Raw genomic sequence first — 72089 nt, forward strand, 5'->3', positions numbered from 1 at the left:
TTAGTGTATTCCTGATTCTTTGAAGTGAATACGTTCCTTAATAGCATTACATTAGTTTTACTGGTGTTTGGTGTGATTCATCTACTTAAGTATATTCTCGAAACATTTGGGTGGTTATATTTGAAACTATATTTTAAAGTATAATCAAACTATGTATTATTATATTTGTAAGCATTTTGCATTTTAGTGCCAGGACTTGGGAGCCAAAATGATAGCAGTGTTTCCAGTAGGGGAACCAGTGAGTGTATATATTCCCAAGAACAAGGAGAGCAGAGGAAGAGACAGAAAAGGAGGAGGACAGGATTAAGACTTTAGCCAGGGAGTCTAGATTTTTGTCCCCAGCCTAATTCAGATGTACTGTGTTGAATTTTGCTTCAGAGACTTTAAATTTGTTGAGAAGTCCTTGTTTTATATGCAGAGAGCAAAGACCTACAGAGACAATCCATTTGTGCAAATTTTATAAAAATCTATGGCAGAAGAAGAAATCTGTTAGCATCACTACGTCAGGACTTTGGTCCCATCGACATCTCTCTCTTGTCTGTCATTAACCTCACCCTTTCGGCCGAGTTGTGTGCATCCAACGTGTTCCAGTAGTTTTATTCTTTATAAGAAACATCATTGCAGGGGCCTGGTGTGGTAGCCTCGTGGCTGAAATCCTTACTTTGCATGAGCCAGGATCCCATATGGGCACCGGTTCTAATCCCGGCGGTCCTGCTTCCCATCCAGCTCCCTGCCTGTGGCCTGGGAAAGCAGTCAAGGATGGCCCAAAGCCTTGGGAACCTGCACTCCTCTGGGAGACCTGGAGGAAGAAGCTCCTGGCTCAACTCTGACTGTTGTGGCTACTTTGGGAGTGAACCAGCAGATGAAAGACCTTCCCCTCTGTTTCTCTCTCTCTCTCTCTGTCTCTCTCTGTCTCTCTCGTTCAGACTTATTTTATTTGAAAGTCAAATATAGAGAGAGGAGGAGCAGCTGCAATAGCCGGAGCTGAGCTGATCCGAAGCGGGAGCTCGGGGACTCTTCCAGGATTCCCACATGGGTGCTGGGTCCTAAGGCTTTGGGCTGTCCTGGACTGCTTTTCTAGGCCACAGGCAGGGAGCTGGATGGGAAGCAGGGCTGCAGGGATTAGAACCAGCACCCTTATGGATTCCCAGTGCATTCAAGGCAAGGACTTCAGCTGCTAGGCTAATGCCCCGGGCCCCCTTTGCATCTCTGTATCTCTGTCTCTACTTCCCTATGTATATCTGGCTTTCTAATAAAAATAAGTCTTTAAAAAAAAAACCTCCTTTTGATACCTGTTATTTCTGAGTTTTTCTTTGTTGTGAGTTTTCTCAACACTCATTTCCTCTTCTGTGTCATGTTCGTTTTATTTGACCCACTATAGCCTAGTTTCCATTTCCTTCACTTCCTGGAAGTTATTAATACACGATATTTCACAGCTAATCTTAGGGAGGCTTCACTAAGATTCCCCTCCCCCACCACACACACCCGGCACGTCTTAGGACCTGCAGGGTCCGCAGTGTTGGATGTGCTGACCTGTGCTGACATTATGGGGAGCTGAGAGCCGTTGGGGTGCTACATACAAACAATGCTCATTTGTTGGCAGACGAGGTAGCTTCACATGCTTTGCATCCCCGGTGGGAAAGCCAGACCACAGCTAGAGGGATACTGTGAAAAGTGTTCCGTGCGCTAAATTCCCTTCAAAATTAACTAGCAAAAATAGGGATAAAGAGGTGGAAACTGTTCAGACACAATTCTACAGTTTAAAAACACTCCCAGTGTTTAATATTTGTGTCATAAGCTTTCATAAATCATTGTTCCAATGTGAGTTTGTTTCTTTATTTCACTTCACAGATGGTTCCTGGTTTAACACGCTGCAAATTTGGGTTCTTTGTGTGCTAGTTCAGCAGAGAGACACATTCATTGGAGAAGACCTTGGAAAGCACCTGCACCTTACCGTGTGCTCTGTGGCTCATCGTGGATGTGCAATATGCTCTGTGCACAAGAGCCAGTGCGGATTTAAGAAGTTTTCAACGGGGCCTGGTGTGGTAGCCTAGTGGCTAAAGTCTTCGGCTTGCATGTGTCAGGATCCCATATGGGTGCTGGTTCATATCCTGGTTGCTCCACTTCCCTTCCAGCTCCCTGCTTGTGGCCTGCGATATCAGTAGAGGATGGCTCAAGGCCTTGGAACCCTGCACCCGTGTGAGAGATCTGGAGAAAGCTCTTGGCTTCTGGCTTTGAATTGGCTCAGCTCCAGCCAGTGCGGCCACGTGGGGAGTGAATCATCGGACGGAAGATCTTCCTCTCTGTCTCTCCTCTCTGTACATCTGACTTTCCAATAAAAATAAATAAACCTTAAAAAAGATTTTCAGCTTATGGTGGGTTTATTTGGATGTAACCTCATGTAAATAAAATCCATGCATCTAATTTAATTTCTTGAATAAGTACATCCTTTCATATCATAGAATATTATTTTTAGTACCAGCGAGCACATTTTATTTCCAGAAGATTTGTTTTATTTGTTACCCCAACTAATGATGTTTGGTAAATCTCTGATGTGTAGATTTTCAAAATCCTAGGAGGTCAGTATGATGGTAATATCCATAACAATGACAGCGTCATGCTTCAGACTTGTGTAGCCTGGGACTCCAACAGGGGTTCCGCAGCTGCATCCCAGCAGCTCCTGCTGCCCTGGATGACAGATGGAAACCTGGTGGAGCACTCACCCCAGCACTCCTACAGAGCCTGCCATCTCCTGCCATGAGGGCTTCTGCCCTGTGCCAGCCCATGCCTGCTCTCTGGCTTCTGCTTTTGCATCTCATGAGTTCTGGTCTTCATCCAGAGACAGACCGTGCAAATGCACTGTCAGGCACAGCTTCCTCTGCCTGTGGTGTTGCTCTTGGAGTCTTGAATGACCTTCCTGTGAGTCACACAGGCTCAGGGAAAGCGCAAAGCCCAAGGTAGACAGGGTTAGGGGTAAGGTCAGCATGGTGCTCCTATCAACAGCTAACCCTAACCCTAACCCTAACCAACCAAACAGCTTCCTTAAGTGTTCACCTAAAGCACGTGCCCACGAGTGTGGGCAGGGGTTTCAAGAGCGCATCTAGCAGCGTTCTAAGCACCCCGTCCTGTGACAACGGGCTTCTAATTCAAACTTGAGTGAGTTTAATTACACACTCTTGGTCACTCCGCATGTCTCTATAAACATTCTTAGTAATGGTGAAATCAGAGTTTGTGATACTCAAGCAGATCATCTCAATTTAAAAATGCAGAGAGCCAGGGTAAATATTTGATACTGTGCAGCCTTTTTGCTTGAAGACTCTGGATTCCTAGAGCAGCAGCTTTAAAGCCAAGCTGACTCAGGGTGGAGCATCCAAGAGTTCACAGCATGGCTCAGATATTTATTCTAGAAATACAGTATTATTACCAAAATGACAGTTCTGCCTCTCAGGGGATAGACAGCACACGAGCTTTGAACACACTTCTTTTTCAGTTGCTAAACATTATACTGCAGATGGTGTTAAGGCTGTCAGCAGCAGATCTTGCTCCTTCTTAGAAAGTAGATGACTGACATGCTTCTTAAAGATAAAATGCACCATCAAAATTCTTGATTACATTGGAAAGAAGACTTTGAAGTGAAGAAATTGGTGCTATCTGATAATACTTAGCATTAATTCTTTTATTCAAAGCACCAGATAGTAGAAACAAGGAAGCGGTATTCAGGTAGCCTATATACTACTCCCCGAATTGTTCTTAACATTTTATGCTGGTATTACTATTAAGTATTTATTGGAAAGGCAGATTTACAAAGAAAAAGAAAGAAAGATCTTCCATCTGTTGGTTCACTCCCCAGATTGGCAAAACGGCCAGAGCTGAACTGATCTGAAGCCAGGAGCTTCTTCTGGGTCAAAGGTGTGGGTGCACATACAGGGTCCCAAGGCTTTGGACCGTTCTCCACTGCTTTCCCAGGCCACAGTCGGGGAGCTGGATGGGAGGTGGATAGGCTGGGACATGAACTGATGTGCAGATGGGTTCTTAGCTCTGGGACATATTTTATGCTTGTAAGCTCACGTAATTCCATCCTAGTTGCATGGGGTAGCTACCATTGTCCTGTTGCTTTTAAAGAAAGAATTAAGTGTGGAGCATCTCATCAGGATGCTGCGGCCTCAGCACAGGTTAAAGGATTCATGCACCTTTCCAGGTAAACCTTTCCAAGGTCCATTGGTTGACAAGAGAACTTTCGAAATTGAGAATGAAGGGTGTTTCAAGTATATCTAGGTTTCCTGTGGTAGAGACACTGTTTCTCACGCTTTATGTGTGGAACTTCATCCACTGGATGAACACTGCTCCATCAGTCATGACCCGTAGACACTTGATTTTCTGTAAAGGCATGTGAACATGGAGGAAAAATAAAGAATCTTAATATTTGCTATATGACAGTCACCATTCTAGCGCTTTAGCTACATGGAAAGCAGCTTTGTCAGTTTCAAGCCTTGTGCTAACAAGCTGTCTGTTCAGGTAGGATGCCTCCTCCCATCGGACAACTGAACTGAGTGGAGAGCTGCTAGTGAATGGCCACGTGAGTTTGGCCAAACGCTAACGTCTTCCCACTTCCATCCTGGTCTCAATGTGTCTACCCGAAGCTTCATAGAAGGATGCCTCAGCAAAATTTACTGTTTCTTGGTCTCGGTTCTGTTTTCTTTGAAAAGATGTTAATCAAGACTGCCTCTTTGGAACAACCATGGGTGAAAATCAAATGAGGCAGTTAGTGCACGTTGAAAGCCCATGAGGCTCTCTGTAACAGAATCTGCTCCTCCCCAACCATAAGGCTTTAGCTGCTTTATGATCTACACTCTTCTACCTGACCTGCTTCAAGAGCAAAATGACTTAAAGCTGTCTTTCAGAAAAATTGGTTTTAATCAAGAATCTATCAGGAATTGGAATTTGCCAGTTGGTCCTCACATTCCCGGGGCTTTAAGTATACTCACTGGCAAAACGGGATCAAAGGAAACGACATTAAAGACTTTTGTGGTAATAAAACTTTATGATATTATTATACACAGAAGCCATCAAACAATCTAATTACACAAAATGTAGGATGGTAAAAATTGTAAGTATGTAGATAAAGTGAAGATTTCTCTCATAAAAAACAAAAATCTTTTCTTAGTTTAATTTGTCCATAAACCTTATTTTCATTTTTGTAAAGATATACATGTTTTAAACTCAAAATCATCTTTAGTGTGTCTAACTTTGTGAGAAATTATAGTTTATGACACAATGAAGTGGATGGCTATAATACTTTGTAGAATTAAAGGACAGTTGCTGAGACAAAATTAAAAGCATTATTTTTCTAATTTTGTCCTGTACACAGTATAGAAAACTGATACACAGAATCAACTGATAAAAACTATCCAAGCCTTCTGAAGTCTCATGTGAGGTCCAGGAGCAAACATAGTGAGGTCTTTCTCCCTGGCTGCGATCTCACTGTCCCATGTTCGCGTGAACACTGTCACCTAATACCACCTTCATGTGGGAAACCAAGGAGTTGCCTAGCCATGTACTAGTTGCTGAAAGACCAACAATGTGAAATGTCTTCTTCATGTTCCTACCCAAAGCAGAAGTCATGGAATCCTTAAAAAGCCAAGGCACTTCTAAAAACCTGTGTGTGTGTGTGTGTGTGTGTGTGTGTGTGTGTGTGTTTGTGCGCGCGCACGCACACGCGTGGGGGTATCTCCTTTTAGACACCCCATCCATCCCCAGATCTTTCCCTGAAGGGTTTTTCCTTCCTCCATCTTCCCATGTTTACTTGTTCACTTCACAAGTAAAGCTTCTCCGTCCACCACTGATTCCCCCCTTCTCATTTCTATACGAAGCCGAGGAAACAATTCATCATGCTTTGCCAGTAGCAACTAATGTTATCAGCTTCTCAATTACTCACTGTTAGGAAACAGAGGCAGAACAGGGAAAGAAGGAGCAGGGTAGAAAATCACAACCAAGTCGAATTTATTCCAAAGAGAAAAATGTATATACAACAGGTGACCGACTGCCCACGTGGAACCATTGACCATGTCGTTTGGCAGACTGACCTTTTTATAGTTTGGAGTCTTAGGGTATTTCTAGGCATAGGGATATTCCAAGAAAATGGAGGAGTAGCTGGGGTCTGACCAGCTTTTCCTGAACATTTCAATTTTGGTAAGTCTTACTCACTGGAGATAAGAAAATGGCGGATGGGATGAGAACAGGTTAGATGGATCTTTTGAAGTGGAATGTGAGGATGTCTTGTGGGAGATGCTCTATTTACCAAGAGAATGAGGTTCTTGTCAATCACTAAGGCTTATCAATATGCTATCTGCAATAAAAACATGGGCCATTTATAAACTTAGGTTCTTTTATTTTGATGAAAATGCCTAGTGAGTTTCTAACCTGTAGTTTAATTACTTGTCTTGAAATAATTTCTTAAAATTCTACTTTAAATAACCTACCATCACTAGGGGGAAAAATCTTCTCTTTTCAAATATTTTTCATCCAATGCGGGCAATGGTTCCTATTGCATTGGAAGTGGACTTTAGCAGGGCATTCTAATATGGAGGGGTAGTGGGCATGTGGTGTCATTTTCTGGTGGGGGCTGCTCTCACAGCACGACTAGCACATTTGGAGGGGCCATGGATGAGAAATCCAGTCCCCAAGAATATTTTAGTGGCCTACTTCATGCTAGTGCAAAAATATTCATACAACAAGGACACAGTTCACATTAAAGTTGTGAGTTATCAAGTCCAAGACATCTTAAGCACAAAACCGATCCCCCAATCATCCACACCCTCTGGGTCCAGAGCTGTGCTTGGCAGTCCCACGTCAGAAATCCTGTGCAATGTGGCAGTTAAGAATAAAATACTTGCTAAACCCACATATATAACTTGGGAAGTTTAACAATTCAAGTTCTTATCATTTTGAATTAGATAATTAGCTGTCAGGAAGAGCTCCCAGGGACTGAAACATAGGTTAAGCACATTTAATTGAGCAGAAGAGCTAATGGGGACCAAAGGATTTCCTCATTTCACAGCTCTGCTACCCTCTGCCAGAGGAGGGCACAGAATGCTGGCACACTGGGCTTGGGTTTTCCACAGAACAGGCGCCCTCAGTAGGAAATAAGAAGGGCAAACAGGCCAAAGACACACGGCCAAGGAAGACAACCTCATTGACTGCCTAGTCTGCCCCTCACCTGGATAGAAACTGCTTGCTTCTCGCTGGTGGTCCCATGATGGACAAGAGGAATGCCCTGGGCAGAGAACAGCACAGGCACCCAGCAGCCTCAGCGTAGCTCGCCTGAAACTGCCTTCTGTGTAATCCTGATCAGAAAGAAGGGTAAACAGACAGTAGAATTCTCAGTTTTCATGATAGGTTGTTTTCTTGCAATTCTTTGCAAACTTCAAGACAAATTCATCTCAGTATTTCTCTAAAGCAGTATAATTAGTACCTTTTAAAATTAATCTTACTTATTTCAGTGCGCATCAAACCTAAAAGGAATCTGACAGTAGTTGGAAGGTTAGCAAGCAGACACATGGCACAAGGGCCCTTGGCACTTGGGGAGTCATCCAAAGGTAATGGTTTACAGGCAGGAACCAGAGAAGCCAGATACCCAGAAGTGCTGACCAAAAATATGTCCAAATACATACTTTTTATGGACAAAAAACAGGAAAGAATGTGTGTAGGCAAACAGGAAACTAATGCATAATAACCGCTTTGCTATATTTAAATAAACCACAGAGATCCCAAACAAATAATTGTAACCTGAGCCTGGTTCCCAGTGCTGCCTCAAAGGCTGAGTGGGGGGACCCAGGCTTCCACCCTCACCTCTCTGTGAGTTTCCCTAACCTCCTAGGACGCAGAGGAGCAGAGCAAGGAGCTCTGCCCACAGGGTGGTGCCTAGGGAAGCTCCCCTTCCCCCAGCAGTGCCAGGGCAGGCCACCTGGGGAGCCAGGCCTAGAGATGTGGCAGAAGAAGCCTGGGAACAGGAAATTTCAGTAGGATCTGGGTACCCTGATGTTCAAAATGTCCAGACTTCCAAGTTACACCAGGACCATGGAGTTGTCAACTGAACACCGATGATCCCAGGATGCCAACAGCAAGATCACACTCCTGTTAGGGTAATCATGCTGTTACAGTAGCTGCCCTGAACATGCTTCATGAGCCAACATGCCATGTCAGGAAAGAGAAGGAAAGGGATTGAAAAGAAGATATTGGGAAGAGCCACACGGAAGTCTTAAAACAGGAATGCAATAAAGAAAAGCACAGATAAAGGCTCCAAATCAGTGCTTAGTTGCACAATTCCCCTTCATTTTTCTGTTTCTTTTGTATTGTACAGCGATTAAGCTCTTATGGAGAGGACACATTTTCTCTCTCTCTCTCTCTCTCTTACCCTCCCTTCTTTCCTCCCTCCCTCTTCTGTTTTGCTATCCCTGTTGCAAGTTGAGTCAGGGGCAGGCTCTTAGAAGACCAGGAGTCTTCATACACCAACTGGCCGAGCGTTTCATACCAGCACAAAAGGAATGAAGGGGGCCTGGACATGCTGCAGTTAAGGGTTTTTAAACTCACACTGGCATGAAAAACTACCCAATCAACTAAGCTAGTATTGGTGCAGTGTGACAAAGGGGGAACTGTCAGGAATTCTTGTCTTCTCAAGGTTGAACACTCTTTCTCTTCCCAGAGTTGTAAAAGACCTGTGTTTTGGCCTGGGCTGTCAGGGGAACTTCCATAGCTGAGTGCTAATCAGAGGGTAAGGGGAAGGTTGACCACCTGCAACCCAACTGCCAGCCACCCTTAGGGGGAACAATAACACCGTTAATTATATTATGCTATCAATGGGCAAGTGTTTATCCAGAGGAAGTTTGGCAGTGAAGAGCTCAAGCAAGCAAGCAAGCTAGCCAGGTTTACAAAAGCCAGCATGCAAGTAGCCTACTTTTAAAATGGACAGTGCATGATTTTCTAATATTTTTGTTCCGTATATGTGTCCCTAACTGAACACTTATTTTTCTGTGTTCTGAGACTCAAGTAGACTTAGAGAACCTGACAAAATAGAAACCATTTTGAATTTTCAGGCTGCGAACACTCCTTAACCTCAACTCTCTGTTTTTTATCTTTTATTATTATTATTATTATTATTATTAAATTATCTCAGCTGCAAACAGATTGAGCTTACATCTTCACTAGCGGGAAAAAATGAAAGGTTTCTCATTAATAGCGGATTTGCTTGCTAAAAAGTCCATCAATCAGAATTATTGGATAAGAAAACAAATCTCAAGTCACAAAATGTATTTTGCTGTGCATCAGAGTTCAGGGGCCAGCCCATTTCCTTGCTGTGCCCTCGCTTGGTCCTCCGTCTGTGTGACTCTGTCCCCTGGGCATGTGCAGGCACAACTTGCATGAACTCATTTAACTTTAATTGTCTTTGGGAAGACCCTATCTCCAAAGATACAGTTGTCCCCAACCTACGATGGCTCCACTCACAATTTATCTACTTTATAATGATGCCATTAAGCTCTAGACACAAATGACTGCCAACACTGATCAATTTTCTTATAATGTTATTTTTATTGCTAGAGTTTAACACTGCAATGTTGTCCTTACTGTCACAATTATTAAGAAATTGAGAGGAAATTGAAAATTTATTTTAATAAATAAAATATTTTATCTCAAAGATTTTTTAAAATATGGAATGGATACTGACTTTTAGGAAAAAACATTTTTTGTTCATTTAATCCTTCAAATTGTACTTACATTTTAATGGAAATGATCATTATGTATCATCTATAAAGTGTTACTATATAAGCTGTAATATTCATTGATAATTGGTTTTTAGAAATATACAGTTTTAGAAGCATCGTTTATAGTTTGACACTCAGATCATGGGCGTATAACTGGCACACATTTATTCTCTACATATTTACTGTTTCCAGGCTTTAAAAAATACATGAGAAGTCAACTAATATACACATACATCTATTTCTTTTTTTTTTTTTTTTTTTTTAATTTTATTTTAAATTCATTAATTACATTGTATTATGTGACACAGTTTCATAGGTACTGGGATTCTCCCCACCCCTCCCCAAACCCTCCCACCATGGTGGATTCCTCCACCTTGTTGCATAACCACAGTTCAAGTTCAGTTGAGATTCCCCCATTGCAAGCATATACCAAACATAGAGTCCAGCATCTTATTGTCCAGATAAGTTCAACGGCTTCTTAGGTATACCCTCTCTGGTCTGAAGACAGAGCCAGCAGACTATCATCCCGATCAATTAAAAGCTCCAACATACCATCAGCAAAAATTTACATCACCATGGAATTAATTGACATAGTAACGAGTAACCAATATGGTAAAAGTAAATGCGATTTCTTATCCACCTTCTGTGACCACCTCATTGACATTTCAATTTAGGTTTATACACAACATATAACATTCATAACATAACTTGTTATACATAACATCGTGTCATCTTAAATTAAGGCAAACATGTGGCATTTAACCTTTTGGGATTGGCTCATTTCCCTTAGCATTATGGTTTCCAGTTTGGCCCATTTGGCCACAAAGAACTGCATTTTGTTTTGTTTAATAGCTGAGTAGTATTCCATGGAGTAGATGAACCATAGCTTTCTTATCCAATCCTCTGTTGATGGGCATTTTGGTTGCTTCCATGTCTTTGCAATTACTGATTGTGCTGCTATGAGCATAGGAGTGCATGTTGGTTTCTCATAAAACAAGTGTTCTGGATATATTCCTAGGAGTGCTATTGCTGGATCATACGGTATGTTGATTTTGAGTTGTTTGAATGTTCTCCATACTGATTTCCATAGAGGCTGTACCAGCCTGCAGCCCCACCAGCAGTGGAGTAGGGTTCCCTTTTCCCCGCAACCTCGCCAACAAGTGTTGTTGGTGCTTTTATTCATGTGGGCCAGTCTTACTGGCGTTAGGTGGTACCTCATTGATGTTTTAATTTGGATTTCCCTTATTGCCAGGGAACTTGAGCATTTTTTCATATGTTTATTTGCCATTTGGGTTTGTTCCTTTGTGAAGTGTTTGCCCATTTCCCGTGCCCATTTCTTGAGTGGCTTGTTTGTTTTGACATTTTGGTTGTTTTGTAGCTCTTTGTATATTCTGGAGATCAGCCCTCTATCACCTAAGTCGTGTGCAAAGATCTTCTCCCATTCTGTGGGTTGCCTTTTTACTTTGTTGATTGTTTCTCTAGCTGTACAGAAGCTTCTTAGTTTGATGAGGTCCCAATTGTTTATTTTGGTCTTGATTTCTACTGCATTTGGAGTCTTTTTTAGGAAGTGAGGGCCTACCCCTAAGTGTTCCAGTGTGTTTCCAACATTTTCTTCCAAAAGTTTGAAGGTTTCTGGATGTAGGTTTAAATCTTTTATCCATTTGGATTTGATCTTAGTATATGGTGAGAGATGTGGGTCTATCTTTTTGTTTCTGCAGGCTATCAACCAGTTGTCCCAACAGCATTTATTGAACAGACCTTCCCATTTGCCTGGGTTGTCATTTGTCTTTTTGTCAAAGATTATTTGGCTGTATTTCTGTGGGTTCCCATCTGGTGTTTCTATTCTGCTCCATTGATCTTCTTCTCTATTTTTGTGCCAGTACCAGGCTGTTTTGATAACCACTGCCCTATAGTATGTCCAGAGGTCCGGAACTGTGATTCCCCCTGCTAACTTCCTGTTCTTGAGAATGGTTCTAGCTATTCGTGGTTTTTTGTGTTTCCAGATGAACCTTTGAATCATTGTTTCCAGGTCTGTGAAGAATGTTTTGGGCAATTTGATTGGGATTGCGTTGAATGTATATATTGCTTTTGGCAGTATAGACATTTTAATGATATTGATTTTACCTATCCAGGAGCATGGGATGTTACTCCATCTTTCTAGATCTTGTTCAATTTCTTTTTTAAGTAGTTTGTAGTTTTCCTCGAATAGGTCTCCTACATTTTTGGTTAGGTTAATTCCCAGATACTTCATGCTTTCCTTTGTTACTTTGAATGGTATCTTGCTGGTTAGATCTTTTTCCAACTTGGGGCTGTTAGCATACACTATGGCTGTTGATTTTTGTTCATTAATTTTGTACCCTGCCACTCTACCGAACTCTCGTATAAGTTCTAGTAGTCTCTGTGTTGAGCCTTTTGGCTCTTCCATATAAAGAATCATGTCATCTGCATATAGTGAAAGCTTGACTTCTTCATTTCCCATTTGGATTCCTTTGATTTCTTTTTCTTGTCTTATGGCCTCAGCGAGTACCTCTAGAACTATGTTGAATAGCAGCGGAGAAAGTGGACATCCCTGTCTTGTTCCAGATCTCAGTGGGAAGGGTTCCAGTTTTTCTCCATTCAGTATGATGCTGGCATTGGGTTTTTCATATATTGCTTTGATTATGTTGTGGATTTTTCCATCTATGCCTACCTTGGTTAGGGTCTTTATCAGGAAGTTGTGCTGAATTTTGTCGAAAGCTTTTTCTGCATCTATTGATACTATCATGTGATTCTTGTTTTTCAGTTTTTGGATGTGGTGTATCACATTTATGGATTTGCGAATGTTGAACCATCCCTGCATTCCAGGGATGAATCCTACTTGATCTGGATGAATGATCTGTCTGATGTGTTTTTGAATTCTGTTGGCTAGGATTTTGTTGAGAATCTTAGCATCAATGTTCATCAAAGAGATAGGTCTGTAGTTTTCTTTCTCTGTAGGATCTCTGCCCGGTTTTGGGATTAAGGTAATGTTGGCTTCATAGAATGAGTTTGGAAGGGTTGCTTCCTTTTCTATTGTTTTGAAGAGTTTGTAGAGGATTGGAGTTAGTTCTGTTCGGAATGTTTTGTAGAATTCTGTAGTGAAGCCGTCTGGGCCTGGGCTTTTCTTTGTTGGGAGGTCTTTAATCACTGATTCAATCTCTGCTTCAGTTATGGGTTTGTTCAGGTTGATTGTTGCCTCTGGGCTAAGTTTTGGCAGGTTGTGTGAGTCTAAGAACTTTTCCATTTCTTGGTGGTCTTCTGATTTGTTGGAGTACAGTGCTTTGTAGTAATTTCTGATTATGTTCTTAATGGTTGTAATGTCTGTTGTTATGTTGCCTTTTTCATCTTTGATGCTGTTAATTCTTGCTTTCTCTTGTTTTTTCTTTGTCAGACGGGCCAGCGGGGTGTCTATTTTGTTTATCTTTTCAAAAAACCAGCTTTTTGATTCGTTGATTTTGTGTATGGTTTTTTTTTATTTCTATCTGGTTGATTTCCTCCCTTGTTTTGATGATTTCTTGTTTTCTGTTGTGTGTGGGGCTTATCTGCTGCTGCTTTTCCAATTCCTGGAGGTGTGTGGTTAGTTCCTGTATTTGGCGACTCTCTTGGGCCTTGACATGAGCTCCAATTGCGATGAGTTTACCCCGTAGCACTGCTTTGGCAGTGTCCCACAAGTTTTGGAATGTTGTGTCAGAGTTTTCATTGGTTTCCATAAATTTTTTGATCTCATCTTTAATTTCTTCCCTGACCCATTGTTCGTTTAATAGCATATTGTTCAGCCTCCAAGAGTTTCTATATTTCCTGGGACATTTTGAATTGCTGATTTCCAGTTTCATTCCGTGGTGGTCTGAGAGGGTACATGGTATGATTCCTATCTTTTTGAAGTTATTTAGATTTGCTTTGTGTCCTATCATGTGGTCGATCCTGGAGAAGGTGCCATGCACTGCTGAAAAAAATGTATAATCTGTGGTCTTAGGATAAAAAATTCTATAAATGTCTACCAAGTCTAGTTGTTCTAATGTTTGTACGAGCTCTGTTGTTTCTTTGTTGAGTTTTTGTTTTGTTGATCTGTCTATAGTTGTTAGTGGGGTGTTAAGGTCACCCACTATTATTGTGTGTGTATCTATGTCTCCCCTTAAGTCTGTAAGTAGTTGCTTCACGAAGCTAGGCGCATTGGAATTAGGTGCATATATGTTCATGATTGTAATTACTTCTTGATGGATCAGTCCCTTCACCAATATATAATGTCCTTCTCTGTCCTTTTTGATGTCTGTCAGCTTGAAGTCTAGGTCATCTGAGATTAGAACAGCTACGCCAGCCTTTTTTTCTCGTCCATTGGCATGAAATGTCTTTTTCCATCCTTTCACTTTAAATTTCTTACAGGATTTTCTGGTTAGATGTGTCTCTTGTAGACAACATATAGTTGGGTGCTGTTTGATGATCCATTCCGTTAATCTATGCCTTTTGATTGGTGAGTTTAAGCCATTTGTGTTTAGAGATAATATTGAAAGGAATTGGTTTTGGGCTGCCATGAGTGTAAGTATGCAAGTGTGTATTTGCGACTATTAGAGTTCTTGATTGGTTGACTTTTCTTGTATGGATTTTAGTGGGGAGGTCTTCCCATTTGCCATCTTTGATTTTGGTTTGTATTTTTTCTTTCTGGGTTTAGCACCTTCCTGAGGAGATTTTCCAGAGCTGGTTTCGTGTTGATGTATTCTTCGAGTTTCTCTTTACTGTTGAAGTATTTGATTTCATTCTCAAATATAAATGAGAGCTTTGCTGGGTACATTATTCTTGGTTGGCAGTTGTTTTGTTTCAGGATTTGATAGGTTTTACCCCATTCTCTCCTTGCTTGGAGCGTTTCTTCTGATAGGTCGGCTGTGATCCTGATTTCCCTTCCCCTGAAAGTAATCTTATCCTTTTTTCTTACTTGTCTTAGAATGGTTTCCTTGTATTCACTTGAAGGTAGCTTGAGGACTACATGTCTGGGAGACGATTTGTTTGGGTCGTATCTCCTGGGGGTTCTTTGCCCTTCCTGGATTTGTGCTGGATTTATATTTCCAATATTCTGGAAGTTCTCCTGTATTATCTCATTGAGCACCCGTTGCAAGCCTGTCTCCTTTTCCACTCCTTCGGGAAGGCCTATTATTCTAATATTTGATTTTTTGAGGTTGTCTTTCATTTCCTGTATGGACCTATTGGCTTTCTCTAGATTTGTCTCCAACTGTTTGATGAGCTGCTGCCTTTCATTCTGATTGTCTTCCAATTCTGATATTCTGTCCTCTGCTGTGTTCATTCTGTTGGTTAGGCTTTCAATTTTGTGCTCTATATCGAGGATTCCCTTTTTGATTTGATTTATTTCTGCAGTGATATGGTTTTCGAATGCCTTAGACTCTTCCCAGCGCTTTTCACTCTCTCTGACGAATTTCATCATTAGCTTCTTAAAGTCCTTATCTGATAGTTCCTCTATGTCTTCATCTTGCATCTCAGATATTGAGATTAGTTTTTGGTTGTATTGGGAGGGAGTGCTTGATCTTTCCTCTGGGTCATTGCTTTTTCTGATACTTCTCCTCATTGTGTTTTTGCTTCTTGTTGTTTTGAGATTTTAGCGGTGATTCAGCTGAGCTGGCTCTGGTTTGGGGTCTCCGGCTGAGCCCAGCAGGGCTTACTGCCTGAGTCACCAGCTGCTTTCAGGGTCTGTAGATCACAGCCCTGAGCTGGGTCAGGAGGCTTTGTGGGCCAGCCCTAGTGCCAGGCCCCTTCCCCTGTGGCTCCCTCTCAAAGGCAGTGCCCTACAGATTCACTCTGCTGAGCCGCACCTGGGCTTTGGGTCACAAGGCTAATACAGCGGGGGTCTCTGCCTCAGTGCTGAGCCGAGACTCTCCTTCAGGGCTTGAGGTTAGCACAGCAGGGGCTCCTGCTGCTTGGAGTCTAAAATCCCCAACCCCGGCCTGTGCTGGGCTGGAAATCTCCGCGGCCCCAGTGCCAAACTCGGAAGCGCTGCTCCGCTGAGGGCTGCAACACCGCAGGCAGGTCTTTCGGAGCGGGCTCCTGCTGGGAAAACCTGTCCGGCCAGTTCAGCTGAGCCCGCTCTGGTCTGGCCTCTCTAGCTGAGCCCAGCTGGGGACTCTGCCCTGAAGAAGCCACTTCCTCAGCTGCACTCTCTCAAGGGTAGAAGCGGATCTCTGAGAGGCACAGAGCCCTTGAGGTGAGATGTGCCCCCACTAGTCTGCTCCTCTGCCCAGGACGTGAGGCCCTGTCGAGCGTTGCCCAGCCTCTGGGGCTCAGGGCGAGTCCAGCAACAGGATCCACTGACTCTCCCACAGCCAGTCCACAGCTCAGAGCCGATACGGGGATCTCTGAGCCCCAGTCCCACAGCGCCGCTCCTGTTCCCTCTGCACTCTCCCTCAGCCGCTGAGCAGCGGGTAGGCAAGCCTCTGGGAAATCTCCCCTGCTTTTCCTCCACTTCTGCAGGGATGATGCACCCAATGATCAGTCCAGTAGCCTCCTCTGGGGGCTCCTGCCTTCCAGGGGACTGGTGCCCCTGTCGGTGTGGGCGCCTATCCTTCCAGCCGCCTCTGTTTTCCCTGGGGCGGTTGAGCCTCCGCCGCCTTCCCCCTGCCTGGGATCGTGACTCACCAGGTTTCTCGCGGCGTGCTGTATTTTCTTTCCTACTTTTTGCGGCTGTTCCTTCACGCTGTGTAGATCTTCTTGCTTTAGTGAACTCCAGTGACCTTCTCGTTCTTCTCCCTACAGTTTCGCACCTCCTGGCCTGTTTCTCTGCTGGATCGGCTCCCCTCCTTCCCTACTCCACCCTACACCAGCTCTCTGCAGTCGGCCATCTTTTTCTCCAAGTCCATACATCTATTTCTTAACAATTAGAAACACACTGCATTTCTCTCAGCCTTCCTAAGAAAACACGTCTTTAGTTCATAAGGTGTAGTTCAGATATAAGTGAAAATTAACATGATTAATTGCTGTATCAGTGATGAACAAAAGTCAACAATGCCTGCACTCAGCATCCATCATGTTTTCTATTAGGGAAGGCCTTTCCGTCTCTCCAAGATTTATATTCTGCTTCTATGCAGTCATAATCATCAAAGAGAGTGTAATGAGACATCATCAATTTAATTTAAATTTTCAAAAGTGCCAAGTTGATTGATCTTTGAAGATGCCACAGGGATCTTGAAAGTAAACATCCTTCGCAGCATTATGCGTTGAAAGTCTGTGCTGCACTCTATCCCATGAGAGTATTGTGAACATTGAATGCCATGTAAAATAACCGGCCAATGCACTAAATTATAATATATGCCTCAAGATCTGAAACGTGGCTAACATGATTTCTGCAGAAGAATGTGGGAGTTAACATAATAATTTCCAAAAGAGTCTCTAAACTGTTGGATAATATGATTAAGAAACATAATGTGTTTTAAATAAACCAACAAAATCTTGTGTTGCAAAGTTATTAATTGTGTAAGACACAAGTTTGAGAAGGTGACTAGTATATTTGTAGTGTATTAGCTAGATTCAACTAGGAGAAATCAGTCCAATTTCTTAATAGTCAAGAAAACAAAACAAGCTTGCTTCTCTGCCTCTAGATGGAAATCCTCCCGCTGGGCGGCAGCTGATTCATAGTAGCAGTTTAGGTCTGTGATTAGAATGTTTTATAGAATTCATGTACGCACGCATATGTGTAAATTTTTACTGAAAATACTATTTTAGAAGCATCTTTTATATTTCAACACACAGAACATGTGGATATATGCTGATATAGCTGTGATCTCTACATGCAAACCTTTTAGGACATTCTCTGAAAATAGCAAGTAGTAACATTTATATAATGTAAATTTAAAGTCTCACTGTGTATCAGGTTCTAGGCGTAATCAAATGTCGTATAAGTTTTCTAATTTTCTGGAAATATTTAACAACAAATACAACTTGTGTGATAAAACTTTTTCTATATTTTCTAAAGATTTGTTTATTGTTATTGGAAAGACAGATCAGATTTACTGAGAGAAGGAGTGGCAAAGTGACAGATCTTCCATGCGCTGATTCACTCCCCAACTGACCACAAGAGTTGGAGCTGAGCCAATCCAAAGCCAGGAGCCAGGAACCTCTTCCGAGTCTCCCCCAAGGGTGTAGGATCCCAAGGCGTTGAGTCATCCTTCACTGCTTTCCCAGGCCACAAGTAAGGAGCTGGATGGGAAGTGCAATATGAACTGGCTCCCATATAGGATGTTGGCACTTACAAGGTGAGGATTTAGCCATTTAGCCATCAAGCCAAACCCAAAAGTTTTCTTAAAATCAAGGCAAACTTCAGAATAAGTAGAAGTACAAAATAATCCCAAGGAATCAGTGCAATAGCAGAAGTGACTAATCCTTCTTCTGAAAGTACAACCCACCATATGTGCACTGGCTCATGCTGCCCTGCTTCCCAGCCAGCTCCCTGCCTGTGGCCTGGGAAAGCAGTGGAGGACGGCCCAAGTCCTTGGGATCCGGCACCCGTGTGGGAGACCCAGAGGAGGCTCCTGGCTCCTGGCTTTGTCTTAGCTCCTGCCATCGTGGCGATTTGGAGAGTGAGCCAGCAGATGGAAGATCTGTCTCTCTTCTCCACTCTGTACATCTACCTTTACAATAAAAAATTTTTAAAAAATCCTTAAAATATTTCAATTATTTTTATGAACTCATCCAATAGAATGACTCATTAACTGTGTCTAGAATAACTCCAAATCAAAATGACTCTCAGAAGTGCAGCGCTGTGAGGCGATAGGAATAAGTAATGAAATGGAAGTATTAGAATCTCAGTGCATTGGAGCTCGAGAGAGAAAGTGGGAGAAATAAAATACGTTCTCTTCTTTAAAGTTTAATTTTCATATCATACAAAAAAGACACAGGAAGGTACATTGTGGTCCTATTCAATAATAAGTTTTAAAATGTCATTGAAATTAATACATCCTTTCCGGTGCTGTAGCTTAGTGGCTAAAGTCCTTCCCTTGCACATACCAGGATCCCGTATGGGAGGCCAGTTCTAATCCTGGCCACCCTGCTTCCCATCCAGCTCCCTGCTTGTGGCCTGGGAAAGTAGTTGAGGACGGCCCAAAGCCTTGGGATCCGGCACCCTTGTGGGAGACCCGGAAGAAGCTCCTGGCTCCTGGTTTCAGCTCGGTACAGCTCCAGTCGTTGCAGTTAGTTGGGGAGTGAATGAATAGATGGAAGATCTTCCCTCTGTTTCTCCGCCTCTCTGTTTATCTGACTTTGTAGTAAAAATAGATAAATCTTTAAAAAAGAAAGAAATAAACCCGTTTTCTACCTTAATGTGTTAATGTGGTGAAGAAAAGCCAAAATTTCTTTAGTATTCACTCATAATGCATTCCCAGGACATACTTTATTTAAAATGGCAATGTAATATGTATAAACACATGTGTGTGTGTCTGTGTGTTTTTGGCTTCAATTTTAAGAAGGCATTTTCTTTAGCCACCCTGGGACCAAGGTCTGAGCCCAAGAAGCTCTGAGACTCAAACACAGCAGAGCAACACGCTCATCCTCTTCACCTTCGGGAGCTTTTCGATAATGATGCTAATGATCCTATAAAACGCCTCTCACTTTCTTTCCTAATTATCAACTGTACAGCGCAAACAGTATCAGTTCCTTGAAAATCATGAAATCTGAATTAGTTTAAAAGATTTAAATAAACACAAGGAAAATACTATACTACCTTAAAATTGACCTGCTGCTTTTAATTTTTATAATTTATAGTTTATTGGACTTGATTTGTTAAATGGCTTAAATTTGTTAAATGGTTTCATATTTCTTAAATTTTAATCTAATGAAATTTAATCTTTAATTTAATTTACCCAAAAGCATTTTAAAAGATATTGTTTTAAAACTTTTTGTTTCCTTTGCTACAAGTTCCAGAGAACTATTTTTTGTTGTTGTTCATGGATACATCCCAGTGCCTGGTAGTATCTGATATGGACAGTAAAACTACTTGGTTGCAGTCTGTGCTTGTTGAGTGGATACATAAGACATGTTAAAGTTCAGAAATTAAGTGTATGGGCCCGTGGTAGAAAGGGTGTGAGTTTGAGCAAGTTTGCACGGTTGTCACTAGTGTGATGTTAGGCAAGCTGTTTAATCTCCTTAAAACCATAGATATCTATCTGTAAAGGAGGATTAAATGTAATCACCTCACAGGGCTTTGTGCATTTTGAGGATTAAATTTAATAATATAAACATGGGTCTGAGCACAATGCCTACTTAGCAAACTTAAAAGTAAGTGATTCTTGTTATGATTAGCCGGTTAATGAATGTATCTGATGAACAGCATATGGTTCTCACTCAACACAATCCCTGAGGAACTGCAGAACAATTACATAATGGAGCGAAAGAACAGCTATCAATGGAATGGGCACTGTGCTTGGATTTATTTCATTAGTTACTTTGCAAATAATGCTTGGAAAGTTTTAATTATTTTTTCCATTTAAGATGCTGGTGAATTTTTAAACATGATTGCAGCTTGTTGATGTTGTACTAAACCTGAAGCAGCCTGCCTTTATCTGCGTGTTTTAGTGGGAGACTGTTGCTCACTTCCAGCTAAGTGTGCCCCTGAGTCATCAGGAGAAGGGAGCCTTCTGTTTGACTCTGGGGAGGCAGGCTTTGCGGGGCAACCTGATGCTAACCATCCGTTCTTCAGCTTGTTGCCCTGCTCCTGTCTCACACACGCCAACTACTCAGCCTTATACAGTGGAGCACTTGTCTGTTCGTGATGAAATGGCCTCAGATTTATGGATTGCCATTGAAACTAACTGCGTCTATAAAATTACAATTTTTGTGATTCGCTTTTTCTTTAGATGGTAACGCCAGACAGAAAGCCTTGGATAATCCATGTCTTGGTAAGAGTTTGTATCTTAGATTCTACATTATCTAAAGCTTGCTCAAACCCTTCAGTTTTTTTTTTGTTTTTTTTAACAAACTGCTTTCTATATTTGAAAGGAATAATTACGTAGAGGCATAAGGAAAGGCACAGAGAGGGAGAAAGAATGAGTGAGTGATTTAGAGGTAGAGAGAGCGAGAGCACAAGATCTTCATCTGCTGAGGCTTCCAAGTTGCCTCAATGGCAAGGGCAGGCCCAGGCCAAATCCTGGAGCTTCATTTGGGACCTGGACCATCTTCTACTGCTTTTCCAGGTACATTAGCAGAGAGCTGGAACAGAAGCAAAGCCACTGAGACTTGAGCCAGTGCCCAAGTGAGTCGTGTCTGTCACAGGCAGCAGCTTGACCCAGTCAGCTGTAACATTGGCCCTGAAGATATTTCTTAAGTCCAAAAAATTGAAATACCATTTGTGTACTAACACTGTTAGTATGGCTTATTTAAGACTACTAAAACATACTACATAGACTGACTTCTTAAACAACTGATATTTCGTCCTTTTCACTTGCTGATCTTCACATCTCTGTATTCTCCCTTCTCAGACATCAGGGCAAGCAGGTAAGTTGTCTCTCATCTTTTGATAAGATCACTATCCCCACAGTCCGGTTACCTCCCCACGTCCTCACCTCATAACATCATTTATATTGTGTGAAGATGTTAACAAGGGAATCTGGAGCAGACACACACACTCTGAAAAGCACACACAGTTCTGAAGATTTACATTTTAGTCTCCAGAAGCTCATGTGTCTGGAGTTAGTGTCAGCAATGTCAAGTGAATTAAGTATCTTAGCAAGATAATCTTCCAAGATAACCTGAGTGCAGGTTGCAGCATGCCGAGTGCTCACAATAGAAGCCTGTAGTCTTTAACAGAAGGTAATTGATTTGTGTAGAATGCAAGCTGATTAGACAATTAGCAACTGACCACAGTGTGTTCCTAAGGTGAACAGCTACCTTCCTGCTGGCCCACCTTGCTGGGCTTGGGGAACCCGTTGACTTTTTTGTGTTTAAGTTAAGGGTTAAACACTGCAGTCATCTTAGAAATGAGAACAGAGAAAAATCTGCACTTTCTGTACAGTTTATTCTCTCTAATAATGATTTTGTAAATACAATTGTGCTGTGTAGAGAAACAAACAAAAATAAACCAATGGTGCTTTTGGAGCCTGTGGGCATGTGCATGTTTTACAGATTGGTACTATGTGCAGGAGGGCGTATCCACGTCCTATTCTTGAAAACAATTATTTTAGAAAGCCAAATTTCCCATCTTTAGAGCTGGTGCTTAGCAGGAGCAATGTTTTAGAATGGATGTGCTAACCTCTATACATGCGGGGGAGCCACTTTGATACAGTTTCAGTTCAAATATGTATTTCTGATTTTGTTCGGAGAGGCTGGTTGAGGGTTAGCATGGGTTAGGTGTTTTACGACATAGAAATGGTGATTATTTTGAAAGAGTCTTAATATTCTGGATTGTGCAACAGGCTTAAAAGAATATTACCTCTGTCTCACACAGTGACGCTGGAAACGTGCCTTTTTAACCAAACATTCTGCCCTGATATAGCCTTGTATTTTTTTTTAAGATTTACTTTTATTTTTATTGCAAAGTCAGATATACAGAGAGCAAGATTTTCTGTCATATGATTCACTCCCTAAGCTACTGCAATGGTCAGACCTGCACCAATCTGAAGCCAGGAGCCAGCAGCCTCTTCTGGGCTTCTCACATAGGTGCAGGATTCAAGGTTTTGGGTTGTCCTTGGTCGCTTTCTCAGGCCTCAAGCAGGCAGCTGGATGGCAGTGGCACCCCCAGGAGTAGAACCAGCGCCCATATATGATCCAGGCACATGCAAGGCTAGGACTTCAGCCGTTAGGCTATTACACCGGGCCCTATCCTTGTATTTTTAATCAAGGATTCCACACAGGATTTGAGTTAGATAATAAACTCTAAAATTGCAAAAATCTCCCTGCTTTCTTTGTGATTCTGGGCAACTTCTTGTCACATATCTGAACCACAAAAGTGGCCCCCTTTTTTTCAATTTCCTATGATTTTTCCTTTGCAATTCTTGTTGTAGAGTCACAGATTTGATGAAGGAGAACTGTCAAAAATATCAGTTGACTTGAAATAAATTATTGAGTGGCATGTTCAAGAGATTACACATTATGCTAGCTAAAAACCGTAATCTATCGTCACTAATTACATTCAGTGGCTCATAGCCAAACTTGCATTCAGCTTGGGTTTTCCAGTTACAAACATGGTTCATTTTGTTCCTTCTCCAATCCACGTGGGAGAACTGGAGGAAGCTCCTGGTTTCAGGCTCCTGGTTCTGGCACGGTCTAGTCCCAATAGCTGTGGATGTTTGGGGACAGAACCAGGCAATAGAAGACAGCCATCTCTGCCTCGCCCTCTTTCTCTGTTTAACTAATTCTGAAATTAATAACTACACTGTATAAACAATAAAATAAAAGCTGATTGCAACTAATTTGTGTCATTGCTTAGTCACCAGAGCAAGACTTGATCTTGATCTTGATCTTGATAATACGGCTCAGAATCTCAAATCCAAAAATGCAACCTCCCTGCAAAATTCTGCTGATAGAAACATGTGCACTTGTATAGTCTGAAATAATATTGTCATTATATACCAGCATTCATAAAATTCTTTGATAGCTTGATTTTCACTGCACTACTGAAAATCTCTGAGGGTGAACCAACTTTCAAATTTGATTAATGTTTTTGCATGATCAGGCGGCCCTTTGCCCCTCTTCATTATCATTGTATCTGCACTCTCACAGCAAACGGTACTGGATAAAGCCACTGTCTGCTCTTTTATGCTACATTGACAAGCAGTGCATCATCCGGTAATTGAATATATTGATGTCAACTAATATAGCAGGCAAGCTTGGCGCAATAATTATAAAACAAACAGTCCAACTAATCTGTTAGCAATTTATTGAGCTGGATAGTACGTGCATTACACTTCACCCTATAGATCTAATTTGTATTTAGATAACAGATTATAAATAGAATTCATAAGCTTCACAACATTTTTAAGACCATGCAAGAAGCAGAACTAAACTTTCTACGATCAGACTCAAAGCAACCTGGGAACTGAGAACTCTACTTTTCATGTCTAGTAGGTAAGTCACAAAATGAAAACGATATTTTCAAGAAACAGTTGTTTTATATCGCCGTGTAATCATACCTTAAAACTTCTTCCCCTCCTTCTTTTTGGTACTTTTTTCTTACTTTTTCCATTTTGAATAAAAGAATTGGCAAAAGTTTGGGTAAGATCTTAGCAATGGAGTCACAATAATATCATAAAATTCATAAATATTACAACATTAATGGTTTCAGATCATCATAGTCCAAAATGAATTTAAGATACAATACAAAATAACTTCTGAGAAATCTACTAAAGAGTAGGATTATTGAACTCACCCATGTATAAACAAGTAGGTATAAGAAAATTTAGGGCACCAACTTATGACAGCAGAAAATGAGCATCCCTTCTGGGCCTGAAGGGCTCACCATGGAATGTAGCATCACTTGTTCAAAACCTTCTACTCGGAACCCTTCCCACTGAGATCTGGAACAAGACAGGGATGTCCACGTTCTCCACTGCTATTCAACATAGTCCTAGAGGTACTTGCTGAGGCCATAAGACAAGAAAAAGAAATCAGAGGAATCCAAATGGGAAATGAAGAAGTCAAGCTTTCACTATACGCAGATGACATGATTCTTTATATAGAAGAGCCAAGAGACTCAACACAGAGACTCCTACAACTTACACGAGAGTTTGGTAGAGTGGCAGGGTACAAAATTAATGAACAAAAATCAACAGCCATAGTGTATGCAAACAGCCCCAAGATGGAAAAAGATTTAACCAGCAAGATACCATTCAAAATAACAGAGAAAAGTATGAAGTATCTGGGAATAAATCTAACCAAAAATGTAGGAGACCTATTTGAGGAAAACTACAAACCACTTAAAAAAGAAATTGAACAAGACCTCGAAGGATGGAATAACATCCCATGCTCCTGGATAGGTAAAATCAATATCATTAAAATGTCTATATTGCCAAAGGCAATATATACATTCAATGCAATTCCAATCAAATTGCCAAAAACATTCTTCACGGAACTGGAAACAATGATCCAAAGGTTCATTTGGAAACACAAAAAACCAAGAATAGCCAGAACCATCCTGAAGAACAGAAAATTAGCAGTGGGAATCACAGTTCCAGACCTCTGGACATACTTATAGGGCAGTGGTTATCAAAACAGCCTGGTGGCTGGTATTTTCTAATTACTGTATAATATTTTGGGAATGCAAATTTTATTTGAATGTCAACTACAGTTAAGCATGTGCTGTTTGTTTTTCTTACTGAGGTTTTGTAATTTGATGGAATGTTTTTATCACAATTTAATAAATGTTTGCTTTATTTAAAAAAAAAACAGCCTGGTACTGGCACAAAGATAGAGAGGAAGATCAATGGAGCAGAATAGAAACACCAGACGGGAACCCAAATAGATACAGCCAAATAATCTTTGACAAAAGTACGAATGATAATCCTGGCAAATGGGAAGGTCTGTTCAATAAATGCTGTTGGGACAACTGGTTGATAGCCTGTAGAAACAAAAAGATAGACCACATCTCTCACCATACACCAAGATCAAATCTAAATGGATAAAAGATCTAAACCTTCATCCAGAAACCTTCAATCCTTTGGAAGAAAATGTTGGAAATACTCTGCAAGATCTAGGGGTAGGTCCCTACTTCCTAAAAAGAACTCCAAAAGCAGTAGAAATCAAGACCAGAATAAACAAATGGGACCTCATCAAACTAAGAAGCTTCTGCACAGCAAAAGAAACAATCAACAAAGTAAAAAAGCAGCCCACAGAATGGGAGAAGATCTTCGCGCACTACATAGGTGATAGAGGGCTAATCTCCAGAATATACAAAGAACTACGAAACAGCTAAAACACCAAAACAAACAAGCCACTCAAGAAATGGGCATGGGAAATGGGCAGACACTTCACAAAGGAACAAACCCAAATGGCAAATAAACATATGAAAAAATGCTCAAGTTCCCTGGCAATAAGGGAAATCCAAATTAAAACATCAATGAGGTACCACCTGACGCCAGTAAGACTGGCCCACATGAATAAAAGCACCAACAACACTTGTTGGCGAGGTTGTGGGGGAAAGAGAACCCTACTCCACTGCTGGTGGGGCTGCAGGCTGGTACAGCCTCTATGGAAATCAGTATGGAGAACATTCAAACAACTCAAAATCAACATACCGTATGATCCAGCAATAGCACTCCTAGGAATATATCCAGAACAATTGTTTTATGAGAAACCAACATGCACTCCTATGTTCATAGCAGCACAATCAGTAATTGCAAAAACATGGAAGCAGCCAAAATGCCCATCAGCAGAGGATTGGATAAGAAAGCTATGGTTCATCTACTCCATGGAATACTACTCAGCTATTAAAAAAAAACAAAATGCAGTTCTTTGTGGCCAAATGGGCCAAACTGGAAACCATAATGCTAAGGGAAATGAGCCAATCCCAAAAGGTTAAATACCACATGTTTGCCTTAATTTAAGATGATATGATGTTATGTATAACATGTTATGTTATGTATGTTATATGTTGTGTATAAACTAAAATTGAAATGTCAATGAGGTGGTCACAGAAAGTGGTTAAGAACTCGCATTTACTTTTAACATATTGTCTACTCATTACTATGTCAATTAATTCCATAATGATGTAAATTTTTGCTGATGGTATGTTGGATCTTTTAATTGATCGGGATGATACTCTGCTGGCTCTGTCTTCAGACCAGAGAGGGTATACCTAAGAAGCCATTGAACTTGACTGGACAATAAGATGCTGGACTCTATGTTTGGTATATGCTTGCAATGGGGGAATCTCAATTGAACTTGAGCTGTGGTTATGCAACAAGGTGGAGGAATCCACCATGGTGGGAGGGTTTGGGGAGGGGTGGGGAGAACCCAAGTACTTATGAAACTGTGTTACATAATACAATGTAATTAATGAAGTTAAATAATGAAGAAATTAAAAAAAAAACAAAAACCTTCTACTCAACTTGGGAGCGATGATGCGACTCATTGAAGGTCAATTTTCAGTAAAAGCGCTGATGTCAAAAACTGAAATGACAGCTTTTGACATGAAATGCATTTAAGGAACAAAGACTTTTGAACGTCTTTTGAATAAAGTACTCAACTATCTCTGAACTAAGTGCGCAGATCTACTGGCACCTGGTAATCTGACAAAACGGTAAGATTATGTCAGCATTTATTTTTCAATTGAGTTCAATTTTCCAAAAGACAGCTTGCTACATGTGACACTTTGTCGAAAATCTATGCATTGCCCCTCAGGAATGCCAAAAAGGAAAAACCCAGAGCTCCTGGGTTTGCTTTTGAGATTGACGGCATCTGACCCTGGGGTTCGGTTGACCACTGATGGGGCTGGAGACTGGAGAGACACTGACACTCAGCACCTGAGGGATCTCAGCTCTTGGTACTGGGCTGGTATTCTCTCTCTCTCTCTCTCTCTCTCTCGCTCTCGCTCTCGCTCTCTCTTCCCACACACACTTCTTTCTGTCACTCCGCCTTTCACTTAAATAATCTCTATTTTTAAAAGTGACCAAAGGCTAAGAAACCATTTGTTTCACAGAGACAGTCACTTCGCTGTGGCATAGAGGCAAGTTCACAAGTGTCTTAACTGCTAGGGTAAATATCCGATGCTAAGACCCTTGCAAAGATGAGCAGGGATGTGGCGTTCTGTCTCTGCAGTGCCGTTCTCTGCGAGGCACCTCTGAGCACTCCGCACTCAAGAGAAGGCGTGCTGGAATAGGCAGCTACCACTTCTCATCTGCTCGTGCTGCTGCGTGGAAAGCTTCCGAAAGCCTGCCAAGTTCCTGTCCACTGCAAACACGTAACTACTGCGGGGACCTGCTGCTCTGCTGTGGAAGACAGGGATGAGTATTTGGGTACCTCTCTCTTTACTTTCTTTTTAAGATTTATTTATCTATTTTTATTGGAAAGGCGGATGTATAGAGAGGAGAGACAGCTAGGAAGATCTTCGTTCAACGGTTCACTCCCCAAGCAATCTCAATGGCTGGAGCTGAGTCAATCCTAAACCGGGAGCCAGGAACTTCCTCCAGGTCTCCCATGTGGGTGTAGGGTCCCAACGCCTTGGGCCATCCTCGACTGCTTTCCCAGGCCACAAGCAGGGAGCTGGATGGGAAGTGGAGCAGCCGGGATTAGAAGCAGCGCCCACATGGGATCCCGGAGTTCAAGGCGAGGACTTAAACCTCTACGCCATTGTGCCGGGCCCTTTCTTTATGTTCTTGTTGTATGAAGTTACACTGGCCCTTGATTCTGCCTTGAGAATACCATCTGGGTTGCTTGTCCCTGGTGTCAAAGAATCTTGTTCAAGCTGAGGAGCTTAATTTCTTCATTTTCGACCCAGTTTTGTGCTCAGGATCACTTTAGAAGCAGCAGTTTCAAGTTGCTACCAATCCGGCCCTGACTGCTGTGTGCACCTGGGGAGTGAACCAGCAACTTGGACATTCTCTCTTTGGTGTGTGTGTTTCTGTCACTCCTTCATTTTTTGCCTTTCTTATAAAAAAGAAAATAAATTAAAAAATTTTTTTTGTAGTTTAGTCATAATCTATGGTGTAAAAACAGCTCAATGTGTAAGAATAAAAATTGTTCCTTTCTTACCTTCCATTTATAAATCAATTTAGTCATATAATAAATGATAATTCAGCACACAACTTTTGTTAATATATAGATGTTACTAGTGAGAATATGAATTGTATTTTGAAAATACCTTTAAAAGATAAAGAACACTTTAAACATTCATTGTTGAATTGCTACAATTATTAACACATTTCTTACATGGAAGTGTACTTGTAAATAGAACTCTCTCTCACTGCCCATGAGTCCCAAGCTCACACATCAAGTCTTCAAAATTGCTAAGAAGCTATTTTTTATGTTTAGGTTTTGGAAAATTGATTTATGTATGGATTTATATGTGATTAATATTTTTTTTTAGAATTTGGTAACACAAAATGGAGCTGAATACCACTAAATAACATAACTAAAACAAAATTAATGAACGTAAACAAAATAGACTTAAAGTGAACATAATTTGTTACAATTAAGAGCAGTTAAACAAAGTGTGTAATTCAACAATCCAGTGAACTTGCTTTCAGTGGTCGTGAGATCCAGAAACATCAACTAGAAAACAACGATGACGTAGTCATGTTCTCAGCCACTATTTAGGATGTTAGGCATCTTCCATTGGCACTTGGAAAATGCCAAGAACTAAGTTGTTCCTCCCACTTCACAAGGAGAAAAAAGAGCTAGGCACAAAAATCTCAAGGGTGAGGGGCTGCTTTAAGGCTCAACTTGTATTCTTACCTAGAGATATCTTCCCTTCTTCTCATTGCAGTGTGACATGCTGGTGTAATCTTGCTCCCTGCTTCCAATTCCGGTTTCCATGTATCCCCATCAACCTATTCAGTGATGTTATTTCAGTAAATTATTCATTGAGATTTCTTTGCAGTTAGTTGAATGTAGTTTGCCAGTGAACAAATAAATAAAAACTCTGCATAGTCTGTTCCTTTGGGGTTACTTAAGCACAACTGCACACGTGGTTGTCACTTTGTGTTTGATTTCTGTGAAGTTGAATGTGTTTCTTTCTGACCTCGTGTAGCCAGTTCTTTATCGACCTTGGAATGGCTCTGACTACAAGAAGCAGGGTGTCGCATCTTTTCCTGAGTTTCCCTGAAAGGAGAGTTGGGTGATGCTTCCCCTATGGGTGGGTAAGGGCCAGACGCTTGCTGATTATCTACTGCTGGACACGAAACTATCCTAGTGGAAAACAATCTGTTTGATGAATAAATGTAGAATCATTGTATTTTATATGCAAGAGCTATAAACATACTTCTCAACCTATATTTTACTTATCAACTTAAACATTAATGTGTAAATAAATCTAGGGGTATCTAGACGTCTCTGTCATAGAGTTATCCCACTGATTTATTGGATATTAAAGTTTGTGGTAAAGCATTATGCCCAAGAAAAAGAAAAAAGGGTTAATGGTAGTGAGACAAAAATCATAAATGAAAGCACATGGTAATATGGGAATCATGAATTTATGTTTCTGACAGTGATCAGGAATCTAAATTAGAACAAGTGATGCGAGTTTCCTTTTCATCCATGTGACTATGAACTTGTACAATGACACTATCATTGTATGTGTGATATCAAAATTTTCAAGTTACTTTTATTAATATTACTACTTTAAATTAGTTAAATGATTATTAGTTGTTTTAAAACTTTATTTGAAAGTAGAAAAATACAGACATATATTCAATGAGACACAGAGAGCTTGTCCCTCCATTGCTACACTCCCCAAATGCCAGCAGCAGCCAGGGATGGGCCAGTCTCCAGCCAGGAGCTTGGGCCTCAGTGGGATTTCTCACGTGAGTGGGAGGGACCCAAGAGCTACATTCGCCACCTGCTGCCCTCTGGCATGCATGTCGGCAGGATACTGGAGCAGAAGTAGAAGTCAGGGTTGGAATGGACTCTCCCATTCAGGGAAAAAAAAACACCCCAAGCTGCCACTCAACTCCTATTCCAAAGGCTCACCCCGATATATCTATTTTCTAGACTATTTTGCATGTTTCTGTGATATTTTCCTATAAAAGATGTAATAAGAAATGATAACCATTGTTTGAAGAACTGACAGCAAACTATAACAGTTGTCGTTTTTAATGATAAATAATTTTAGTTATTTACATAATTTTCTTTAAAATTTTAAATACAGTGTTTTTTTCAGTGATGTCTGATATTTTTCTGCAAGGGAAGTTAGAGGTGTTTCTTAGGAAAAGTCACAAGGCAGTTTGATTTTATGTTTTAAAGTGCAAAGAAATTTTCCTGTAATGATTTGATATCATTTTAATGAAAGGTTAACTGAAAAAAAAATCCCAGAACTCAAGAATAACACGCTTCGAGCACATGGTTTCTAGAGAACTGGGATCAATGTACTTTAAAAATCTTTAAGATGCTATCTGTGACACTCTGAAGGATCAGAAGCAGCAGATGCCAGATGTGGATGAAAAGTACAAGTGCAGTGGAGAACGACACTTCACTGTACTTTGTACTCTTTGGTAAAAAGATAACAACGAAGAAAACCCAAGTGGGTTCTCGCTGAGCTGTCTTTTTACAATAGCTTCTATTTTGTCAAGTGGAAAATTTTACATCAGATGGAAAAATCACACTTGACTTTGCAATAAGCTAATGGTATCCAATCTACACACTACTGATGAAAAGTTCATAAAGATCATCCTTTACAGAAAGCACAAGACGAAGGCAGGGAGTGTAGGTGGATGACTCAATGGGCTTCTAATCCTCCCAAATGCAACCATTGTCATAGCACTAATGTTCTTTCATAGAAGATGTCTTCCTTTTCAAACTCACGTTTTTGCTAAATACAGTGAGGTATTGCATTCTAGCTTAAAACTTTCTCTGGCTCCCCCATATCTTGCATAGCCCCATGTCTGTCTTTCTTAGTAAATGGCAGTTCCTCTCTTAAAGTCCCTGAAAGTAAAACCATGCAAGATACCTTATCTTCTCTTTTCTAGCCCAGATTCTATTTGTGGGAATATCCAGTAGATTCAGGTACAATCTGTATTTAGGCTTCAGCTTGCTTGGGTTTTCTGTTTTAGATCGTCCGTCACTGGCAGCACGACTCTGGTTAGATACATTATCTTCTCTCCTGGTCTTACCCAAAGCTGTCTAGTCGGCTTGCCTCCCTTAGACCTAGAACAGTCCGTGTGGGAACCCCCCACTGGCTTTCCCCATCAAGGACAGTAACCGCCTCCATGTCATCTCATCTGCTGCACCTGTTGGTCCTGCTGCCAGAACTTTTCTCCCCAATGCCAGCACAGTATCCCCAATACTCTTTGTAGCCCTCTTATGTTAAGAATGCTTCCCTGGTGATCCTCTGTGAAATACTCACCCACGAATATTCTCTGTAGAATACATTCTTTCTATTTGTAAGATATCTACATCATTCACACCGCAGTTTTTCTCTGTCTGTAACCTGCAGCATTGGTTAATTACAGCTTGGATTTTAGTTACATGCTGAGTTCTTTGAAGATGTCCCTGATGCTCCTCTTGCTAATGAAATCCCTTTGCACAGGTGCAGTGATGGCGTGATCTGCTAAAGCAGACAGACAGATGAACTTACCCAAAAGTCAATGAAAATTGCATGTGGCACTCGGCAGAGGAAGCATTCCAAAGAAAATGTCCTCCACTCTCTTGCTGCCACGTTTGCGAGTGGGTGAGGAGGTTCTGGATGTTGGCCGTAGAGCTGTCCTACACTTTGGTCAAGTACAGTATTGAGAGAAATGCTTCAGGACACAGTTTAAATAGGCTTTTTCTCATCATCTTGATTTACCGACATCAAAATATTGTTTCATTTGGCAAAGAAAATCTGAGCGGCATCATAATTTTTCAAATTTACTTATAGTGAATTGAAACTGTTTATCTGCTTACTGGGCTTGTATGATCAACATTTTTTGCGAAGCACGTATTTTGAATATAGTAATGAAAAATGATTAGAATATGTGGCACAGCAATTGTAATTATAAAGAATAATAACCTAAACATCTAAGCCTATTATAATTAGAGATACTTTGCTGTTTCATTTCCTGATGGTTAGGTGTATAATTTATCTAATCAATAGGTATGTTCAGTAACAGTTTCTCGTGAAGTAGCCACCTTTTGACGATGTAAGGATGGTTTCCTGTCACCTATGCAACAATCCCATAAAGATAGCATGTTGGCTTCTGTAAGTTATGCAAACAAAGTGAACTTCTCTGACAGATGACTGTCGTCTCTGACTGACTCTCACTGTAAATTACTTTTACACATCATTTGGCAAACCTTGGTGAAATAGAAAGATTGAGATGCTGCCTTTCATTGACAGTCATGTTAGTAATCATGAAGCAGGTGATTCGCTAAAGGGGAATGCGTTTCCTTTGTTGAGAACGGAATACCCTTTCAAAACCTTTTCCATCCTGTTCCAGTGACTCCAAATCAGGACGGGCTTGCCATGCCTTTCTGACGTGCACAAATGGAACGCTCCAGCTATATTTCTTCATCTTCCCAAGACTAGGCCTGGCTAAGTGGTGACAGCTGACATAGCTAAATGTTGCAGTGTCCACACGTGACTACAGTACAAGTCTATAAACCAGGTTAGACATAAAGAGCTCAATCCACACGCAGTGGTCATGCCACTGTAGCCCTGAATCTTTAAGGGCAGGAGTTTAACTGCGCAAGCAGCCTTACTGCTGCTCTGTCATAGCCCTGACCACGCTGCACTCCAAAATCCACTACCTCCGCAGCGTCTCCCGAGTGGTCACCCAGCAGGACTGCTTGGTTCTGGGGGAGACAGGCCTCTTTTTTTTTTAAAAAAGATTTATTCATTTTATTACAGCCAGATATACACAGAGGAGGAGAGACAGAGAGGAAGATCTTCCGTCCAATGATTCACTCCCCAAGTGAGCCACAACGGGCCGATGCGCGCCGATCCGAAGCCAGGAACCTGGAACCTCTTCCGGGTCTCCCACACGGGTGCAGTGTCCCAATGTATTGGGCTGTCCTCAACTGCTTTCCTAGGCCACAAGCAGGGAGCTGGATGAGAAGTGGAGCTGCCGGGATTAGAACCGGAGGCCACATGGGATCCCGGGGCTTTCAAGGCGAGGACTTTAGCCGCAAGGCCACTCTGCCGGGCCCCAGACAGGCCTCTTGTGCAGCTCACCCTGGCCACATGCTATTGAGCAGCCTTCCTCTCCGTTCTGTTGCATGTGGAGCCAAGCTGCCTTGCATGGCTTCTCCAGATGCCTCTGTCTTTTTGTCAAGATTGTTTCTTCAGATTCCCTTAAGTCTTAGACTCACGTTGGCCTCTGCTTCTTGGAATATCCAGGCTAACACTAAATGGCACTCACCTAACAAGAACAGTAATTTCTGTATTCCTGTCTGTTCTGTTAGTGAGATGTCTGTTTTTTTTTTTCCATTTTATAAAAAAATCATGCTAATGCTGAATCAATATTCAAACCTAAATATTAACTTAAAAATACTTTTTTCTTTCTTTATTCATTGTATATCTATCTATCTATCTATCTATCTATCTATCTATCTATCTATCTATGTCATTGTGCCCTGAAGTCCCCTGGTAATTTACACATATCTGTCTCACAGAAACTTCTCTTATAGAATGTGGGTAGAGATATGTGGATTGTCATTTGTGTTGGTTTGATATGCAAAAGTGTTTAATCATTGTTCAATCCACTGTGCCTAGCAAGGTGTCTTATGTAATTATCCTTCAAAAATCATTGGCTTACGAAATAACCCAGAGCTGTTAGATGACAATCTATAGCCAAATCCTGAAGGTTGCTTGCTTTTGTAAAGTTGCATTGGAACACAGTCACAAACATTTATTTAAATATTGCCTGTGTCTGCTTTCTCATTAGGAGAACAGAGTTGAGTGCACGCAATTCCCATTATTTGCTGCAGTTCTGTCTGTACAATCCCCACAGACATTCAATTAGCAAATACCACACCATTTCTCCAGGAAGAAACTCAGAGTTTGGTTGCTATGAGCCAGAGTCACATATTTTCATCAGCCGATCAATACGTAATCTGCCTCGTGTTTGCTCCTATTTAAAGTCACTTATTTCACACATATTGTTGATTCAGTAACACTGATCTCATGACCAACAGCTCCATAATTCAGGGAAGAGAGAAGCTTTGCTAACACATGCGGGTTTTGCTTAAGAAGCAAGGCTTAGGAAGACAAAGAATTTTAGAACTGATTTGGGAGCCATTTCAAACAGCAAAATCATCAAGTGAAAGCTCAAAATGAAACAACAAAAAAGTGACACTAAGTAGTCTGTGGAAAGGACACTTTTTTAATAGAATGAGAATTGAAGGAAGAAGGTGAGACATGATTCAGCTGGGGATATGTGTGCTGTAAAACTCCAAGTTTTGTTACTGTCCTTCAGTGTGTGAATGACTACAAAAGTAGGCAAATATTGATCTGGGGGCTATAAGTCAATTTTAGCGAGTAGGTGGATTCATAAATACAGAGTATTGATTGTGGTTGCAAACAGAAGCCTCGTGACCTCCACTGACTCCTCAGTCCTTTATGGAGAAAAATTCACCCTAGACTAGCCCAAGAAGAGATGCAGAATTGATAAAATGATAAGAGGATTTTTGTGGTTGATAAAGAAAAGCCCAGTGAGTTGGAAGTAAATGTCACCAAAGGAGTAACAATTCTGTTGTAGGTCTGATTTCAGTTCTTTAGAGACCACTAGTGCAACTACTGGATCCTATGTCAGTTCCTTTTAGTTTTGTGGGAAACCTTCATTTGTTTTCTATGGTAGCATGGCAAAAGTAGATGATGTGGTACCCTAAAGAGCTCCAAAATACTACCTGGTGAGGAAGAAAGAACAATGGGTTATCTTGTGTGATGTCCATATTAATGTGAGGAGAAGCAAAGAAAAGCCACTCAAGTTTCTGCTGGTTCTGCAAATAAGAATGGCTGGAACCCCTAAGAAGCGTTCAACAGCCATGTTTAAGGGCCGGCTGTGACCTGAATGGAGAGGGTTTCTGTCCAGTCTGATGCTGAGATCAAGGGAGCTACAGAATTTCTGTCAGAAAAGGAAGCACTCAGTGATGTTGTGAAATGTTCTTTCCCATATCCTTACAAGACTGAAGCTTTCTGAATCAGGGAGAAACTTCTGGGAGTGTACCAAAAATTGAATAAGATATATCCTTTGAAGGAGAAGGTAGACTGTGGGAAGGAAGGTAAACTAGCATCTGTCAGAAAGTCTATCATCATGTGAAACCATTGTAAAGTCAGAAAACTTTTGAAGCACACCGCTTTCTATTTTTTCTATGTATCTATGTATTATCTCTCTATCTCTCTATCTATCTCTCTATCTCTCTATCTATCATCTATCATCTATCATCTACCTATGTATTTATCTTGAAAGGCAGAGTTACACAGATGGAGGATGACACAAGGAGAGGGATTTTCAACCTAGAGGTTCACTTGTCCATTGGTCGCAATGGACCAGACCACATCCAGGAGCCAGGATCTTCGATTGGGTCTCTCTTGTAGCACTGGAAGAGTCCTCATACTTGCTTCATCTTTTACTGATCTTCTCAGCCCACTAATAAAGAGTCTGATGGAAAGTGGAGCAGGACAGCAACTGGCACCACATGGGATACTGGCATTCACAGAACATCTTACCTGTTAGGCCAGAATGTCAGTCCCAAATTACACCTGTTTCTAAAACCTAAGAAAAACAAATATTTCATGAAATGATCAACTCAAAGTGATCAAGATTTTATCTTGCTGAAAATCATCCTCTAGAAAAATAGAGGAAGAATAAAAGAACATCTATACAAATAGTACAGATTAATAGGTGATCTTGTGTAACAAATAAAATAACTTACCACTTGATAACAAACCAAAAGCCTTAGGACATTTATCTACTAAGTTAAATGATACCTTGCGCTAGAAAAAGACAACCAGGAAAGGAATTATAAATACAAGGAGGAGTGATAAGAGATTACAGATAAGAATCAAGCTGGAGGAATTATAAATACCAGTGTTGCCATCCCAAAATGCAAAAGTAAAAGATATGACAATTTTAAAGATAAAAATCAGAAAATCTTAGTAGACTTTGTTGAAATTTTCAAAAGTTGATAAAATATAGAACTGGTGTTCAATGCTTAATTAAAACACTTTCCAATTAAAATTGAATATTGATGAATATATTGGGTTGGATCCAGGATGCTTAATATTCTAATAAAATTTCTGACTTTCGTTAAAAAATATCACTTAGACTTTGTGGAAAGAAATAAAAGTAATTCAAATGAGGAAGAAAAAAATCTGTTAGCATCTGATTTCAAACAGCAACTCCCAGACAAGTGAAAAGTAAGATAAAATACTTGGTAAAATCTAGAAATGTGAGTAAATATGAGTCAGAAACCTTCAAGTTTGAAGAACAAAAAATAGCTTTCAAGTTATCAAATCTAAAACAATGGTTATAAATGTGTAAAACCAATATTCAAATTGGATATTATTATTATTTAATAATTAAATTGCCTAGGAAGATACTGATGTAAGTAAGGATGGGTATTAAGCATTAAATATTTGATTAATTATTTAGTGGAAAGATTAGTTAAAACATATGTAAAATAGGAGTTCTAATAATCCAGATTTTATTGATGGTTTTACACAGTGGTCTTGATACCACTATATTTATAATGGACTTTACTGAAAATTATTACCAAATATTCTAGTTGCATAATCCCACGGGTCTTGAAGAGCAAGGGTTTTGGGGTAAGAGAAGGCAGACTTAGATACAGCAGGGAAGGAATTCTCTAACAAATCACTATAGTCCTGATTTAAATTTAATTGATCAGTATGAGTACACAAAATATTTTATTTTAAAAGTTATAAATGCATTTTTTCCTACTTGTTTGAAAGAACAAGCCTGATTAATCTAGGGGCTATCTGAAGTTGAGCACTGAAATGTCACTTGTTTCTGATAGAAACCAGAGTTTCTTACATGAAGAACTGATTTTAGATCTGAGGCTGGTATAAGAGTAGCCTACAACATTTCTCTGTAAAAATACTCAAATGGTAATAAAATTATCAGCAAGCATTTTATGACAAAAGGAGATATAATCTACTTAAAGAGTTTATTATGAGCTGAAATAGGATAATTTGAGCCTTTATCAGGATTATAATCGCAATGGATTAAACCCAGTAATTGTGTATGTTTGAATTTACAGTGAAGTTAAAAACATTGGCTCACTTTTGAAAGTCATTGTAATACACAGTAATGTTATTCATGATGCAAAGTGGTAAGCAAAGAAAATGAACCACTGAAATCTTTTGTCTACTTCATGTGAGTTACATGATCAGAAAACCGAGACGTCAGCTGATGAGAATCGAGACATCAGTTGATGAAGCGCGTCTCCATGAAAAGGGTCCTAGCAACATATGAGAAATAGATGAACACTGAGAATGTGATTATTTTACCATCATCAATACCTCAAGGAATCTAGACCAGATCTTAGTGTAATAGAATCCCTGGATCAGTTGCTAAACTGCAGAAAGTGCAGGCTGTAGGGACCTGCGGAGCTGTGTCCCAAGTGATGCTGTGTCAGCTTGAGGGGCAGGAAGGCTGACAAGACCGTGGATCTCCTGGCTAGGTGGTGAGGAGCTTCACTCTGCAACGCTGCTGTGAGATCTCATTTTACACTTTAGGGTTTTCCATGGATGTGTCTGATACAAGTTGGCACCTGTACAGGGGTGGACAGGCCGTTCACTTCACAGATCGGATGTGCAAGTACTCATTTGTGGCAGAGCTTTGAGCTGCTCACCTGAGCAGTTACCTTCCTGCTAAGATTAGCCCTGATGGTTGATGACCAGGAAGCTGCATTTGTTGAGGAGCATGGCATTTGTGAGTCACAGACAAGGTTGGAACTTTGTCTTTAGGGTATTTTATTATCAGTATCAACAGCGTCTTTCCCAGCTATGGCATGCTCTTCCCTTCTGGGCACGGGTGTTGCGCTTGGTGTGCGTTGTGTTGGGCTGTGAAGGAGGGATGTGAAGTGAAGTACCCATAACTGCCCCCTGTTCTTGTCCTGCAGCAGGCTAAAGCTTAGCTCAGCTTCCTTTCCCCTCGTCCAGGACACTGATATGCTTCCCCACTCACACTAGAGGTTTCAGAGTAATTCCTCTTTCCCTCTGCGTGTCAGAACTCTGGCTTCTTCTGAGACAAATGTATGAAGCCCAGAAGCTTCTGCGTGGGTGCTTGCACGCACATCTGTTCTCATATTCATCTTCATTCTTTTCAGTTCCTTCATACAATAAGAGCTTACTCTGCTGTTTACTAATGCGGTATTTAGCTAAATTATCCAGAAAGGGGCGGCTTGAAAATAACTTACACTTAGCTTGGACTACTGCTTTTTTTTTTTTTGGATTTTCTACTAGATCAACAATACACCAATGTGAATAAATGCAAACAACAGCTTACTATCACAGATACAGGAAAAAAAATGTCCTCCCAACAACACTGCTTATTTCCTCACCAAGCATTGTGTGTGTGTGAATTGCAGCCCAATTGAAGTACAAAAGAAAAGAAAAGAAAAGAAAAAACCTCCAAGGGCTCATTGATCTCTGTATCAGTAAAGTGGGCAACCCAAGGTGCAAGGTGTATCTGTTAGCATGTCAGGTCTTGCTGTGGCCAAGATGAACTCTTTCTCTGTTCTTGCTGCTTCTGAACCACCTCCCCGTGGTAGAAATACAATTGGCTACTATTATCTAAGGTTATTATTCATATGTCATTACAGTGAGGCTTCAGCTTAAATTATTTCCCGGGATGTTGAAGCTGTTACATATACTAAAAGTAAGGCATGTCTGAGTCTAATCTGACTTCAATGTCTAACTTCATTGATTCACTCGACTTACTAGAGTTTGGTCAGCCTTGGCTGGTTTTCACAGTGCACTCCAGCTTCTTCTGCCTCTGAAGATGCTAATGTGTCTGTAGAAAACACCCTGCGGTTCATCACTCATTCTCAAGTGTTACTACTCAGCTCTCAACCAGCATCACGCTTCCTCGGAAGTGCCTGAGCTCTGAGCTCCCAGCACTCTAGGAGTCAGAAATATGTCCTGTTCTTTCCTGAAGCTTAAGTCCCATGATGCACCTAATTCAGAGTTGAAGATGCCTGGGCACATTTTATTTTATTTCATGTCCATTGTAGAAACTAGAAAAAAGACACATCTAATACCATTTAGGAATCAGCAATGAATCTCCCGAGTCAACGTGTTAAAATGCTGCTACTCACCTTCCTCCCTTCTCTCTATAACTCACTTGACTGTCACTTGATTCAGTACATTGTGTCAGTTAGAGACAATGCTTGACATTTTTAAATGTATTCTCACAACCAGTATTCAAACAACACTGAGAAGCAGGTAGCAGTGCTGTCAGTCATGTGGAAGGAAGCTGGCATCCAAAGAACACACAGATTCAGATCGCACACAGAAGGAATGGAAGTGAGGGAGGACGTGATGGCTTCGAATGATGGGAAGCTGTGCTCATGTGCTTCTGTCTTGCGTTGCAGTGTCTGTGTGGGTCCCAGCTATTCCAGATTCAGTCAGGTTTGTTTTTGCACCTGAGAGATGGTCAAGGGCTTGGGTTCTTTTCATTCATGTGTGAGACCTGGGTGGCATTCTGGGCGCCTAGCTCCAGCCCGGCCCAGCACCAGCTGTTGAGACTATCTGAGCGATGAACCAGCAAACGCAAAACTTTCGGTCTGTCTCTGCTTCCCTCTTTGCTAGTCGACCTCCCACCCTCCCTCTCTCCCCGCCGCTCATCCTGCCCTCTCCTTCTCTCTCTTTCCTCCTCTTTTTCTCTCCCTCTTTTGATTTCTCTCTATTTCCACAATTTACTTCTCTCTCCCTCTGACACTTTGCTTCAAAACACATGTTTTAAGAGACAGAGTTGTGTTTCTCCAACTTATAAATGACAAATAGAACTTACACACAGATTCTAATTTTGCCAATAATTGGATTCTGGTGAGGTGGGGAAATTAATGGAAAGATTATTTTAGATTTTAACACACTTTGCAAAAACAAATTGCTTGTAAAACACAGTTGTCCAGTGTGGTATAGTTTTGGTGGTAGCAACACCGGCAGTGAACATCTTCTTTATCCAGTCCTCAGTTCATGAGCAAGTTGGCTGATTCCATATCTTTGCTATTGTGAATTGAATTGCTATATACATGATTGCAGTGGGTTTACCAGATGTCATATTTATTATGTTTAATTATACTTCCTCTGTATCCATTTTCAAAAGTTAATGTAATAACAGAACATTGCATTTTATCAAGTGTTTGGCCTGTATCTGTTTATTTCATGCATTTCATACATACTGTTTTTATAAAATCGTGTAGCTCCCTGCCCTCTGCTGAAGAATTCATCCAGTGGCAGCAGAAAAACCAGTTTCTTGAGAACATAGGCGAGGCCTGTAAGCAATAATCACATTTTCAAGATGCCAGTTTCATTGATTATTGTATATTAAGCCATTCCTTCATCCCTGAATAAGTATTACTTGGTCACGGTAGATGATCTATTTGATGTGTTGTTGTAGTCAGTTTCCTAACATTTTGTTGAGGATTTTTCATTGTGTTCATCAGGTATGTTGGTCTATACTCTCTCTCTCTCTGATTTATTATGAGCTTTTGTGGTCTGTGCTTGTTTTCCATGTCTTTGGGACTCAGTGTGTTACCTTACACATGTTTTCAAGCCTTTCTGCTTTGCAGTGTCTAAGCATGTACTATGTGTAACGATTCCCAAATTATTCTTTATATTTCTGTGCTAACATCTCCTATACAGTCCCTGATTTTATTAATTCGTCTTTTCCTGCTATGCCACAACGCCACTGATGTGAGTACTAACTCAGACCATGATGTGCCCTCCCAAGCCACTGTGGGATCTGGCCAGAGGGCGAGAGTTCAGAGGTCGGTGCTCAGACACTCAGTGACAACCGGCGGTGTTTCAAGTGCTGGTGGGAGGGGAGGGAAGGGAAGATGGTTGTTACAGCAGGTGGGCCTTCTTATTGCCCTAGTTCTACCTGTCTTTCTCACTGTCTGCCACAGTGCAGAGTGTGGGCCTGGCTTCCTGGGCTGTACCTGCTGTTCCGGGCACGGCTAGAGTCATAAGGCTCCATGACTTATCCCTTCAAGTGATTGCTAAAGATCCTGGTTTGAGCCAGATTTCTTCCTGTTATTTGATATTTTTATTCTTGAAAAAAGTTTTCCAGAAGTTAAAATTACCTATTATTATGTTTAATGTTATCTTCGATAGAATTCTATTTACATGAAAGAGTGAATTTGTAAATAATTTGTCCAGAGCAGATGAACTGCTATTTTTAAAAAATGCACATATATATTTTATTTGGAAAGGCAGATTTACATAGAGAACGAAATACAGAGAAAGATTGTCTGTCCACTTGTTTAGTCCCCATGTGGCTGCCACCGCCAGGGCTGAGCTGACCCATAGCCAGGAGCCAACAGCCCCTTCTGGGTCTTCCACGCGGGTGCAGGGCCACAAGCTTTGGGCCGTCCTCGACTGCTTTCCCAGGCCACAAGCAGGGAGCTGGATGGGAAATGGGGAAGCGGGGTTGCAAGGAGAGGACTTTAGCCACTAGGCTATTGCACCAGGCCCAACAGCCATTTTTAATCATCAAGTTTCTGTAGGAACTTAGGAAAAGGCTTATTTTACTATGAACAAGGATTGGTCATTTTCATGATTGTTTTGCTAATCGATGTACACCAGCACAAAATTACCAAAAACTTATAAGGAAATGATATAAAGTGTTTCTATGTCTATATTTTCATAAAACACAGAGATTTTGGCATTTCAACTCAAAAGTTATAGTTAAGAAAAAGGAGATTTTACAGTTTTGTTTTAAAACTTCAAATCCTATTTTTCTTGTAAAAGAAGAAAATATCTAATATTAGTATTATTTTTCTGTGAACTGTTAGCATTTACAAGAAAGATTTAATCTAAAAATGATTATCTATTGGCAACTGTAGTAAGGATAATCTAGTGTTACCTTTTGGATCACAGCTTGGTTCATTTCTTCCACATGTTTGTGATCGCCGTGATCTCTAGTTACTTGTTGGGCATGACTGTATCGTTATCTCAGAAATTCTGACAACACACACCTTAACGTCTTTCATAGGATTTAGCAACTGCAAAGTTTATTCCATCTGACCTAAGAGATTCCAATTAGATATTCTTTTCCTGTTGAGAAAGAAATGGCCTGAACTACTTGTCTTTCAATATGCTGGAAAAACTTCATAAGGAACTTGTGGATATTTTTACATTTGGACACTTTAAATGTTAAGAAGTAAAGGGGTCATAGAAAAGTTTTTTAACAGTGTTCTGTTGTTTACTCTGTGTGAACCTAGAAAGGTGAAATGCATGCTCCATGCAGTAACCATGCCTTCTTCTCTCCCTGTTACAGATCGGTCTCCACACTCATTGTCTCGCATTTCACATGCTATGTGGGCCGACAGAGTCACCCAGAATCCTAAATTAAGTATTGCAATGGAAAACATAGAAATGTCAGCCAGTATGAGAAAGGTATTGAGTTTCAACACAGACATTTTAAAAACCAAAGCTGAAAATTAGAGGGAGAAGAGTGAGACACAGCAGAGGGATGAGGAGCACACGGTAAGGGGCTAGCACTGTGCTGGAGCGAGCTGTCACAGAGCGAGCTACCTGCAGCGCTGAGCGCAGGAAGGCAGCAGCACAGGACCCAAGCACTTGGCTCCTGCCATCCAGGTGCGAGAATTGGACGGGCTGGTTGGCTCCTGGCTTTGTACTGGCCCAGCTCAGGTTATTAGGTACATTGGGGGAATGCAGCACCAGATTCGCTCTCTTTCTCTCTCTCCCCCTGTTCCTTTCAAACTTTCTGTATACCCCAGCCTTCCAAACAATTATGTTGTTATACACACACACACACACACACACACACACACACGATTATTAGAAAAGGAAAACACGCCACAATCAGGATCAGACCCATGCTTTGATCTAAGTAAACATCATTTCAGGGGTGAGACAGAAAGTGACAGAAATGTCCCATCTGTCGTTTTGGTCCCCAAACCTGTGCAATAGGCAGAGCTAGCCCAGCCAGAAACCAGAAGCCATGGGGCCTGTCTGGGTCTCCCACAGAGTGGAAGACCTCTAAGTACTTGAGCCGTTACTGGAATTCTCAGTAGTGGGAAGCTGGAGTTGCGGGCAGAGCTGGTCTTGAGGCAGGCACTCTGCTATGTGTTGTGCATGTCTCAAGCAGCGTGTTGGCTGCTACACCAAATGCTGGCTTCCTGTATCAGCTGAAGGCTAATTTGGTGATTGAGGGATTTGGTTTCTATTAAGAGGTCTGGTTGACCTATTTTAAAATCTTTGTTTCAAAGCACACAGTTTGGTGTTAATTTATTCACAGAACTGCCCATTTATCATCACTGCCCAACCGCAGAGCAGTTTTGTCATTTTCCACTGCCCATGGACCCTGGTCATTTCTGCTTTATTCTTTGAATTTTCCATTTCTACATATATCCTGTAATGCCATGATTTAATTTACTGTGTTTCTGTATGTGCTTTCATACAGGTGAAACATAATGTATATACCGTATACGGATTGCCTATTTATCCAGTCACAGACATGTGAGCTGTCTCTGTTTTTTGACTATTATAAATCCTGTTGCTATGGACACCCATGAGCTGATTTTTGCACAAATATGCTCTCAGTTCTCTTGAGCATCCACCTAGGCAGGATTGGTTGGCCCAACAATACCTTTAAGTTTAAATTTTTTAGGAGAAACAAAATTGTCTTCCAAGTGATGGTAGCCCTTTAAATTCCCACATGCGGCATACGAGGGTTTGAATTCCTTCACACATGTTTTGCTATTACAGCTATTCTAAACGGTAGAATAGTAAGATAATATCTCATGTTTATTTTAGTCGAATTTCTCTAATAAATATTCTGAGCATATTTTCATGCGTATTTCTTGTTAAAAAGATCTAATCAAAGCTTCCTGATTTTTGTATGCCAATGCTTTTGATCTGGTAACTGTATTCAATTATTTTTACATGGTGCAAATTGTGGCTCCAACTTCATTTTTTTTGTTTTTTACTTTTTTTGCTTCATGACTTTTCACAGTAAAACCTGTTCTCTCACCATTAATTTATCTTGGTGCACATGACAAACATTAATTAGCTATAAAAATAAACATCTATTTTTAGGCTCTTGCTTGTAACGCGTTGACTCATATGTCACCCCATATGCTACCACCAGAGTTTGATTTATTGTAGTTTTGTAGCAAGCTTTTAAATCAGGAAATGTGAGTCTTCCAAGTTTATTCTCCTTCACATTTTTTGGATATACTAGATCCATCATATTTTTTATACAACTTTTGGCATTATGTTATCAAATTCTGAGGAAAGCAAAAGGCAGCTGGGATGTTACCAGTGACTGTGTTCAGCCTATAGAATCAATTTGGGGAATATTGCTAGTAGAACAATATGAAGCCCTCCAATCCACAGATATTTTGACTTCATATTCAACGCAGTTTTGTAGTTTTTGGTATGAAAATTCTGTACCTTTTCTTGACTGTTTTCATGAGTACTGTGGGAGCTGGCTTGATGGCTCTGGCTGAATCCTCATCTTGCAAATGCTGAGATCCCATATGAGCACTGGTTCATGTCCTGTCTGCTCCACTTTCCATCCAGATCTGTTTGTATCCTGGGAAAGCAGTAGAGGATGGCCCAAAACCTTAGGTCCTTACATTCACGTGGGAGACCTGCAAGAAGCTCTTAGCTCCCAGCTTCAGATCGGCTAAACTCCAGGTGTGTCTTTTAGGGAGTTAACCAGCAGAAGGAGGATTTTTCTGTCTGTCTCTGCTTCTCTCCATAAATCTGATCTACCTTTCCAATATAAATAAATAAATAAATAAATAAATACTTTTGGATGCCATTTTCAGTGGCATCATTTTTCTTTAACTACAAATTCTTTATTGTCAATGTGTAAGTATTAATTGATACAATCTTTTATGTGTTTGTGTGGATTGGAGTAACAGAAATTTAGAGAACATTCCATGTTCTATTTTGGAAGTTTATTTATTTATTTAATCTATATTTGCTTGAAGGGCAGTGTTGGAGAGAGAGACTCTTTCATCAAGTAATTTCATTCTCAACATGGGTCTAAGAGCATAGCTGTGCCAGCTGAGCCCAGGGGTCCGAACCACTATCCCCCACACAGGTGGTAGGGGACCAAAGACAGACTTCCCAGGCATGTTAGGAGGGAGCTGGGTCAGACACATAGCAGCTGGGACACTAGCTGCCATTTTTTAAAAAAAGATTATTTATTTTGATTGCAAAGTCAGATATTATATAGTTTAGGAGAGACAGAGAGGAAGATCTTCCGTCCGTTGATTCACTCCACAAGCGTACACAACAAGGCTTTGGGCCATCCTTGACTGCTTTCCCAGGCCACAGAAAGGGTGCTGGATGGGAATTGGGGCTGCCGGGACACGAAGCAGTACCCATTATGGGATCCCAGTGCCTGCAAGGCAAGGGCTTTAGCCGCTAGGCTGCCATGCAGGGCCCAACTATCTGGAACTCACAATGGATGTTGTCACAGGTTGTGCCTTATCTGTCTGTATCACATTGCCATCCTCTCCTCCCTCATCATTTCTTTTAAAAATATCAACAATCTAGGCAAGTCACCTCAGCATTTTGATTTCTGTTGAATGAAATGGCTTTATTCTTCCTTTTAGTTTCAGCCAATTTGTCGTGGATTCTAAAGTGTCTCTTTAGACCTTGTTTATTTAGGTCAGTTTATTTTTATCCAAACTGTGGGTTATGATTGATGTGTTTCACTGACTTTTCTCATTAGTTAGAACTTACATCCGGCATTTGCTATCTGCTTCCAATTACCTTTTGGCTGTTGTATGATTCTTTTCCTGTATGGTTATCTTCTTTCTTGTTAACTAAATATTTTCTAGTATGTCACTTTAATCCCCTTTATCTTTTTTCATATACTTTTGATTCTCTCAGAGTTTATTTCTGCACATTAGAATTACTGCTTTAATTTATAACAGTCTAGCTTAAATCAATACTAATTTGTTTGCAATTGTATACACAAACTTTGTGTTGTGATTCTCCATTTCAGTCTCGCTCACAAATTATATCCTGATCCTCTGGGTATCTGTTAGCAGAGACTTAATGATGATCAGCTTATATAGTTTTCCTTCACATATGATAGAATAAACACAGGAATAAACAGAATAACATATCTAGCTAGTCTTTCAAATCTACCTATTTTTTTTTCTTCCCTTCATGTTTTTGTACCTTTGCTTCAAACTGTGAAGTTCCAAATTGGGTGAGCACTGAACCACGGCTGTCTGTTTAGAACAGACCATCTACACGCAGTGGAACAGTCAGATCTGGAAAGGAGTCCTTGAAGGGCCCCTCACCCATCTGCCCCTCCAAGTGCCTCACACCGCCGGTCTTCACCTTGTTGCAGGATTGCTGTTTCTAAAGACGGCTAGAGAGATCAGATATGTTAACATTCCATAAAGTTATACCAATCTGACTAGATAGCCTTTGCACTTCCACAAGCCTTTGGTTAATTTTCAGAGTTATACAAAGTTATCACTGGTAACTTTTTCCAGTTTTATTGCTTTTTTTTTTTAAGAAAATGATTTTTGGAGGCCCTTGCTCTGCCATCGAAACTGACATCTTTTGAAATTTTAAAATTATTATGTATTTTTTACAGTGGGGGTAAATTTATATTTTATAGTGGCGGTAAATTATTACTGATATTTACCTGCTGAATTGTTATTGCTCTGGGTTGGTATGTTGGAGTGAGCAAAAAGTTTTGTAAATGATGTTGAATTATGGACTATGAACAGTGTTTTGGTAGGACACTTGAACGTGCTCAATTGAGATAATATTTTGACTATTGAAGAGGTTCATGGGAGACTGTAATGAATTTTTTTCTGAAGATATTAGGAGACTTAATTGGCAATGTCATGAGTACTGCAAGTGTTTCGGGGGCAGACTGTGAGGAAATCTCTGCTGTAGGGTGAGCAGAAATTCTCTGATAAGCGGTCCTCTGCTCTGCTTCACGTAAGGCGAGACTCTGCAGATGGATGGGGTAGGGTGATCTTCATCAATGATACTGTTTTGTCATCAAAGGGAGACTCTTACAAAAACAACAGCAATCTGACCCTGTCAACAGGGTCTAGCATTCATCTCATCTCAAGAGGAGCCCTCATGACAGTGTTTTAGGTAGGGGCCGCAAATACAGCATGTGAGCTGTCTCCCAGGATGTTGGGGTCATGTGTGAGCATCACTGTGAGTCCCAGCTGCTGCACTGCTCATCCAGCTCCCCGTTACAGTGCCTGAGAGAGCAGGGGGAGATGGCCCAAGTGCTTGGATGGCTGAACCCACATGGGAGACACAGATAAACCTTCTCTCTTTGGCTAGTCCAGCCCACCCACTGCAGCCATTTGGGGAGAAAACCACTGAATGCAAAATCTGGCTCTCTTTTCTAACCCTGCCTTCTAAATAAAAAGGCGAACAAATATTTTACAAAACAATATTTCAAGTACTTTATTGACAGAAATGTTGTTAGATAAGTGAGTGACATCCTCCAAGGCCCACCCTTTTCCAGCTCAGCCATTGTCGGTTAATGGAATAGAAACAGTTGCAGCTTAAGGTCTTGCTCCTTTCTTTGATTGTGGTACTGAGCATAATTGTCCACAGGATGAGAAGTGGGACCAGAGGTCCCTCCCCACTGCATTGTGTGTATGTGTGCACACTTTTGTTCATTTCCTTAACATGCAAATAACAGAAGGTCGAAAAAATGATATTCAGGTTACATCTTGGGGAAGGCTGCAGAAGTGAAAGCTACTTTGTGTGCTCAACTCTTATTTCTGTATTGACCTAGGCTTTGGTGAAACTGATTTTTTGTGTGTGTCTTTAATTGGTCTAATCAAGGGCACCAGGATAAAACTGTTTTCAACACTCCTCAGTAAGTAATTGCTAATAGTGTCTTTTTCTTCCTAGTGTTTGTCTGATAATATCCCATGTGATGCTGAGCGGTCTTTGCTGCATTTCAGTTTTATTCACTGAAGATTTCCACTGTTGCAAGGAAAAACAAGTTGAACTTCATGTGAAAATCCTAGGCAGATGATTATGTTAATATTCCACATGTATTTTCTAAGGGGAAATGACTTTGTATAAGGGTACTTCAGACAGATCATAGAAAATGCATTTATAAGGCAGGTTCATTTTTATGCAAAGAGATTTGAAATGCATATATATGAAGAGTCTTCACATTGTCCAAGGCAAATGTATACTTTGAAAAAACATACATGAATTATAAAAATTTCTGCACCAAGTAAGTTCTTTGATTTCATTTTCCCAAACTTAAAAAAAAAGATTGATTTATTTTTATTTGTGAGGGTTACAGAGAGAGAGAGAGAGAGAGAAAGAGAATCTTCTGTGCACTTGCTCGTGATCCAAACGGCTGCAGCAACCATGGCTGAGTCAGGCGGAAGCCAAGAGCCAGGCACTCATCTGGGTCTCCCACGTGGACTCAGGGTCCCATCTTGTGCTGTTGTCCATCTTCGGCTGTTTCCCCAGACCATTAGCAGGGACCCTTATCAGGAATGAAGCAGGCAGGACATAAACCAACACCCACATGGATGGCAGCATCCACTTCGCCAAGATATTGGCTCACGTGCTCTTTGAAGTTCACTTTTTTGTGTGTGAATGTCTTATAGTCAAAGATCTCAAGAAGCATAGTTACAGTGATGCTAATGAGGGTTATTAGCTGCTTCTATGATGAGCTACTGCACTGCATGGGACTGAGAGCTGTCTTAGTAGAAAGAGGTTAGAGGCCAGAAAGAGTTAGGACCTGAGCTTGTGCTAGCCTATGGGAAGGGGGAGCTCAAGGAGCAAGATTTTTGCTTGACTCACTGTTACCCCCAAAGAAACATTCTGTGATTGCATCTTCTCAGGATGAGTGAGCCTGGAGGAAACTGTTTCTTCACTTTAAGTGGCAGGCGCTTGTGTTAGCACAATCGACAGCACGTCTGGTTACTTTTGTCCGTTGGCCAGCACTGGTTTTGTTTGGGTTGGTCAGGGTTATGACACTGTGGTCAGTGTCAGCCTGGATTTAGCACAGTCCCAGGTCTTCCCCATCTGAGGAGGCTCTGTGGACTTGCTCATGTTTTACAGAAGGTGAGCACAGTGAGTTCCAAGTGTCAGGACAGCTTGTACCGCACCAAGAGCAGGCAATGCCAGCCTGGCTCCTGGAGGCCAGTGACACTTTGTCTTCTAGTGCGGTTTCTTGCCAGGTGCCACTTTGTCAGCTACTAACATATCCCTGAGTGTCCCGGGCGCTCCTGCTATGCACAGAACGCGTTATCTGCTGCCCGCGGAGATGGCAACCCTCTGATCGCAGGCATTTCGCATTCTGATCAAAGCCTTTGCTCTGGGCACAAGCCTGAAGCTCGATCTTGATAAAGACTTGCTTGTGCCAGACTTGTGACCAAATGTTTTTCTTTTCTGTCTTTTGTAGTACTTACACAACCATCACTCTTCTGCTTCTGGATTCTCTCCTACGAACTTCTTTCATCCATTTGGGTACTTTCTTCTCTGCTCTTCCTCAGAGTCAGCACGAAGGCTTTTGCATAACATCAAGACTTGGAGATGTTCTGCAGGCTGGACCTGCAGGTGTACCTTGGGCTGGACCACAAAACCTACTCAGGTTGTCCGTTTCCCTTGCTGTCTCCTTGAGTAAAGCCCTTCTCCACAGTTTGTGAGATCTTCCCACATTTTTATTACCATCACTCTGAAAAAAGATGTCTTGATTTCAAATAGAACTCATTCTCTTTAAGAAGTGACCATAGGAGACAAGTATCTATATATTTTTTAATTCATGTTAGATGTCATGTTTGGATATGTAGGTAAATCACTGGAGTATAGCTTAGGGTATAATTTCAAAAATGAGGGCTAGGGAATGGCATGGCTGCCTACGGCTGAAGTCCCTCACCTTAAACACCCCGGGATCCCATATGGGTTCCGTTTTTAGTCCCAGAAGCCCCACTTCTCATCCAGCTCCCTGCCTGTAGCCTGGGAAAGCAGTTGAGGATGCCCCAAAGACATGGGACTCTCAACCGCATAGGAGACCTGGAGGAAGTTCTAGGCTCCTGGCTTCGGATCAGCGCAGCACTGGCTGTTGCAGTTGCTTGGGGAATGAATCATCGGACAGAAGATCTTCCTAGCTTTCTCTCCTCTTCTCTGTATATCTGACTTTCCAATAAAAATTAAAAAAAACCTTTATAAAATGGTGGCTGAAACAGTCTATGGAAAGAAGTTGCAATTAATTAGAAAGAGGAAGGGAAATACAACCTTATCTTCACAGATGTTGGTGTGCAGGATGAAATGTCAACTTCCATTTTTAGATATAATTAAAAGAGCTGTAACAGCAGTAAGGTCTCAGCTTCCTTCTTAATTATCTGTGTGGAGGCTGTAGGAACCCTTTCTCTGGTTCATAACTGTGATAAGAATTAATTACACTTTGTGTTCAAGGTGCCAAGGAAGAACGGACTAGAACTGCCAAAATAATTTTTAAGCATTGATTATATAAATATACACTTTATATGGTTAAATAAGTAATTTATTACTAAGAGGACCTATAGGAGAAATAAACTGGTTAAATGCAAAACAGAGAAAGGAGATTTTCATAGTTCCTGAAATGAATGCATGAAGATGTTAAAAACTATTCAACAAGGAAATACACACGTGACTTCTGCCATCACCTTTCCCACTTCTCTGAAATCTGCAGGTTCAAGTCTGACCTTTATTGAGTAGTAAATATTTAGTCATATGTTAATGTTGTCTTCTTGAAAATTAAATAAACCTTTGATATACTTGTTAGGAAGTATTTCAGTATGACATTAAAGATATGCAGATATTTTTCCCATCTTTTTGAGTTTTGGATAATTTTCGTAATGGCAGAGCATGCCTTTTGTTTGAAGTGGTGTACCAGAAGAGTGGAGTCAGAGCACATGGGGGCTTCAATTTTATTAAGAACCAGGCAAGCAGAGGTTATGACAGAAAACTCAGTAATCTTCCAGCTTATATTTGCTCCACAAATTGCAGCCTAGATCTAGCAGTAGCCTGAGTTTTCCACTAAACTCTATATGTGAGATTATGCCAACATTTATTTTAATCTTTAGATTTGATCTCTAATTTGGCTTGTAAAAAAGAATACCTAAAGGGCCTGGCGGCATGGCCTAGCGGCTAAAGTCCTCGCCTTGAAAGCCCCAGGATCCCATATGGGCGCCGGTTCTAATCCCAGCAGCTCCACTTCCCATCCAGCTCCCTGCTTGTGGCCTGGGAAAGCAGTCGAGGACGGCCCAATGCTTTGGGACCCTGCACCCGCGTGGGAGATCCGGAAGAGGTTCCAGGTTCCTGGCATCGGATTGGCGCGTACCGGCCTGTTGCGGCTCACTTGGGGAGTGAAACATCGGATGGAAGATCTTCCTCTCTGTCTCTCCTCCTCTCTGTATATCTGGCTTTCCAATAATAATAAAATCTTAAAAAAAAAGAATACCTAAAATCAATAATTGTCCTATATTAATACTAGGTTACTACTAAGAAAATTAGATTACTGTGTTTTCTAGAGCTCTTGTAACAATATACTTGACAGGAAAAATTAAAAAAAACCTCAGTTGGCACTGCTGATAAAATTAAGGTTAAAAAATCATGTCATTTTGAATGCTCTATAAAACTTAAGAATATTAATCAAGGAAACATGGAAGTCCTTGGATCAACCTTAAAACTAGTCACAAAGCTACTCTGATGAATCTTTGTGCTCAGTCAGGAATCAGTAGTTGAATGCTGTTGCATGCATTTGGGCAGTGAACCAGAGAATGAAAGATTTCTCTCTCTCAGATCATTATTCAAACCGTCTATCAATTTCACTAACGGTATTTCCATTGAATTTGCTACATATCAGTCTGTCTTCCAATGATGTTATTCTCTCTTCAGTAGTATCTTATTTAAGGACTAAGACATTGCAACTTTTCTGTTATAGAAGTATAAATTTGTTCCTTATAGGATCTCTCTTTCTTGATTAAACACCGCATGGTGTTATGTAATGTCTATAGGATAATAGAATCATCTGCAAATTCAACCTAGGTAACAATAGTATCTTGCTCAGCAGGATTTGTGTGTTTTGAGTGTTATTTTTAACTTTGTCTTAGTGCTATTTCTTGGTATTTCTAGTCAAACTTATGGTTTAGTATCCTATGTCTTAGCAGTTCCTGTTCATCTCTCCTTCCTTCACAGGAAGTTCCTCCTGATATTTCTCTTCTTCCTTCATCCCTTCCTGTCCTGGCCCAGCAATCCTGGACTCTTCTGTTTTTATCTCTCATTGATTCGATCTTCCTTGAGTCGTCGTGTTGACTAACACTAGGAAACAACCAAGGAACACAAATCTGGTGACAGATGGTTCCTCACTCACAGCAGCCACACGCCACATGGGGCACAGGGTGGTGACCAGGGAGGACATAGGATGATCGTGGCGAGATGTAGGCTTGCATGTTCTTGATCACATGAATACTCAGTCAGCAGGTTAGGAACCTTGACTGCTGAATGGCCACTCCTGATTGGGAGAGAGTTAGGAGTGGTTGTTTTGGTTGTAAGTTGTTCTTGCCTCTGCCAAGCTCAGATGCATTGATTTAGCACGGCCGTCTTGTCGTTGTCTCTGTAAGTTGGTGCTACTTTGTCTCGGCATCCCTTGAAGCTGTTTATGCTCACCAGGGAGAAATAATGTACAGCTCTCAGCTGTTGGCTAATTTTTATTTTCTTCTTTGTCATGTCTACTAAAATGACTAATGAGGCTTTTCTTTTGTGAACTGAAGCCTGATTGAAATAGCTGGTTTCCCCAACAATTTCATTTATAAAAATGAAATTAAATTTGCTACTACACTTATTACTCAGTATTAATCTATTTTTTCCATAGTGCATCCATTGCATTAGCATGGCAAAAAAAAATGAGAGGATAGTGGAACAAAATGAAGTTTATCAGCCTATTAAAATCTGAAAATTGTTCCATTGAGATAAAAGAATAGGATGTAATGAACTGTTGACTTTATTTGATGATAATTTAATCTCCTAGAATAGAAGGTAAACATGAGAACAATAGAGGTACACCATAGAATTAGGAGGAAAGAATGAGCGACACAAAGTGATTAGTTGTGGTTAGGGTGGGAGGGGGAAACGAGTTCTGTAACATGGGGGTTCAGATCAAGTTCGTACAGGCTTTGCTTCCGCATTTTTTTTTAATTTCACTTGAGCCTTGATAGTAAATCATCAAGCAGACAATCATGCTAGACAGGGTTTGAAAAGTAGATGCTCATGAGTTTTCCCTATTCCTTCCTTCTAAAGGGACACTCTTCACTTCAGTTCTTAACTTAGGTAACATGTGGTCCTCCCATAGGGACATTCTTGCTGGGCTCTGCTTTCAAGTACATCCTGACTTGTAAATAATAAAGACAGACTTCAGTGTGCCTGGTCTGTGTTTCAAGCTGCAGTAAGAGGATCTTGTTCAAATGTCCTGGTTTGCCACTCCTTTAAAACACTCTTCTTAAATCTGGAAGATGTCTGCATTGCTTCCCTAAGTGCCTACAAAGTAGAAGAATCTGCCATTTTTCTGTTTTTGATCCTCAGGGTGACCTATTAATCCTAACCCTAATCCTGGAAAGACTATTGTTCCGGCACAAAATGATCGACATGACAATGGAAAGCCAATCTACCTCCATGTAGCCAAAGCTGGTCTGTCGCTGGAGGATCAAGTTGACACCAGCAGAGTTCCACACCTTGAGCCCCTGAAGCCAAGACCAGTTTTAAAATACAGTCACCATCTTAGAAATGAATAACATTTCTGAAAAGAAAACTGATAAGTCTTTAAAAATAGCCTGATATATATGTTACTCATAAATGAAAGGGATGAGTGTGTGGACTCCAACAAAAAACTAATGATAAGAAGATGAAATCATTAAATACACTGGATTGATAAGTACATGTTGTATACACTTATTTTAATATAATACAGTGTACTATCAATATATACAATGATTAGGGGTCAACGAATAATTGAAATGCTAGTAGAAAAAACATAAAAAGAGAACAGTAACAGATAACAAGATCAGCCACAGTTTAATTGATGTGACTTCACTCATTTAAATTCTGTAGTATACTTCTCATCAAGAAAGAAGTAAACAAACAAACAAACAAACAAAAAAACCAGAAAAACCCCACAACAAGCCTTGTGTCACTGCCAACAATGTTTTCAAGCATCAGAAATGAAAATATAGCACAGTCCCTTTTAACTTAGCATGTGGCTGTTGCCAAAGTTTCAGAATAGAATTATGAACTGTCTTCTCATCCAGGAACCTGCAGAATTGAAAACAAAACAAAGCAAAGCAGAAAGCAAACGGACAGTTTAAGTGTGCTCTCTGAAGCTTTGACTTTCTCTGGGGTTTACTTTTTCCTGTAATTTATTCCAAATGTGAATATAGAGCGTAACAGGAACAAAAGGCTTGGTCAAGAAGCAAATGGATTCTTTTAATTCCATGTCATCACCTGCCACATGCACCGGGAGTTTCACCAACACAGGATGCATTTCATTAACGTCAGGAAACAAATTGTACATACCTGGACAACTCCCAGTTAAAATCGTTCCCAGTCCGGAAATCATCGACCTGGAGTAAGAGCTTCATCCGAGGAGGACTTCAAGCGCAGCCAGCTTAGACGGAGCCGGGACACTGAAAGGCAAATCCAAGATGCGCTGTAAACATAGCGATGCTGGTAGGAAGAAGACACAACGATTTTTGGCATGTGAGCGTTGATTTGCCTCATTTCCATACACTCTTATTTTAATATAAGCAAAATTTCTTGAGAGATGTGTATTTGCAAATATTTCATGTAAGTGGTAAAATATTTTCGGTGAAGGCAATATATGTTTCTCAACTAAATTCTTAAGCTTGAGTTAAGCGAATGAAATAGAAATTTAAAGGTTACGTTTTAACTGATACACTGTTAATTTCTTATTCCAGTGGTACATTGATAGTGATGATTCACTTTTTAGTGTTTGTTTTGAAAGCTTACAATTTTTTGACATAAAGAACATGGGTTATAATGATCAGAAATAAGAACTTAAGCAAAGATACTCACTGGGAACTTAAAGTTACTCACCATGCCTAGGTCTATGTACACGGAGGGCTTAGAAGCCACTCCAAACTGTTGTGCGTGCTTCCTCATATCTTTCTATTCATTTTTATGTTTAGGAAAAATGTAAATAAACTTCAGCTTGCTTTATCAGAAATTATCTTGGAGGCTGTTATGACAAGAAACTGAAGAAATAATGCCTGCTGCATTGGCGAAGGATCATCTGAGATCTTATTCCCAATGTGACTTTATATAATCAAGAAGTGGTTCAAAACCATTATAACGGATGTCCTATGTTATTGGATTATTTTTCATACAGGTAGGGACTTAGACAAACATAAGTTTGGACAAACATAAGTTTAACTTTACTTACCTGAAAATGGTTTATCATATGTAAAAGTTTTAATCCAGCTTTAAAGAAGTGGTTTGCAATACACACAGCCACACAGTGTAAGTTTGGTTTCCATGGTAACCAGTAGCTTTACAAATGATTCCTCTGCTCCCGTGGCCCTGTTGCTCCTGTGCTTTCCAGCGACATCCTGTCTTTGAGGTTTTTCTCACCCTGATGGAGCTCTTGTGAAGCTGAGTAGTTCAAGGACACGGAGGAAGTGCAGTGTATGTGAACTGGTGGTGGTGATAGCTGTGTGACAGGCACAAAACATTCATGCTGATCTTACGGTTTTTCAGATGTAGCCAGATGTGATCTAAGCACCCGCTGACCAACACAGCCACACACTCAGCACACACACAAATGTATGGACCCACAAATTTGAGACACCTCATTGTTGCTATGTTCTAGATCGATCCATGTGGGTTTATGAAATATCCTCTGATTTGTGTATGATTATTTTGATTTTTCAAAGCATAGATGACCACAGTTTCTGCACAAACCTCTACAGTTACATCCTATTATACACTCAATTCAACACCCCCCCACACACCAAAATAATTCTTGAGTGTGTAGTATGCACACAATGTATTAGTGTGATTTTATCAGGGAACACTCTTTTTATATGTGTCCAAACATGCCAGAAATAAACACAACTTATCTGGGAATTTTTGACTCTTTGCTAGTTTCAACTTGGCTGTGTGTTCAATAAACACAACTTATCTGGGAATTTTTGACTCTTTGCTAGTTTCAACTTGGCTGGGTGTTCATATGCCAAATTTTCCCCCCGCTTTTTGCATGTTACCCCAATGTCTTCAATGCGCAAAGATACATGTGGGTGGAAGTCATGATCTCGATTTTGATTTTCAGCCGGTTTCTGGAATTTTAAATGTCTCAAGCTTGTTTTTAAAGAATGGATTTTTATTGAGAGGCTGGATATTCACAATGGCCACATCCTTATTGAGGAATTAACTGTTGATGACTAAAATAGTTACCTTTTGTTTCATCTAATGAAATACATTTTTCAGTCTAATTTTAAACTCAACCTACTACGTTCTTTTTGTGTGCATTGTTTCCTTACAAACTCCACCAACACATTTTTGTATGAACTGTGTTGAACACCTATGCCTCCTATATACAGCACATGGTTAAAACCATGATAATTTTTCAAAGTTCTTTTATTTGAAAAGAATGACAGAAAGAGAAAGGGAGCTTGCATCCACTTACCTAATTGACTGCAACAACTGGCGCCATACGCGGCCAAAGCTACATGTCCGGAACTATATCCATGTCTCCCTCATTGCTGACTGAGCCCGGTTACTCTGCTGTCTTTTTATCTTTATTCTTTTTTAATTCTTTATTTTTCATGATACAGTTCCTTAGGCCCAGGGATATCCAATTCCACTGGCTCCCACAACCGCTCACCATTGTTTTCTCCTATGTTGTAACAGTAGTTTAGTCCCGCAACAAGACTCACACGTCCATCACTCTGCTACCTAAGTATATCTGACACTTTAGGAATAGAGACTGGTATAAAGTGCAGCATTTTAGTGTCAAGATGTATTTAACAGTTTCAGTGGGAGTCCAGCTTTGATTCGGAAGTAGAGATGCATGCTGTGCTGTGTCTCCGCTTCATAATATACCTTCCCCATTAAACTTTCTTTAGATGACTCTATGTGCATGAATGTTTACTTATATGTCTATTGATCTTGCACTTTGCGTGAAGATTGCCTTATATCAGAGAGAACATATGATATGTGTCTTTGGGATTGGTTTATTTCACTGAGCATAATGGTCTCTAGTTTGAACCATTTTGTTGCAAATGATAGCATTAAATTATTTTTTTATGGCTGATCAGTATTCCATAGAGAAAATGCACTGATTTCTTTATCCATTCCTCTTTTGATGGGCATCTGAGTTGTTTCCATGTCTTTGCTATTGTAGATTTTGCTTCTGTAAATATAGGGTTACAGATTCCTTTCTCATATACAGTTTTTCTTTCTTTCTTTCTTTCTTTCTTTCTTTCTTTCTCTCTTTCTCTCTTTCTCTCTTTCTCTCTTTCTCTCTTTCTTTCTTTCTTTCTTTCTTGGATATATCTCTAGAGTAGGATAGCTGGGTCATACAGCAGATCAATTTTCAGTTCTCTTAGCACTCTCCATACTGACTTCCATAGTGGTTATTCTAGCCTACACTCCCACCAACAGTGAAGAAGGGTGCCTTTCTCCCCACATTAATACCAGCAAGTGTTGTTAGTTGAGTTCTGAAAGTAGGCCAATCTCACTGGAGTTAGATGGCACCTCAACACGATTTTCATTTGTATTTCCCTGATGACTAGGGAGCCTGATCATCTTTTCATATGTCTATTAGTCATATGAATTTGTTGTTGTGAAAAATGTCTGCTAGTTTCCTTCACCCATTTCTTCACAGTGTTGTTCAATCTCCTGTCATTGTTTCTAAAGCTCTTTATAAATCCTGGATATTAGTTCTCTAACTGTTGTGTAGTGTGCAAATACTTTCTCCCGTTCTGTTGGTTGCTTCTTTACTTTGTTGATCACTCTCTTTGCTCAAAAGTTCTTAGTTCGAGGTAGTCCCATATGTTTGTTTTGCCTTTGAGTACCTGTGTTTGTGGTGATTTTTGTAAGACATATTTGCAATGCCTATATCTTGCAGAGTGGTTTCTATATGTTCCTCTAATAGATGGTTTCTGGGTGCAGATTTAAGTCCTAAACCCATTGATAGCTGATTCTTGTATAAAGTGAAAGATTCTTGGTTCTTAATTCTGCGCAGGCTGCAATCTAATGATCCCAACAGCATTTGTTGAAGAGACTAGACGTTTCTCCTGGATTATTTTCAGTTTTCTTGTCAAACATTAGTTGGCTATACTATGTGGGCTCCCTTCTGGGTTTCTATTCTGTTCCATTGATCTTCTTTTCTGCTTCTGTACCAGCAACGAACTGTTTGGTGATCACTCGCCTGTAGTAAGTCTTGATGTCTGGAATTGCAATTCTCCCAGCTATTTTTATTCTTCAGGATAGTGTTGGCTATTTGTGCTTACTTGTGTTTCCAGATGAACTGTTTTATCATATTTTCTATCTCTGAGAAGAATGATGTGGGGTTTTGACTGGATTAATTGAATCTGTGTATTACTTTTGGTAAATTGGACATTTTGATGATGTTGATTCTGCTGTCCAGGAGATGCTTGGCTTCTCCATCTTTTAGTAACCTCTTTTTTTTTTTAATGTTCTTTAATTTTTCATCATGAGGGTCTTCCACATCTTTGGTTAAGTTAATTCTAAGGTGCTCAAGGTTCTTCTCTGCTGTTTTAAGAGAGATAGCGCTTGTAAGTTCTATCTCAGCCTAGGAGTTATGTGTGTACACTAGTGCCATTGGCTTATGGTCCTTAACTCTGTATCCTGCTACTCTGCCAAATTCTCTTACAAGTTGCAATATTCTCTTCATGGAGTCTTTTGGCTTTCCTATGCACAAAATCATGTCATCTGTAAACAGAGATAATTTTGATTCCTCATTTCCGCTTTGAATGAATGTAATTTCTTTTTCTTACCTAATATCTATAGCAAGAACTTCCTACAATATTTAATGGCAGTGGTGAAAGTGGAAAAGCTTGTGTCATTCCAGATCCTGTTGGAAAAGCTTGCAGTGTTTCCCTATTTCTCATGATGCCAGCACTGGATTTGATTGTGTTGTAGAATGTTCCTTCTATGCCTATCTTCTTTTGGGTTTTTCACATGAAGTAGAGTTTATTAAATGCTTTCTCTGCATCTGTTGAAATGGTTATATGGTTTTTGTTTTTCAATTTGTTGATATGGTGTATTACATTTATTGATTTGCATATGCTAAGCCATCCCAGTATGCCAGAGATCTGCTCCAGGTGAATCATTTGTCTGATGTAGTATTGGATCCTGTTGGCTAGTATTTTGTTGAGGATTTTTTGTGTCTACGTTCATTGGGGATTTTGGTCTGTAGTTCTCTTTTTCTGTTATTTCTCTATCTGGTTTCAGTATCAAGGGGATATTGACTTCAGAGAAAGTGTTTGGAAGAATTGCCTTCCTTTCCATTGTTTGGAATAGCTTGTGGAAGATTGGGGTAAGTTCTTGAACCATTCCATAGAAGTCTGCAGTGAAGCCCTCGGTCCAGTGTGCCCCTTGAATGGGAGGAATTTAATTACTGATTCAATCTCCATCCTTGTTATAGGCGTATTTAGTTTATTAATTGCCTCATGATTCAGTTTTGGTAAATAGTATGTGTCAAAAAATCTATCAATTTCTTCTTGATCTTAAGGGTTTTTTTTTTTTTTTTTTTTTTTTTTTTTTTTTTTTTTTGCATTCAGTTGCTTGCAATATTTTCTGATTTTCCTAAGTATGTCCAAGGTGTCTGATATATTGCCTCTGTCTCTGATTCTATTTCTTTTTATCTTATCCTTGCTTTTTTTTCTTATTTGGAGTAGTGAGGAATCTATTTTGTTAATTTTCTTAAAGAACCAGGTCTTTGATTCATTGATCTTGCATACTGTCCTTTTGGTCTTTATTTAGTTAATTTCCTCTCCCCTGGGTGGCAGAAACCCAAGTACACAAGCCAAGCCATCTTCTGTTGTCTTCCAAGATACATTTGCATGGAGCTAGAATGGTAGCAGAAGAGTTAGACTCCAATTGGCAATTCGGTATGAGATACTGCCACTTTAAACCTGGAGGTTAGCCACATGCACCACAGTTCTGGCCTCAGTAAGTCTTTTTGATTTGATTTGGCACATTATTTGGATTTTTTTTTCATTGTGTGATTTGTCCTCTTAATATTTAAGGAAAAATTCTTGCTTGTTTCACTGAGTGTATATGGTAGAATTTCCTCATTTTCTAAAATTTGTAATTGTCTAAAAACAAGGATTTGTCAGTTCCTCTCCTTTGATCCCATGGCAATTTCTGCCATCACGTCGTTCATACCCCTGACAAGTCACAGGAGTTCTCCCACAGACGGCAGACAGTTCCCATTCACTGTGGATCAAGGGCTTTCTCTGCTCTACCTGGACATTCTCTGTCTAGGTGTTGGGTAGCATTTCCTGGAGTCACTTCCACCAAATATGAGATGACAAAATATTGACAAAAAATAACCCCCACTTCCTTTCTCCAGCAATTCCTACACTGATTTCACAGGATTTCCCAATGGACCCCAGCTAGGTCAACTCCCGCTACAGCACCTCTCTGATCGCCACCCTTTGCATGGGCCTGTGAAACACCCCTGCTCACTTTCTTGCTTCTTCACAAGAGCATTCCCTCGATCACATGCCTGGAGAGGCACTGAGACAGCTGAACCTGAGAGATGAAGAGGAAAGGGATTGGCCCTCATCTTAACTCCTTATTAACGAGGTGATAATTGGAAATCCTGCCCCTAGTAGTCCACAGTAGTATTTGTTAGGAAAATCGATTTGTTATATAAGAAATGCTTTCAGTAGAATGTTCCTGGCTTATCATAAACAAACCAAGAATCTGGAGTTTTGGAGCCACTGCTCATTGAACACTGTCCCAGAAGCCACACCATAACCCAGGATGTTAAGCAGAGATTCTCCCTAAGGAAACACTTGGTGCTTCCTAAGGCAGGAATCCTCCTTTACTGCTGTGGGCTGGACAGCGTACGCACAGGATGGAAAGAAGACTGACTGAAATAGGAGGAGGGGAGATCTTTGACATCTACATAAGCTAACAGCGAGCCTCCTCTATGTACCAAGACCAGTAGTTGTATGAGGAGAGGTCTACGTGGCTTATGATTTCAGAGGTTCAAAGTCTAAACAATGTGATACAGGCTTTGGCTGTGGCCAAGAGGTATGTGGTAGCTGTTGTGTTTCCAGAGAGGGAAGCAGGAAGCAGAGCAGGTGGATCCAAACTCAGCCTTTTAAAGAACACTCTCATGAGAGCTGTCTTTCAAAGGCACAATTTTAACAACCAAAAAGCCTTGCACCAGGCCTGCCTCCTAAGACTCCTGTTCCTTCCCAGCAGGAGGCGGCTTGGGAAGGAAACAGCAACAGCAAGGAGTGCAACATTGGGAAGGAGCAGCAGGACTAGTGCAAGTACCTGGGACAGAAAGAACGGAGGCCAGCTCACAGTCACCAGCAGGTGGCCCCTCTGCCTCCTGGACTCTCACATTTCAGGCAGAAGCAATGGTTTTGCCCAGGACCTGAAGGAAGCTGCAGCCTGCTTGTTCACTGTTCTCCAGTGTTCACCCTTCCATTGTCCCTGCTGGTCACCTCTGAAGGTTTCTTTTTCCCTTTGGACCACAGAAATATACACGCACAGCTCTATGTGTTTGAGCCATCAGAATTATTTTTAATCCAGGTTTTAGGTTCTTTTGAAAATTCAATAATACTATGTCTTTGCATGAATTTTAGTTGGCTCTATTCTGATCTAAGCACCGGTGGTCATGCCCGCAGGACATGCCTCTTTCCTAACAGAGGTAATTATAAGTGTCGGACCATATCAGGCTTCCCTGTGGCCAATCTTTTATTTCATTGCTCTGACTCTTTTTGTTCTCCAGAAAGAATTTACTGAGAGCCACTTTTATCTAAGCAGGGAGAAAATACGCGTGGTTCCAACGGTTTTTAGGAACAACACATGTGTTACAAGGTGAGGCAAGCTAAACTTTGACTTTCTTTTCATGCCTTTTTTTTTTAGTAATCCTGAATATAATTACTTCACTAAGCCCAGGTTCTAGGTGGAATGTTCCTTATAAATGTTGTTCCTGTATAGATTGCTGCTTCATATAATTGGGGTAGCAGGCGCCAACAAAAATGGTGCCACATGGAACAAAAGTCAGCCTTGTCAAAGCAGCACATCAAGAAATATCTTTAAACCAAAAATAAATAGGTAGGTAAGGGGCCCTGTTCAGTAGTCTAGTGGCTTAAAAGTGCTTGCCTTGCATGCGCCGGGATCCCATACAGGCACCAGTTCATGTCATGGCTGCTCTACTTCCCTTGTAGCACCCTGCTTGGGGCCCTGAGAAAGTCGTGAAAAACGGCCCAAAGCCTTGAGACCTGCACCTGCGTGGGAGACCTGAGAAAACTCCTGGCTCCTTGCTTGTGGCTCCTGGCCTTGGACTCGTTCAGTTTGAGCTGTTGTGGCCACTTGGGGAGTGAACCAGCAGATGAAAGATCTTTCTGTCTCTCCTCTCTGTAAATCAGACTTTCCAATAAGTAAATAAATAATTTTTTAAAAAAAGGAAATGTGTTAGATAGTGATATTCTGTTATGTTACTATAAAAGTCCAATATGATAAAACAAATCCAAAAAGAAACTCAACCACTCTAGGTTCAAAGTTTGCAATGTAATAAGTTACGGAATTTAATCATGAAGTTATTTTGGCATCATATTTTCTAAATGAAATTGTGGTTTAATTTTAAGAACATCAAAATTATGTAAAACTGATCAAAATGCTTACTACTTTCTAATACTGAATAAAATTCTTAGCAAATTTTACTATCGTGACTTGAAAATTTTTTTTTCTGAGGCAATTGTTAATAATATGAGAGCAAACTAATTATGAACTTAACATACAATATTCAAATGATGTAATGGTGTCACATGATCATTGTCATTTTTGCAGAAAATATTATGAAATTGTATAAATTACTGTCATCGGTGTACGTCATGAAAGTGTGAGATAAATGCAGTTTCATAATTCCTTGCTCACATTTCATGTGGGTTCGAGCTTCCTACATCTCCTGGGAAATTTCCATTTCTGCTTACCCGCCTTTCAACCCCTTTTCTTTTCTTTTTGTGCTATTTTGGGTTTTAAAAAGTCCCTAGTCAGTTTTTGTCACTTACAATTATGCTTCGTTTCTGGGCAGTATATCTCTCTTCTCCCGCTTGTGGAGCTTTACCAGCCGATGCGCGCAGCAGCCAAGGAGCCATCTGGCTCCATCTTGGGTGATGCTTCAAAATGGCCCTCCTACAGGAGCTGTTCTTCGACTCTTGGCAATAGCCTGTGACGAAATTTTCAATAGCTTGACGTAAATATGTGTTGTTTTTCGCGAGAGATTTTTATTGTAGTTTTTTTATAGTTTTCTTACTTGTTTGTGGTATTATCTTTCAGCTAATTAAGTTTCATACTGGTTACTTTTTCCCTGAAGCTCATCTACTAGTGGATTGAGTTCTCCTCAGCCAGCTTAGATTCCTGAAAGACACGGTGGGAATTTGAGAACTGTACTCAGCCTATTCGAAATTCTTCCTCAGCTGCACCTACACTTTACTTTCACCTCTATACTGTCGAATTAGAGCAAGAATCTCACAAAGCCCATTTTACCAGAAACCTCCAACCTGAATAAGTCATCTCATCCTGTGTCTGATCAGGTTCCTGATTCTCCACCATCCTCCTGGTAACTCCTAATCATGCTGGAGGACTCAGTGAGAATCTTATTTCAAACAGCACATGCTTCCTCTTGGTGTGTTCCAGATATTAAACTCCATGCTGACTTGGCCACAGTTCTCAAGTCCCTGTGCTCGAGTTGGCTAGCCTAGTTCTGTGCAGAGGTCTCTTTTCCAGTGCTAAAAGTCCTGAATAAGAAGAAGTGTTAACCTTTTTTTTTGTTTTCAGAAATATTTAGTTGTCCACCTCTTTGGAAAAATGATAGGAAGAGAGCAAGATACAGAGACAGATTAAGATGCTTTGGCCCACTGCCAGTTCTCTCCCTACATGACAACAGTAGCCAGATCTGGGTAGGATCAAAGCCACAAGCTTGGAACTCAATCCTGGATCCTGGAAGTCTGGCCTAGGCCCAGGGCTGTCACCATGCTCTCCAGGAAGCCAGATCTGAAGTGGAGCCACTGGGACCCAAACTGGTACTCAGCTATGTGAGGCTGATATCACAATTTACCATTTGATCTACTGTACCAAAGTACAGGAACCCTATTGTTTAACCATTGTAACTACTGTGTCCTTTTGCTTGTTTTGTTCTAGAGACAATAAAAAGAGTGACAGCACAAAAGGAAAGATAACCAGGCCTTCTCCTGTTTATAATTTTGGCGATAAAAATACTGTCCATTTCTATGATAAAGTTACTCTGGGGTCTGCAGCAGTGGCAAAGTAGATTGATCATTTAACTTTTGGTGTAGGCGTCCATTATGGTGTGGGTTTGTGTCCTGGCTGCTCCACTTCTGATCAGTCTCTCTACTTATGGCCTGAGAAAGCAGTGGACAATGGCCCAAGTCTTTGGGACCCTTCACCCATGTGGGAGACCTGGAAGAAGCTCCTGGATCCCTGCTTTGCATGAGTTCAACATTGGCCATTCCAACTGCAAGCTTTAGCTCGCAGGTTCATGAAGGAGAAGATGTGACCAAAAAGAAATGGGGGTACAGTGCTCTCTTGGGCAACTGACAAAATTCATTTCCAAGGTTATATTTCTCATATACTTCGTCAAACAATAGTTCAGACACAACTCAGAATCAGGTAGTGTCTGAGTGCAGGGTTCAAGGAGGTTAACAAGGTGACTTGGTCAAAGCATTATTGAAGTTGGGAATAGATAAGGAATACTGTCTGTCCTTGGTTGACTAGAGAGAACACAGATGTTTGGCTACCTTCAAGGAGAGCATGAAAACAGAATGAATGATTCACCGGGGGCAAATCGCACTCTGGATGAAAGCCCTCTGCCTCCTGGTTCCTGGAGCCTCTTCTCAACAGGATCGTACAGGCTTCTGCTCCTCCAGTTATTCTGTTGGATGTGTTCTGACAGTAGTCATTTGGGGAGTGAACCAGTGGATGAAAGCCCTTCACTTTATATATCTCCTTTTTCTTCTGCCTTTCTTCAATTAAAAATAAATAAATCTTTTAAAAAGATGCACATATAAAAAGAATAAATAAGAGGGGATATGAGCACAACATTAGATATTAGCTTACAGATTTGTTTAGTTATTTTTATTTGCAGAGAGATGGAAACAGAAAGAAAGATCTTCCCTCTGCTGGTTCACTCCCCAAGTGGCTGCAACAGCTGAAGCTGAGCCAATCTGAAGCCAGGAGCTAGGAGCCAGGAAATTTTTCCAGGTGACTCACATGGATGCAGGGTCCCAAGGCTTTGGCAGTCCTCTACTGCTTCCCCAGACCACAAGCAGGGGCTGGATAGGAAGTGGAGCAGCTGGGATATGAACTGGCATCCATGTGGGATCCTGTCAGATGCAAGGCAGGTCGAGGACTTTAGCTACTAGGCTACCATGCTGGGCACAGGTATTGGTTTACAATCAGAGTTTCTTCAAATGAATGAGTGGTCAGTGGTGAGAATTCCCTTCAGAATGCTGGGTTTAAGTCTAGACATGGGAAGATAAAGGTGAGGGTGGGCTGTGTCTGGGCTGTAAGGAGCAATGGTCTTGACCTCTAGTAGGGACTGTTCTGGTGTACATGCCTTGCTCACAACCATCGCCCTTGCTACTCGGCTTCGCAGATAAGAAGCTGAGGTGTTGGAACATCAACTTGCTCCGATCAAACATCTCCAAGATGCTCCTTCTGGTCTTTAGTAGATGATTATGGAAATAGTTTGGGACTTGTCATGAAAGAACAGCAGTCACCTCAGACATACTTTACAGCACGGGCTTCTGCTCCAGATTGAGGAAGAATCCTTTAAATTTCTAAGATATTTTGACTTCTAAATACCCTGGAGTTTCTCAGGTTTCCTTGCTACTTTGACATTTAGCTGATAATGCACTTGTTTAGTCTTTTATGAGACTCAGGCTACTCACTCATAAGACAAGAACACAAGCATGTATTTAAGGAGCTTCATGCATCATTTTCAAAAATAAATACCTCTAAAACATCTTGCATGATGTGATGAATAGTACATTGTTTAACTCACTTTGTATTTCCTAAATTTCCCATCTTGTTTCTTTGTGGAGATTAAACTACATATAGTTTATATTTTAAAGCAAGTTCTCTCTCTCTCTCTCTCTCTCTCTCTCTCTCTCTCTCTCTCTATCTATCTATTGGATATATATATATCCAATACATTTCTTTAAAATCCAATTTCTTTCTGTACATGCACATTCCATATAAACACAGTCTTCATTCAGTATTATTTTTACAGAAATGTGCATGGTCTGTGTGAAATCGATTAAGAAGTCTATATCTGAGAGGTCCAGATTTTAAAACAGTAATGAAAGTTATAAAGAAATGTCATTTTGACACAGTGCCTTGTTAGCTATTGCAATCTGTCAGCACAGGCTAAAGTGTAAGCCTGTTTACAATAGAACAATTTCATGGAATCAAATTCGTTCTTACGGTTTCCCCCAGTGGTTATACCATCACTGGCTGAAATGGGAAACAGGGATGAGTAGCAACCTTGAGAAGACAAAACCGTCTTCTCTACAGAACACTGCTTTCTACCATGGCATAGCTCTTGTAACAGTTCATACAAACTGGAACTTTGGGGTTTCAAGCAACGAGTTCCAAACAGATGTTTTAAGAGAAGCCCTCTGTTTTCCTTCACCTTGAAGTGGGAGAATAAAAGGAGAACTTTCAACTAGAAATGACTCGTGTTGGACGGAAGCATCTGTGGGATGAATGTCAGCGCAGTGTCAACCTTCTGGAAATGACTGGTCTTAGAAGGGCTGAGCACTGTTGTGCTCCAGTGCTGCACAAGAGTTACCTCCAGGAATCATTTCATGACGATGCCCGCACTGTCCATCTCAGTGGGAGAATCACCAAGACACCCTGGCACAAGTGTCCTCCCCAAGCCTAGGAATTCGGGGGTACCCACTGCACCTGCTAGCTTCCCTGCCACAGCACCACTTCTCTGCACCCCTTCTTTACCAACTGTTTTGCCTACACCCCGTCCTCTGTGGTTCACTCCAGACAGAGTCTCTGTCTTCTGGAACCAATTTGTGACTCATCACTATTAACTTTTGGCTTTGTCTTTTTCCCCTTGTGGTTCTGCTCTGTGGTCTGGTCGAAGCTGTGAGTAGACCCAAACATTGCTTACTACCTTTCTAGACTTTGCTCTGTGTGAAGTAGCATGTCCCCATCTTAGCTAAAAGCAGGAACAGTACCCTAAGGAGCCAGCTTTCTGCCCCTCCCACTTCTACACCCAGACAGTAGCAAGTCTTTGTATCTATTCCTCTTAATGTTTTAAAATTTCTACGCTGTAGAAATGTAAATTGTATTTTTAAAAATAGATTACAATGCTTTTTAAAAGGCTTCACCATTTGCTGTTCATTGTTTGAGCAGAGAAATCTAGCAGAACATCAACACCCTAAACTGTTGTTTCTAAAAGAGTGGCTTCGATTTTTAATGGAACATATTTTTATTCAATAGTCAGCTAGGGATTGATATGTAAGGGAAATGCCCTAATCCTTCAGTTTCGTGCTGCTAATCTCCATCCTTTGACCTTTGTGTCCCAGGGCACCAAGGGCTTGGCTGAGCTTTGCTGAGACCTCTGCATGCTTCGGGACAGACGGCCTGCTCTCTGGATGATGCCTGTTGGAGAGGGTTCAGTTGTGCTCTGCACATGGACTAAAGCACAACAAATGGAGCTCAATAGAAGGAATCTTTGCTCTGAAGAAAGAAATTGCCATTTTGAGGCAATTCATAGTAAAGTCCACAATGTTTCTAAAAGACATGAAAAGCATGATCAAATTTATCTTTCATATATTCATTTATAAACAAACAGCATTTTCTGTTTTTTTTAAAAGGAAACTTTTTTTGTGAACACCAGCTATTTATGGAAAAATACATCTTGTGGGATATTCACAAGCTTTATTTTCATGTATTTTATGCATTATCTTTTTGTATTTTTTATTGGTAGTATTATTTCCCATGGTAAGGTTTTTAGCTATAGGGATTCTTCGCTCCACCTCCCCTTCCTCCTCCCTCCCTACTTCTTTTAAAGATTTGTTTATTTTTACCACAAAGTCAGATATACAGAGAGGAGGAGAGACAGAGGAAAATCTTCTGTCCAATGATTCACTCCCCAAATGACCGCAGTGGCTGGAGGTGAGCTGATCTGAAGCCAGGAGCCAGGGGCTCTTCCGGATCTCCCTCGTGGGTGCAGGGTCCCAAGGCTTTGGGCCGTCCTTGACTGCTTTCCCAGGCCACAAGCAGGGAGCTGGATGGGAAGCAGAGCTGCCGGGATTAGAACCAGCGCCCATATAGGATCCTAATGCTGTCAAGGTGAGGACTTCAGCCGGTGGGCCACCGCTCCAGGCCCCTCCCTCCCTGTTCTCTGAACTCCAGCATTTCCCTTCATATTATTATCTGGATCTATATAAATAAGCCACAAGAACAAATGAGGCATTTAAACTCACTCCTAATAAGGCAACTTTTCCAGTCTTACTGGCAAAAGGACCAGAGCTTTAAGTGGCATAGTGTGCAGGAATCTATGCGGTTATGTGTTAGTCCAACAGAATTTATGTTGTTCCTTATTCTTATGTTGGGAAAAAGTGTATAAAACATAGAACTGAAATACATAATTATTTTAATGCTTAGGAAAAATTGGATTGTGTTTGGATGTGGAGTACCCCCACATAACCATGAAATCTATTCATTGTATTTTTATTAGCCTCATTGTGATAATACTCAGTACAGAAATCGATTACTTCCAAATTTTTATTACCTAGTTAGAGCCTCATGTAACATACAGTATTATGTGAATGCAATTATGGAAGACCCTTTGTGTGCAGAGTAAAATAACTATTCTATATGTAGCTAAGAGCTCCAGCTTTTTGAAATTAGAATATCAGGAGCTCCTTGCGAATAATCAGCTCTTTAGCACAGAAAATGGGATGTACTGGCTTGGTTCCTGCTCTGCCCAGCTTGTATCACATCGCCCTCTGAGTCAGGAAGAGGTTCCCCAAAAACTAAGCAGCAGGAAGCGCAGCAGCATGGCCAGGGAGAGCCCCTACACTCTGTGCCAGAATACCATCTGCACTTCCCACACCTCCTTCCACAGGGAGCACCACAGGCCCACAGCAATCATGGCATCGGCAGGAGTCACTGTGGAGTATTAACTCAACACATGGTTTCTCCTGAATCGCAGACCTGAGTGCCGCTTGTGATACTTATGTTGAGGATGAAGCATATTGAGTGAAATAAGAGTGGTTCTGCATCAAACACCATATTACAGATGGAAAATGCCAATGTTGCCTATTTCCAGTAGTGATTATTATAAATACAACATTCTTTCCTTTAAATTTTAGTTCACAATAGCATTCTTTACCAATTTCAAACAACGTTTGGCCTGGTGCTTGAGTAGATCCTATATGTTGCCAATCCCTTGGGTTCATGTTTTTCTTTCATTTTGTTTCCCTTCATCGCTGCATTCTGTTTTGTGAGGTAATGTGCAGAGTGGTGTATCTAACGTTAAACACCTGCAGTAAATACTACTTCAGCATTCACAGGAATCACAAATAGTAAGTAAAAGATGACATGTAGTGTCTGGATGAAGCAGTAAGTGGTACACACTTCTATATATCATCTTTCCCTTTTCACACTCCCCCAACTGAAAGAAGGGGCAAAGGAAGCGCGGGAGAAATGGAAAGGGGAAACTGAGAAGGAAGAACCTGAGTAAGAACAAGCACAGAAAAGCTCTTCGTGAAAGTCAAATTATTCTCCAAAGTATAGTCCAATTTCCACCTCATCCACAATATTTCTCTGACATCAACAAGAGAAAATGTGTTTATGCTTCATGAATTCAATTTTAACTTGATTTTATTTAGCACATATTATCTTTGCATGTTATCAATTTTCTGTCAAACTTGTAAATGTAGTGTATATAGGTTACTAATTTCCTACAGATATAGCATAGCAGTTTTAACCCAATAGATGTTGAGTGTATATTTTTGGTGACTGAAACACAATTATACAGTGAATGAATACAATAGCAAAATTCTTTACTTGATAATCTGCCAAAATGTAATGTACACCAAGTTTCCACCACTAAAAACATGCCATTTTCAGAAGACCATTTTCATTGTAAAAGTAGATTTATAGAAAACGTCCAACCAAGGAGAGAGAGAGAGAGAAAGAGAAAGAGAGAGAGATCTTCCATTCACTTATTCACTCCCAAAATGGCCATGATGGCCAGAGCTGAGCCATTCTGAGACCGGCAGCCAGGAGCCTCCTTTGGGTCTCCAGAGCAGGTGGAGAATCCCAAGGTGTAGGGCCATCCTGCATTGCTTTTCCAGGCCATTAACCAGGGGCAGGGCTGGATGTTGGACGGCCAGGACATGAATTGGTTCCCAGATGTGTGCTGGTGCTTGTAGGTAGATCATTAGCCAGTTGAGTCATCACACTGACCCCCGCAAAATGTTGTTTTTATTATTCAGATCCTATTAGTTTCCTTCATAAAGACATTTCCTTGTCCATCCAAACTGTCGTTAACAATGTGTTTGTCTCCTCCCGAAGTCATTCTGCATGTGTAATATTCATTGTGTGATATTCATCATCATGCTTACATGAAATACAGAACATGTACACAGAATGAGGCTATCTAAGATCTTTTAGTTCAATATTTATTCTTAGTTTGCATTTTGTTGGTTTGTTATTAAACTGCCATATAGTGAAGTGGGATCATTTTTTCTTTCCTTAGGATCATGAGATTGGGTAAAGCTCTAGCTTTCCTTTGGTAGTTTCTTTCTAGAATTCCTCTAATGACTTGAACACTGAATGTTGCTTTGATATTGGCAGGCAAGACTAATAGTTTCTCATCACTGTATTTGTTGTTTCAACGAACGTTAATCATTTTGCACATATGCCCACGTACTATTTTACAGTTAATGATTTATAACACTGTTACCTCCTCCCTCAACCAGTATAAACAAATTTCAATTTGCTTTCTAATTGGAAACTGCTAATAATATGTAAATGGAATGGGCACAAGGCAAGAACATTTCACAGAAACTACTTCCATTACGTTCACATATTCACATAATATTCTTTAAAAAATGTTGCATTCCAGACTTCTGTGGTAATGAGGGAAAGAAGTCATCATGATTTTCAGTAATTGTGCTGTTTTTCTAAGTATTTTGTGACTCTGACAGGCCATTTTTAATCCAGCTACTTGTTTACATTATATTAATGTG

Source organism: Ochotona princeps, chromosome 10, assembly GCF_030435755.1.
Source record: "Ochotona princeps isolate mOchPri1 chromosome 10, mOchPri1.hap1, whole genome shotgun sequence".
NCBI classification, from domain to species: Eukaryota; Metazoa; Chordata; class Mammalia; order Lagomorpha; family Ochotonidae; genus Ochotona; species Ochotona princeps.